Raw genomic sequence first — 72,089 nt, forward strand, 5'->3', positions numbered from 1 at the left:
CTTTACAGCAGTCACCATAGCACATACCCTCCCCAATGTCCATAACCCAATCACACCCCCCGCCGCAGCCCTCAGTTTGTTTTGTGAGATTAAGAGTAACAAGAGGAGGGGCGCCTGGGTGGCTCAGTGGGTTAAAGCCTCTGCCTTTGGCTCAGATCATGATCCCAGGGTCCTGGGATCGAGCCCCGCATCGGGCTCTCTGCTCAACAGGGAGCCTGCTTCCTCCTCACTCTCTCTCTGCCTGCCTCTCTGCCTACTTGTGATCTGTCAAATAAATAAATAAAATCTTAAAAAAATAAATTAAATTAAATTAAATTAAATTTAAAAAAAGAGTAACAAGAGGTATTTTAATGGAGTGGAGGGACAAAATGCAGATTGGAATTTGAAAAAGTGGGAGATGAAATATAGAAATATTGGACACAAACATTTACTTTGTGACATGCCATAGGAAAGAGGAGAGAGTTATTTTATATTATCAATTATTCCCTAAGTATTGAGAGAACAGCAGTGTTTCTGCCTTTTGGGGACTTACTTTGTTGTCAGGGACAGAGAACATAATCAAATAACTATTTATATGTCATGAATAAATGTTATAAAGAGGAATAAAATATATAGGACGGAGATAATAGAGTTGATTTACAGAAGAGACACACTGTTACTGGTCCAATAAGACCTCAATAGGGAAGTGATAGGTGAAGGAATATACCTAAAGTTTGAGTATACCAGGCTATAACCAAGTGACTATACAGAGGATATTCTAGGGAAAAGTAATGGTGCATGCAAAGGCTTTAAGGCAGAAACATATTTGATGTGTTCAAGCCATGACAAAAAGAGCGTGTGATTGGATTGGTGAGCAGGGTAGAGGACCTTAGGAAATGAAGTTAAAGACTTTGGCAAAGGTCTGCTCACATAGGGTATTTTGGCTATGCTACAAACTTCAAATGTTATTCCAAGTGTGACCTAACATTCTGAGAGTTGAAAGCAACTCATGATCTCTTTTCCTTTTAAGTATCTTACATTCAAGGTGGTAGAGAATACATTATAGGAAGACAGAACAGAGTGGGAATGAGAGTCTAGGGTAGTTTCCATTACTATAGTTGAGGGAAAAAAAATCATTATGGCTTACAAAACAAATCAGAAATGGAAGAACTAAACTTGATAGAGTTAACAGTACAGTTTTGTGGTATTTGCTGAAGGATTGGTTGAAAGGTAGCACATATAAAGTGGAATAGCTTTTTGCCATGAGCATCTAGGATAAAGGCAATGACAGTACCTTTGGTGGGAAAGCCTGGTGCAGGGAATAGGAGGCAAAGGAAGAGGTTAAGAGTTGTAATTTACATATTAAATGCGAGATGTTTCTTAAGCATCAGAACATGTGGATGCCAAGTAGAAGTTTAGATGTTAGTCTGGAACTCAAAGAGGAGCTCAGGGATGGAGATGATAATCTGGAAGACCATCAGTTTATTTGAATCCATTGGAAAGTATGAGAGCATCAATGTGTAGAGATGAGAAAAAGCTCACGATGGATCCCTGGACTCTCCAAATTGCTGGAAGACAAGAAGCAATAGCACAAGCTCTGAGAAACTGTTACCAGGGAATTAGCAATATAACCAAGAGGGCATGGCACCCTGTGGGCTAGGTAAAAATATGGTGTTTGTATTATTCTTGGATATCTCCTGTTTCTTATTTGTCTTTGTTTCTATGTAGCCAATAGCCTATGAGCTCTTTAAAGGAGCTTTGGTTCCTAGAACTTGGCATTAGTGACTTGCACCCAGTGTCTACTCAATTTATGTTGAATAAATGAAAAAAGCAGACATCAAGTTATAAATAATTCTGGAATGTGTAGCACATAATTTTGAGTAAAGAACGAAAATAGTATGCAAAGTGTCTTAAAAACTTAGCCTAGGAAACATGATAGAGCTAAATGAAGATATGCTACTCTGGTAGAAGAGTATAAAAGAGGAAGGCTGAAAATTGTACAGGCAAATTTCAAACACCTCACAGCTTTGCCTTTGGCTAAACCTGGGGCTGAGACTGTTAGATTTAGCAAAAAATGGTAGCAAGTATTGGAAATTTGGAATATAAATTACTAGGAGCCTAGATTGTTATAGATTATTAAAGTTTTTTTATGTATAATTTATCTGTCATGTTGGTTACCTGCCAATTTCATAAAGAGATAATAAAAGCCTTCATTTTCCACTTTGACACTTTGAAAATGTATTATAGATTCATGAAGGTTAGTAGGTGATGCCTTCCAATAATATATGCATAGTAGATAACCCCAAATCTTATAAGTAAGATTTTTTTTCAGGTAAAAATATGATTAAATTAGATTCAGCCTAAAGCAAAATTTCATTTATGATTTATTGATATTTTTGGTTGGTTAAATCACTGCAGGGGAATTATGTTAGAAAAGCAGTTTGTGTCATCCTAGTAAAACCTAACCCTGTATCCAATAAATGACGAGCAGCACTTATATTTCACTTTGCTAGGTACCAGAGAGCTGGGATCTATAAACTGTCCTGATTATAAATGCTTCTTTTACCTTGGAGCAATACTAAAGAACATAAAGGCATTAATATACCAAATACAATAAATTGAAGGTTCTACTTTAATTAGTGATCTGCCATCATTTAAGATGTCTTTATGTCAAGGAATAACTGCATATTATAGGATAAATAATAAAAATTATTCTTTTGAAATGTCTCTAGAAGGGCTAAAATAATAAACAAGGCAATTTTGTTCTTTAGTGTTCTTCATAACAAAATTGACTGAATCATTATTGGTGAAATATAAAGTATGTATAGTATTTTTCAGGACTCACTAATAAAAATTTTTTTAATGTTAAATTAATTAGTATATTTTAGTTTTAGATAATATCTTGAAGTGCAGGTGTGCATGCATAAAATGAAGGACATGGTGAATATTTACAACATTTAGATAAAGGTGGGTAGCCATATATAAACATTTAAAAGCATAAAAAGTATGTAAGGGAAACATATAGGATATAAAATAAGACAGGTCAGCATTTAATTGTAGTATCAGCAACTATAAGGCCTTGAGGAATTATCTGAGTTTCAGTTTCTTCATCACCGTTTAATGAGGGAAAAAGTACTTGTATCATTCAGTTAAATAAAGATGAAGAAGATTATGATGTAAAATTGACAAGAATTGACTAAATTATATAATTAACTAAGAAAGTATGTCTTGTAAAGTGCCAAATTTCATTTGGTATTGCAAGGCATTAAATGATCTTTGAATTGAAAATGATTTTATATAATATTTTCTTAAAGGGAACTGTGCAGATAAAAATCTTGGTCTGTAGGAGTTCACAAACTTTCTTATGTGTCTTGAATCAATAAATGGAAGTCAGTGTGTATTATTAAAGAACAATCTTGAATAATTATTGAGTTTCTAAAATCTATCCAGTTACTTATCAAGTCTATATTAGAACACATACTGTATATAGGATTGCCAGGTAATAAACAGAATGATCAGATATATTTGGATCTCAGAATTTAATACATGTTTTTTAGTATAATTTTGTCCCATGAAATAGTACACAATTATACTAAAAACTTATTTCTCATTTATCTGAAATTCAAATTTAACTGGGTCTCATATATGTTTATTAGCTAAATGTGGCAGCCCTAACCATAAAGTTTCCAAATTTTAGAAACAATGCAGGATAATATTAGAAGAGCCATAATATTGCCAAGAGTAAATGAATCTGATTGTCAATTCTCCTTTTTCCTCCTTCTATTAGTGGAGCGATCTAAATTATATGGGTCATGTTCACCTTATTTACTGAAAAAAGTATAGTAATTCAAAAAATTATTTGTAAATGACTATTTTTGTAAAGATTTTATTTATTTATTTGACAGAGAGAGAGAGATCACAAGTAGGCAAAAAGGCAGGCAGAGAGAGAGGGGGAAGCAGGCTCTCTGCTGAGCAGAGAGCCCAAGCGGGGCTCAATCCCAGGACCCTGAGATCATGACCTGAGCCAAAAGCAGAGGCTTAACCCACTGAGCCACCCAGATGCCCCTACATGAGTATGTCTTGATTGAGTGTGGGGATTTAAAATTCTACAAAATATAATTAAAATACTCATTTAAAATATCAGACATATAATTTCCTGCCATATAGTCCTCTTTTTAAATGCACTATAAAGTTAATCTTAAATATTACTTATAACAGCTTTCTAAGTAGTAATATATCAGTTTGGAGGTTTTCTCATCAAGAGTTCTGAACCAAGAATACTGAACTATGAAAAATTGAATTTTTATATATTTCTGTTGTTAATAAAGAGAAATGATTTTAAAATGGTCTTCCTAATTAGATTTTTAAAATTACATAATGTTCCAAAACGTAATGGCCCATGAGGAAGATCACTAGTATGAAGCCAAAACCTTTAAATGTAATTTTACATTATATAAGTCAATATGGAAAAGTATTTGAATTTCTACAATTTTTACCATTGTGAAAAAAAATTACAGAAGACCTAAAAATGGAAAGATCTATTTTTTTTCATGGACTAGAAAACTTGATATTATGAAGATGGCAATACTCCCCAAATTAATCTACAGAGTCAACACTATCTCTATCCAAATCGTAGCTATATATATATTTTTTGCAGAAATTTTCTAGTCTTTATATAAAAATTCAAGGAACTCCAAATAGTGAAAATAATTTTGAAAAGGAAGAACGAAGTTGAGTACTCACCCTGTGGAATTTCAAACTCTCTACTAAGCTACAGTAATCATGGCTGTCAGGTACATGCCTAAGGATAGACATACAGAGTAATAAAAATGGGTGGAAATTTCAGAAATAAATCTTCATATTTATGCTCAGTTGATTTTAGACAGGGAGTCAAGACAATGTAATAAGGGAAAGTAAAGTATTTTCAACAAATAGTGCTGGGACAACTGAATATCCACATGTGAAAGAATAAAACCAAATTCCCAGCACATGTATGCAAAATATAATTCAAAATTAATCATGGACCGTATTTAATATATAAAACTATAAACATCTTAAAAGAAACCATAGGAATAAATCTTTGAAACATTAGATTAGGCAATGGTTTCTTAGATATAATACCAAAAGCAAAAGCAGCAGAAGCAAAAAAAATAATAATAATAATTAATTAAAACTTCATCAAAGTTAAAAATCTTTGGCTTTAAAAGATACTACTAATAAACTGAAAAGACAGTCCACTGATTCAGAGACAATATTTTCAAGTCATATATATGACAATTAACTTGTTTCTAGAATATATAAAAAAGTCTTACAGCTGAACATTAAAAATTGGGCAAAGGTTTGAACAGATATTTCTCCAGAGAAGATACACAAATTGTCAATGAGCGCATGAACAGATGCTCAACATCATTAGTCATTCATTAGGGACATGCAAAAAAAACCATGATGAGATATAATTCAAACCCACTAGGATTGCTATAATAATAAAAAAACTGGACAATAACAAGTGTTAGCAAGATTAAGGAAACATTTTTGCTTTCATAAATAATTGGTGAGAATGTAAAATGATGCAGCCACTTTGGAAATCAGTTTGGCAGTTTCTCAGAAAGTTACCATAAAATCCAATAGTTGCACTCCAAGGATTATAAACAAGAGATCTAAAGACATGAACATACCAAAACTGGTATACAGGTATTCACAACATCATTATTAATAGTAGTCATAAAGTGTAAAAATCCCAAATTTCCATGAACTGATGAATAGATTAAAAAATTCAGTATATCCATACAATAGAATATTATTCAGCAAAAAGGGAATATACTAGCAAAATTTGCTATAACATAAACGAGCCTTGAAAACATGTTAAGTGAAAAAAGCCAAATAAAAAAAAAAAAAAAAAAAAAGCAACCCACATTCTGTATGATTCCATTGATATCATATCTAAAGTAGGCAAATCAATAAGGGCAAAATAGATTGTTAATACACAAAAAAGCAAATAGTCAAGTTCTGGGAGAGGGGATAATGGAAAGTGGTTGCAAATGAGTATGGAGTTCCATTCTGGGGTGCTGAAAATGTTCTAAAAGTAGACAGTGGTAATGGCTATACATCTCTGTGAGTATACTATAAGCCACCGAACTGTATACTTTAAATGGATATATTTTATGGATTAGTATTTTATCTCAAATAAACTGTTATAAAAATAGAAAAGAGTGATTTTCAAATGAAAGTTTCAGTTCATTGACTGACGAACTTAAATTTTTAAGAGATGCTGATTTACTTTATAGTTAGCGTAGGTGTATAGAAGACTACCTAGGAAGTTGGAAATCAGAACATCTGTGAAATTCTTGTGCAACAGGAGACTGGGTCAAACTAAATTATGCTGCATAAGCAGACTTTTGGGATGGAGTTGTCTCCGGATCATCTTCCCACTGTTGACTACCCTTGTGTTTTGTTTGTTTTTCTCGTAGCACTTTGTGTTTGTACTTTAACTATTGGTCTCCTACATGCACTTTAGAAGAGCATAATATAATAAAAAATAGAAAGATAAAGTTGGACAGTCTATTTGTATATGTTTAATTAAAATTTAAAAATTAAGCTTAACTCATATTTAATAAGTAGGTAGTATGGACTGATTAGTGTCATTGATACGTTGAATATCTAACCCCCAATGCAATGGTATTTGTCTGGAACCTTTGGGAGCTAATTAGGTTATGGGATTGGAGTCCTCCTAAGTGGTATTATTGCCCTTTAAAGAAAATACAAGAGAGAGAGAGGATCTCTTTTCCCACCATCTAAGGCAAGGAGTCTATCTCCACTAGAAAGAGGGCCATTGCTGGGAACTAAGTTGGCCAGTACCTTGATCTTGGGACTTACCAGTCTCTAAAACTGTGAGAACAAGTATCTGTTGTCTAAGCTACCCAATCTGTGGTATCTTATTATAGCAACCTGAACTAGGACAGGGGGCAACAACCACACCCTTCTTCTCCTATCTATGAGAAACCCTCTGATTCCTAAATAGCTAAAGTTCTGCAATCATACAATCATGCAATATATATATGTAAGATATGAAATACATATATTATATACTCTATATAGAGTCATGAATTATATTATGTAGTTTTTAACTTAACATTACCAAAAAGAAAAGTAGCATAAAAATATCTCTGCACAAAAACATAGATTAGAGAAAATATGAACAGTGCAATCAAAAGGAAACAGTGACAGAAAGTAAGCTGAACACTACTATCCCTAGAAAGAGCTCTTGGTTAGCAAAGATTATAAAGTATAAACAGTGAGAGTGTAACATAATATTTTAAAAATATGAAACTTAAAACTGCTCTGCAGTGTGAGTGTGATAACAAAAGAGATTATAAGTCTGTTTTCAAAGAATAACCCTTATATAACAGAGAGGGCATTTTAGAAACGTTTTGGAAATAGTTCCATTATTATATGTTAGTATGCCCCAAGGAAATATAAGGATACCACCATTTTATGAAATCTACAATTGAACATTTGAAAGACACAGAAAATATTTTTTGATCTTCTAAAAAATCTTCTAACCAAGGAATTCTACCAGTTTTGTATATTTTTAGCATAATACTCCAATACTCTACAATCAGTTTTTAAAAACCACTGATTTGCATTGATACTCACTAGTTGATATTCACTAGTCAAGTTTCAATGATAACAAAAACTGGGAATTGGTTGGCATGATTGAAAAAGTGTATATCCTAAGTACTCAGAGATTACAATGTCTTTACCATTTGGCACATCTTTGAGAAAGCATTGTTTTCATTTGTGATGAACTCAATTCTAAAACAATGAATTTAGACTCAGACCTTTTAATCACTTTTGAATGAAGTTAAGAAGGGAGACAAAAATCAGTGATTTACTGTCATCATAAGTGTTCATAGGATGAAAATTATCTTCATTTTGCAGAAGGAAAGCTAAACTTCAGATAACTTTGAATAACTGCCAAATTAACACAGTAATTGATCAAGGGTTCAAATCCATGCTGCCTGACTCCCAGCCAGCCTTGCTGAGCTTCAGGAATTATTGTTCCTTTGCATAGAAAATATTTCACTCTGTTATGTACAAGTTAGGTAGAAGTTAGATAGAAGTGTGTTTTCCCTACCTATAATTCATCTTATAGGTTTGTGAGTTCCTGTTTCATTGACATTAGGCTTGGTCAGATGACACGCTTTGGACAACAAGATGGTCAGTCCCAGAACAACATTGCCCCATCAGAGTGGATGCTGTAAATATGATTGTGTGATTTCCCTCTGGCGCTCTTGTGCTCTTCCTCTTTACCACGAGGCTAGTAAGCCTGGAGAGTAGTCGCTGCTTTAGTCTAGGTCTAGGTGAGGAGACCCATGGATCTTGGTAGAGTCCAGTGGAACTACAGTCAATACAATGAGACCTATTATACTTAATCAATGAGACTCTATTATACTTAATCAGAACTGATCTTGCCTTTACAAGTGAAGAATATTATCTTGCAATTCTACTATTTGTAACAGAGGAATTTAGAAAATAGGTGAGTAAATGTTTAATGGAATATTTGTGGTTTAGATCACTGGAGGGAATTTTGTTTCTCTCTGAAGTTTCTGTTATCTCTTTTAGGGTGTGTAGCAAGATTTGTTGCCAGGAATATTTATTCTTCCCTGCAAACCCGAGGAATAGAGTGAACAAGTATGCAAACAAAGTTTTATGTGCACCAGTTGTACTTGAGATGACAAAAACAATAGCTATATTCAAACAATATTTAGAGAAAGTAATTTCCATAAAGCATTCTATAGTTGAAATTTACTTACTCATTGGTTGCAGTCAGATCAGCAAAATCCGGTTATTCAGATCTCACTGGCCTACTAACAGAATTGTTTACTCAAAATGTAATTCTACATGATATTGCCAATTGATATTAAGTGCCATTATAAGAAAAAAAACACAGTCTCATGAAACTCATTCTACCTGTGCCTCTGTTAAGAATAATTTGAAGAGGTTGTTTATTACACAGCAGAGAAATTTGTCTGCAATTTGTACAAAGAATAATATACTTCCCATTAGTAAATGGTTTGTCTTGATCTTATCTTTGCAGTAAATTCATCTAACTAACCAGATTCCTTTTGTTTCTTTGAAACTAAAAATCTTATACCTCAATATGACATGTTTTTCTTAGCTATATATTTTTTGTATGTCCAGGCATTACATTCTTTTTTCTTGTTTCTTTTATTTTAATTTTACATATGATGTTATATTTTGTGTATTATTGTAAATTCTTTAAAACCTTTTGGGACAAATTATAGCATCATTATAGAAATACGTTTTTTACAATTCTGACATGAATCCATATACATTGATATCTATAAGTAAGCATTATGCTATCTCAAAATACCAATGACAGTACCAGTAAGTGAAAAAATAATATATCTTTTGTTTTCTCATGTAAAAATAAGATTACTGATTATCTAATATCTATGGTCTTTTTTAAACCCAAATAATATGACTCTATGAGCTCTTCTTCTTAAGCAAAAGCAACAATTACCCAGTCCTTTCCATCCCCACCTAGTAGCAGTAAGAACTAATACAGGAATGAACCATTCTTGTATGATATCTCCTTCATCACCTTGTTCTCAGTAAATCATGCTTCTCTCACTTTCATGTGTGTATTAGTTACCTTAGGATCTTCAGTTTCTGATTCTGTAATTCTGGAGGGGTCTGAGATTCTGCATTTCTTAGGGTGACACTGCTTGTCAGCAAATCAGACATAAAAGGGAGTAGACTCAACTAAATGTTGTGGGAAATAATTTGATATTAGTAACTCAAGCAGGAAAAATTTTACAGGTGCTCTCAAAATGGAAAAATATATCAGGGACCTGTCACCACATCATAGGTCTTGATACTCCAAAAAAGGGTAAAAATGCCACGTTTAACTAGCTGTTGACCCGAAATTACCTTATTTTCAATAACGTGGATATTTGCATCATGTAATTTATAAAGCCAAAACAATATTCAGCACAACAACCTAAAGAAAATGAGTAAGCATTCTTCACCTTGAGAAAAAAGGAATATAAAAGGAAGTTGCTAGGACCAGAATCAGAATTTTAATTACTAAATTTCAGTATATTATAAAAATAAGTTCTAGAATTTAGGTTGTATAGTTAGCTTAAAGAAGATGTGATTGTTTATGCATTTTGTTTTGGTTTAAACAAATCTGTTGGCATTCTGCAAAGAGAAACAGAGACAAATGGTTTAAACAGAGCTTCACTCTGTGTTTCAGCACACTGCCATAAAACAAGTTAGATGAAATTAAGCATGCAGTAAGATGGAAAAATTTTGCTGGCGTTATCACAAGTGCTTACCATAAATATATTATAGTACATGCAAAAAGACTGCAGGGAAAGCTAGTGCTATCAAACTGTGAATTGATTTCATCCATACTTTTCATACTGGCTGCTTTTGTTTGTTTATTTTGGTTTGCTTTGTTTTGTGTGATTATCATTCACAACTGAAATATGCAGAAAAACACACCATTAATTCTCTCTATTATTTGTGAAGCATTAATGAGGAATTATGTAAACATTGATATTTTTAATGAAGACAGCTTTCCTTTTAGTGAATTTATTGGGGCTAGGGGGATAAGAGTGTTTCATGTTATTAAAAATAAATCTGCAGAAAAAATATGCCTGCCTTGACATTAGACTGTGATCTTCTTAGGGGATTTTCATTTTATTCATCTTTGGACCCTCAGAGCCTAGCATAACTGTTGGTAAGTAATTATTTGCTACATCATTGCTTCTTCATGCTGTATCATATGCTAATAAGAAAAATTTTATTAGGTCAAATTAATGCTGAATTAAACTCAGTTTTCTGTTATTTAGAGTATCATCTAAGCCAAATTACAGAAGACTATCACAGCGATGAAGGAAGTTAGGACAGAAATACATTGCCATATGATTTTTTTTATTATTATAGAAAGATTTCTGTGATCGGTGGAGAAGTCATACTCTTTACTCTCTTTCTAATTTCATGAACTATATAAGACCACTCTTTGCTTATAACAAATATATTATGATATTATTTTCATGATGCTTGGGGTTCCTATTCTGTCCTTTATTATAACCACCATAAAGCTTACAGGTCAGGGGACTGAAGACCTTCCCTATAGTCATACACTCAAAAATTTTGTTTTTCAGTTTTATCAATCATTTTTCTTCCTCTCTTGATTATTAATGTTGGTCATGTAGATACAACATCTGCATATATTGTACAACTGATTTTTAAAAATTTATTGAATGCCTATTTGTGCCAATTACTGTACCAATGAATAAGACCCAAGTCTGCCTTAATAGTAAACATAATCATTGTTTTCTGAACTTGTGGCTCACCATCTTGCTAAAAGCAAGTCTAATTTTGTGATTCACTTTTTTCTTTATTAAAATTTTATACTTCTTCATATTAGCACTTATAACAATCCCACTAATTTTACACTTTTAACTCACCTTAGACTTCAATATTTGCTACATACCTCAACATTAAGCACAAATTCAGCAAAAATCTCTGTTGACTGGTGAGTATGTCTCTACCTGAACTATAAAATTAGATTCACAGAGGGCTGCCTGGGTGGCTCAGTGGGTTAAGCCTCTGCCTTCAGCTCAGATCATGATCTCAGGGTCCTGGGATTGAGTCCCACATCGGGCTCTCTGCTAGGCAGGGAGCCTGCTTCCTCCTCTCTCTCTCTGTCTACTTGTGATCTCTCTCTGTCAAATAAATAAAATCTTTAAAAAAAAATTAGATTCACAGAGAGCATTTAAAAATGTTTTTGCATGATAGACTTAACAAGAGTGTCTAAAATATATATGTAGAAAAACTATAAAACTGGAATTGAAAAAGTGAAAAAAAACCTATGCTGTGCTTGAATAATGATAGACATAACAGATATTAAAATATTTTATAAAGTCCCCTTAATGAAAATTAATTCATTAGCATATAAAATGAGTAGCAATAGAATATTCAAAAGTAGATTGAAGTAAACACTTAACATATGAAAGGACAGCAAATAAATCAGTGGGAAATAGGGACACCTGGGTCACTCAGTTGGTTAAGCATCGAACTCTTGATTTTGGCTCAGGTCATTGTTGCAGGGTCATGAGATCAAGTTCTGTGTTGGGCTCTACGCTCAGCAGGATGTCTGCTTGGGATTCTCTCTCTACCTCTCCCTCTGTGCCTCCCACTTCTCACACATGTATGCTCTCTCTCTGAAATAAATAAATAGATCTTTTAAAAAAATCGGAGGGAAATGAAAGATGTTTTAAGAGATCTTATATAATTAGGTATTCATATGGAAAAATTAAAATGTGATCTGGTTCAGATACCACATACAAGAAAGTAGATAATTTACAAATGGATTAGAAATATGCAGATAAAAGTAACAATTTATGATTATGGGAAAATTTGGGCAACTTTTTTATAAGATGGCTGTGGGGAAATGTGCTCAAATAAGGCTCCAATTCAGGAGTAATACTAGAGAGAATAACATACATGACTAAATAGAAATGAACAAAAATTACATGTAAGAATGCACCAAGATGAAACTAAAAAAAAAAAAAAAAGGAATCCTGAGAGAAGACTGCAGTGATATCACAGAGTTCATATGACGAATATATTCAAAAAGTTCTAAAAATGATGTAAAAAGACCATCACTTATAGAAAATGGGTAAGATATGGACACAGAAACTGTTCTCATTTATAATTAGGAGAAATGTACATTAAAATTACATGAAATACTACATTTCACCCATTAAGACATTTGTTATTTAATAATATCCTTGATGAGCTTATGGGGAACAAATATGCTACACTATTGGTGGTAATATAAAATGTTACAACATCCTGTGGAGGTGAATTTGGCTATCTCTAACAAAATTACAACTGTATTCACCTTTTAACCCAGTAATCCTATGTCTAGGAATTCATTCCAAATATACACTGCAAAAATTCAAACTGACTATAGGCTAAAGGCTATAATTACAGTGTTATTTAAAATAGCAAAAGATAAAAAACCCCCAAATGTTCATCCATAATGGAATGTATATGAAGTTATTATACATAGACACCATGGTACCACCTTTAAAAGGAACAATCGGTAGGTAATGCTTTGGATTGATCTTTAGGATATGATGTTCCAAAAAATGTAAATAGTATAATATCTTTTAATAGTAACTTTTAATAAGAAATTGATGGAATGAAAAAAATGTATTTGTTTATAAGTCCAAGTAACTCAGTTGAAAGATGAACATTAATCATTTATCATGAATTCTGAATACAGAATAATATTTATCCAGATAAATTTATCTAATTTATCAATTTATCAAAAGTAGTTAATTAAGGGAGTGGAGGGAATCAGTTGGAGGGGATATTTTAGAAGCTAGACTCTTAATGTATCTTGTGTAATACTTACCTTAAGATCATGTAAAAGTTTTACATATTAAAAAATACTGAAACGAAATTTAAAAAAACCTTTGTTTTTAGATAGGAGCTTAACTACACAGAGAGTTATTTTCTGTTTCTTTAAAATATAAAATTTGATTGAATATACCTGGTGAGTTAAATCCTAGGGAAAATTACCAACTGCAAACAATCTTAGCCTGTATTCAGAATTCATGTTTTAATAATAATATTGATATTTGTAATCTTCATTAGTATATGTGTGTGCATAACAGTTGATATCTACTATATGTGTATTATATTATATGTATAATTATAGATTAGTTAATTATAGATTAGTTAATTATATATTGTTAATTTTATGTGTCAACTTGACTGGGCTAAGGAATTAAAATAGCTTTCAGAACATTATTTCTGGATGTGTCTGTAATGGTATTTCTGAAAAAATTTAGGATTTGAATCAGTGAACTGAGTAAAGCTGATGGTCTTTCCCAATGTGGTAGGCATCATCCAATCTGTTCAGTGCCCCTGAATAGAACAAAAAGGCAAAGGATGGGCAAATTTACTATCTGTGCATGAGCTCAGACATGCACTTTTTGCCATCTGATGTCAGTACTTCTGGTTTCTTGGGCTTTTGTACTCAGATGGGGACTTAAACGATTGGACCCATAAATCTCAGGCTTTTGGACTAGTATACTGAATTATACTACTGGTTTTCCTGGTTCTACAGCTTACAGATGGCAGATCATGGGACTTCTCAATCTTCATTACCATGTGAGTAAATTCATGTCATCCTCTGAGATCTATCAATCTATCTATCTATCATCATCATCTATCTTGTATTGGTTTTGTTTCTCTGGAGAACCCTCATAAGATATATACAAGAAACACACACATACACACTGCTTGTACATAAAATGAATGATTATGCTGACATTGTCAAAACAAAGATTTTTAAGCATAAAATAAAAATTTGATACATTTTTAATCAGATTAAGTATAATACCATAATATTAGCTTTGATTTTGATATATTAGTGTGCATTCGTGCAATATTTTTCTCTTTCAAAAAATTTGTAATTCTTATCTCTGCCTCCTTTAAAAGTGTAGATGCAGTGACTAACCTTTTAGCAATAAACACCTTTAGTGCTTATCTTATAATCTCAAATTACTATTGCTTTATCCAAAAAAAGAAACAAGTCTTTTTAGAGAAATAGTAGGACATGTACAATACGAAACTAGAAATGTTTGTTTTAGAAACTAAAAACCAAGGAAGCTATTAAAATTCCAGTGTTGTGCCGTAAGGGGACAGATGCCCCTGTGAAGAGGCTTCCACTAGCTATATGATGCAATATGAAGACCATAAAAACATCTAGGGAGTATTTTTGCCAAAAAATAAAATATGATCTAGTTTCTAGATAAGCCAATTTACAGAAACCTAGTAGAAAAAAAGTGTTAAGTGATACTGCAGGTATACAATCAGTAACATGTGAATATGGGTTATTCTATAAGACAAATGAGAAGAATAAAAAGGAAGCAAATCTCTTATGAAAGTTTTAAAATGCATATAGTGTTTGAAATATGATTTGAAAAAACTTATAAATTACATTTCTAAGAAAATCAAGGCTCTGTGAACTTAACACAATATTTGATGCTATTAAAAACATTTTTGTTAAAAAATCTAGATGTGATACTGTTATAGTACTATTTCTAAAAGTGTCTTTGTTTAGCAATATGTAACAAGTTATTTGTGTATGATATCATTTCCAAGATTAGCTTTAAAATTATCCAGCAAGTGTGTATGTGTGCGGGTGGAGAGGAAGAAAGATATAAAAATGAAGTAAATACGGCCATATGTTAATGGCTGTTGGATAAGGGTCCTGAGGTTTATTGTAATATCCTTCCTACTCATGGGTGCATGTTTGAAAATTTTCATAATGAAAACTTGAAAAATAAATAAGCAAACTATTGACTGTTGCTAAACAAAATAAAACAACAAAACAACCAACTGAATCAGTATTCTCAGAAAAAGGGCCTAACAGACACATGAAAACATGCTCGGCATCACCAGTCATCAGAGAAATGTAAATCAGAACCACAGTGAGATATCACCTTCCACCTATCAGAATGGCTAGTATCAGAAAGATAAGAAATAACATACATAGGCAAGGATGTGGTGAAAAAAGAACCCTCATGCTCTGTTGATGGAAATGTAAATTCCAAACAACCACTGTGGAAAACAGTGTGGACGTTCCTTAAAATACTTAAAAATAGAGATACTATATGATACAGTAATTCCACTACTGGGTATTTACCCAAAGAAAACAAAACAAAACAAAAAAGATATATACACCCTTATGTTTATTACAGCATTATTTACAATAGCCAAGATATAAAAGCAACCTAACTTTCCGTTGGTAGATGAATGGATAAAGAAAATATGACAGGGCGCCTGTGTGGTTCAGTGGGTTAAAGCCTCTGCCTTTGGCTCAAGTCATGATTCCAGGACCCTGTAATCCAGCCCCGCATGGGGCTCTCTGCTCGGTAGGGAGCCTGCTTTCCCCTCTCTCTTTCTGCCTGCCTCTCTGCCTACTTGTGATCTCTGTCAAATAAATAAATAAAATCTTTAAAAAAATGACATATATATACATTAGAATATTCAGCCATAAGAAAGAATGAGATCTTGCCATTTGTGACAACATGGATGGGCCTAAAAGAAATTAAGCTAAATGAAATAGGTCAGACAGAGAATGTCAAGTCCCATATGATTTTGCTTATACATGGAAAAACAAAAACACAAAGTGAGCAGAAACAGAATCACACATACAGAAAACAGACTGATGGTTGTTGGGGGTGGGGGGTAGGTGGGCAAAATGGATGAAGGAGAGTGAGAGGTTCAAGTTTTCAGTTATGGAATGAGTAAGTCACAGGGATGAAAGGTATAGCATAGGGATGATAGACAATGGTATTATAATAATAGCATTGTATAGTGACAGGTGGGAGCTACACTTGTCTGTGATACACCTAAAACTAACATAACATTAAGTATACTTTAATTAAAAAAAAGATAAGAAAATTTAAAAATAAAAAAAAAGAAGTTGGGCTTGCATGTTTACATGTCTTAAGAGTTCCCGGATAATTTAATGTGCAAGCAGAGTGAAAGACCACCGCTAAGATTCAGGGCGGCCAAGGTTGAAGTGACCACGAACAACACTAACGTATCTGTTGTTGTGAGCTGGTGGGACACTTTATAGCTTTATCTGTGATACAAATATTAAGTAAGACATTTCCTGTCATGTGAGATTTTTCAAAGGCACTAAAAACTGATAACAAAGCAATAGCTTTCAAATAAAGTTCTTTTTTTTGGCATCTGTGAAATAACTAAGCCGAAATCAATTTTACAAACCTCTACTGAACTTTCCCCCCCAGGGCTTTTTAAGCCAATTGAGAATTCTGTAGAGTGAGGAAAAATTAAAGAGTAAGAGCTTTGGAGTGAGCTAGCGGTATGTGTGGTGTTTTCCTTAAAAGTTGGGAGAAAAGAGGTATACTTTCCCTTCTCCAAACTAAGCGAAGTTATCTTCAAGGCAAAATTAGGAGATATTGGCTGGTGTTAGTTGAAGTTGATGGGACATATGGATTGTCTCCTGGCCCTGCAGGGACAGTCTAAACACAAAGGACTATGTCTCTAATGTCTTGAGATGGCCAAAAAAGAAAAAGAAAAAGGAAAGAAAGGCACTGCTAAAAGTCAACACTTCTTACTCAGACCTGCCCATTTGCAAAGGACTGGGTGTGGATATTCCAGGAGACTTTAAAGGAATTCTATCCAGGAGGATGCCTGGAAGAAAAGGAGATATCAGTGAAATGGTGAACTACGAAAGCTCCAGGACTAAGAGTATTGTAAAGCAGTTAGCTAGAGCAAGTATGAAATTACTACAGTTGGAGGTCTCGGAGCTTCATCAAAAATCTACACACACACAAAATGCCAGAGAAAAAGACTCAGCAACTAAATATCTGGCACCTACAGGGCACAAGCACCCAGACTGGAAGACCTTTCCCGCTCCTTTTGAAATCTATCCAAGAGAGGCCGGGATACTTGGATGGTATGGAGTTTTGGAGTTAGGGCATAATAACCAGTTTATAAAGCTCCTCTCTCCACTGTAGGCTTTGAGCCCAGGTTAGACATGAGCAGCAGAAGGGGAAAAGTTTGGAGTTTTCATGTGTTTTGAGCATTCATATGACATAAGACAGTATTCTAATTTACTGTATTCTAATTATGAAAAACATAGTTATACTAAAGCACAGGAACAGGACCCATGGGCAGAAAGAGCTACTGCACCGGGGTTGTGTGGGGTGACTGATTATATACTTGGGGGTGGGAGGGAGGTAAGGTAAAAAGGTTGTTTCCAAAAGGACTTTCATATGATTAAAGAAGACTCACAGGATCCTGGAGGCCTGGCTATAGTCAAGCTGAAGTGGTTTTCTTTTCCCCCTCTAAAAAGGCGTTAACATTAAGATAGTTGCACGCTTCCCGAGGGAATGATATACTCTGGCTCTTTCAAGTATTTGTCAATGGCCTACAGGCTATAAGGAAATTTGATTTTATTTACAGTCCCTTCTGCCTTTGTTTCCCTGCATCTCTGTGGAGGGGAGGGTAACGTTAGAGCTCCAGGAAATTGAGTCTATGGGTCTCTAGAAGTTAGGCTATTGATAAGAATGCTATTTTCATGTAAATTACTAAGACATTTGTGAACTGATGGGGACTTCTGTCCTGCAGGACTATGATCTCTATCAGTTAACCATTTGATTTTTGTTTTTTGTTTTTGTTTTTGTTTTTTCCTTCTCTTAGCTTTAGGGCAGCCAGGAGTGCCTGAGGAATGTCACACAGATCTCACTTGGGAGGAGAGGGAGTTGCAGGGTGTTAGCTTGTGCTTTGTCCTCACTTTACCTTCTGCTCCCTCATCAAATAGTATCTAAAAAGCAGTAAGTCCTCCTCAAGATTTCATCCAAGTTTGGGAGACATGGAGATTAGAAATCAGATTTGTGGGAAAAAAAGGGAAAAATAAATAAAATGTATTGAACAATTTTTATAACAAGCTATAAATATGTAAGTAAAAGATAACACACTTGCTTATTTGTCTACTATTTGTGTGACAGATTAAAGAACTAGAGAGAATGAGAAATATTCAGTTTCAAAACTATTTTGGGGAGTTAACATAAAAAAGTAAATATCCATTAAATGTCTAAGAATTCTTTTTTTAATGTCAAAGAATTCTTAACAAAAGAATATTACGTACACCCCCTATTCTGTGAGGCTGTGCATGTGAGAGAGAGGGAGGGGAAAGAGAGAGAAAGAGAGAAACTGAGACTTCATTCAGACATTGAAGGAGAAAAATGTGGGAGAATATAAAGCGCACCTGGATCCGAATGTCACGGAGTTACACAAATGTGCTTTGGGCTTCTCATCATAAAAATTCACAAAGCGTTGATGGTGAGTCTGATCTCATATATATGAATCTCTGAACTACTGTTCCACAAAGACACAGAAAGGGATCAACCAAAGAACAGCAGAGAAGCCATGCTGGCATTCAATGAATGCACTAACTGCTTTTTTACAGTGTTCTTCAATGTGTTACTTCTATCATGCTGGGACCTGCATAAAAATGAAATGTCATACTTCACTACCCTTCCAGCCAGTGGTATAGTTTATTTTCTTGTCCTCTGATAGAGTTCACAAATTTAATAACTGCCTTTTATCCTGGTCTCTATACTCCTTTCAGCTTCCTATTCAGTCTTCTCTCTCTGCAGGCTTGCAGGAAATGCCTCATTTTAGGTTTTCTATAAAGGACATAATAGACAAGAAAAGCAAAAAAGGAGAGGATATTATCTATCATTTAGAAATGGACAAGGGGCAATGAGACCATTTTAATAGAGACAGGGGGTGGGACTCTTTGCTTTGTAGTATGTTCTTTTGGATGAGACAATTTGGACTGGAATAAATTGAGCAGTTTGTGTTGAAAAGTATATTATGATACTTCTGATCAGTGTCCATTTTGGGAAAAAAAAAGTAATTGATCCTTAATCAAAAAAATAATAGGGTTATTTTCAGGGAAATCTGACAAAATGGGAATGATTTTTCAGCTAATTAAGAAATACAGTGATGGATTTGAATGTTTCTGCTTTGATGCATGTGGCTATAATTAATAATGACTTTGCAGGTCTCCACATGTTTCCTAAATGACAATGACAATATCATTAATGAGGTGCATTATTGTACAGATTTTTTTTGGAAGTTGGGAAATAGTAGAGTAAGGTTCAGGCAGTATTTCTAAAGAAATATCATCTGCTGGTGAAACCAATAATCCTTCATTCACATTCTCATTAAGGTCTGAACAGGCAGCACACCACATTTGAGTTCCTTGTAAACATGCAGGCAAGCACATTACTAGCAAATTGCAAGAGTGAGTTTGTAACTAGACATCTTTGTTCCTGTCCCATGTTCTATACCTTTCACCTCTTTGATTAAAAACGCAGCATGTAGGAATGAATCATTGTTAATCTCAGAGAAAATGGTTTCTAACATTGAATTATTTAAATGCTAATTGCAGTGCATTGCCTACAAATAATCAACCGGAACTTTTAACTAGATGATGTTTAATTCTCTTTTGAAATACCAAGTGGCTCTCAATACTTTCAAAGTTCTTCTTGCATCCCAATAAGTAAACATCAAAGTGTGTACTTTAGAAGAAGCATGAGATTAACAATTGCTGGAATTAATTTTCTATCATATCCTATCCTTACTCTATGGCATTAGAACTCAGGAACATAATGTTGTCCTATGCACTCATAAAAATTCCAATACTACATACATTTGATACAATTATAGTCTTATTACAGTCTTCAGAATTTCATCAGAATGCATTTCATGCCATTTTATTTTTTCTCTTGCAACACTAAACACATACAGTCTTTGTAAGAAAATTGTAAGGTGGCTCCTTGTTAAATCATTGTCAGAGCGAAATTTTCGGGGTTGATGAAAAGCGATATTTTAAAGTTAGAATATTAAGAAGCTGTTCTTAAATTTTGGTGTGCATAAGGCTCATTTGCGGTATCCATTAAAATTACATATTCCTGGGCCGCATCTCTAGAGATTTGGAATAAATACTTTGGCAGGAATCCCCAGACTTTGCATTTTAATTGTCAACTCTCTATGTGATTGTTACATTTACAAAAACACATTTTAATAATTTTTTTCATTACAATAGCAACACTTTTTTTTTTTTTTTGACAGACAGAGATTACAAGTAGGCAGAGAGGCAGGCAGAGAGAGAGGAGGAAGCAGGTGCTCTGCTGAGCAGAGAGCCTGATGTGGGGCTCGATGTGGGGCTCGATCCCAGGACTCTGAGATCATGACCTGAGCCGAAGGCAGAGGCTTTAACCCACTGAGCCACCCAGGCACCCCAATAGCAACACTTTTAAATATCTTTATCTTTAATACCATCATCACATTTCCAGTTCTTCTGAATTTGCTAGTTTACTTCATTTTATTCTTTCTTTCCCTAGTCTTAAAATAACTTCTTCTCTCCTTAAAATAACTTTTGTTTAATTTGTTATCTGTTTTTTGTGCTTATATATATAGCACCTACCTGGTTGACTTTCCTATGCCATTTTTCTTTATGCCAGTACATGATAAATATTGTTATTCGAACAATTCTTAAATTTATTTAGTATCTGTTGAGCCACATTATTGTCAAAGCAATTATGCATAGATTTTTTTTAAGATTTTATTTACTTATTTGATAGAGAGAGAGATCACAAATAGGCAGAGAGGCAGGCAGAGGGAGAGGAGGAAGCAGGCTCCCTGATGAGCAAAGAGCCCTACACGGGGCTCGATCCCAGGACCCTGAGATCATGACCCGAGCCAAAGGCAGAGGCTTAACCCACTGAGCCACGCAGGTGCCCCAGCAATTATGCGTAGATTAACACAACTACTTTCAAATATCAAGACTATGACTTACAATAAGAATGCCATTTATAATGTGATATATATATACATATATATATATTTGATTTCCATTTTGCCTATTGGCCATAGACATTAGTGACCACCTCCAAGAGTCACTTTCTATGTGGAGATCTTATTTTTCATTGCTACTTTTTGTTCAGAAAATCATTGCAGGGAAATGTAAATTTATTTGATGGTGAAACAGAAGGCTTGATTTTGTCCTGGTTTTCTGAGTATTGGAACACTGCAAGTGTATATTAGTTTATATTCTCTGAGACTTTATTCTGTAAATATTATAGTATATTATCCATAAATAATCAGATTTATATTCTTGAAAGGATTATGTTTTTATTATTCACCAGTAACCTCATTCCTTTGGTTATTTGCTATTCTCAGCACTTTAATTTACCCAAAGCAAATACTTACACCTATTTTTACTAATAAACCCTTCTCCCCAGGAAATCAGTATTGTAGACATACAATAATCTGTATTTCATAGAATGTCAGAGTTTTGGGGCACCTGAGTAGCCAGCTATTACTTTGATTCATGAGTTTCCTCAACAATGTCTCGAATAGATACTGATTATAGTTGAAACACTTCCAGAGACAGAGGAAACAATGATCAGACAGAAAAATGGAAGTTACCTGATGTGAGGAACAAAGGCAAAAGAAAATTACATTTTCTAATAATCAGCAGCCCATTGACAAACACTGAGGTTGGCAGACTATAACCTTCCTCCTGGACACTCCCAGCTATATTAATGTTAATGCTTTGCTAGAGGGAAGACAACCTTAGCTTGACAATAGCTAGGCCTCCAGGATCTGAGAGCATTTTATTTTTCTTTTTTAAAGATTTTATATATTTATTTGACAGACAGAGGTCACAAGTAGGCAGAGAGGCAGGCAGAGAGAGAGGAGGAAGCAGGCTCCCTGCTGAGCAGAGAGCCTGATGCAGGGCTCCATTCCAGGACCCTGGGATCATGACCAGAGCGGAAGGCAGAGACTTTAACCCACTGAGCCACCCAGGTGCCCCCCTGGGAGCATTCTTTAAAATATGAAAATCCTTTTGGAAATTTACCTTGGCTTTACCTCCCCCATTTTCAAGGCCTATAATTAGTTGCTCCTAACAATCTCAACTCAACCCTTTCTGCCCATAGGTCCTGTCCCTTTGCTTTAATAAAAACACCTTTTTGCACCAGAAACATCTCAAGAATTCTTTCTTGACCATCAGCTCTGAACCCCAGCATTTTCACATCATTACCTAAAAGAGACTAGAAAGACAAAATAGAGTAAAACTCGTCTGAGAAAACATCAATTGCACACTTAAAAGTAGGGATTTAGGGGCACCTGGGTGACACATTTGGTTATGCATCCAACCCTTGGTTTTGGCTCAGGACATCATCTCAGATTTGTGAGATGGAGCCCTGCATCAGACTTCATGCTTAGCATGGAGTCTGCTTGAGTTCCCCTCTTCCTCTCCCTCTGCCTGCTGCCCATCCCCCCAATAAATAAATCTAAATAAATAAATAAATAAATGTAGGGATTTTAAAAATAGAAATAACAGATTTGGAAAAATAACATATGAATTGATAAAAGTTAAGTAGATTTAGTGTCAAGAGTCTCTTTTCTGTCTTGTACCCTTGTAGATCCTTGGATCTATCACTCAATAGGGGGCATTTTTTAACTTTCCACCAACTTTAGATTTTCATGTTTATAAATGAATCCATGAAGTAAATTCCAGTAATGAATACACTGACCTACTCCTAATTAAAATAGTATCTTTCGTATAATGATTAGTGTGTTTTAGCAGATTAATTAAAATGGCAATGGACTTTTCATTTCCAGTTCTTTGAATTTGATAGTTTGGTTTGCCTCACTCCCCACCACCCACCCCTAGGTTTGATCTTCAGTGCTTTTAAATTTGTGTCAGGGGCTTGTGACTAGTTTCTTGTAGTTGGTTCTTCAGGTTTCCTGTTTTTCCATCCCCCACCAGAAATTTCTGGTTTGATTTTTTTTTTAAACAATTTTCAAGATGTGGGCTAGATGTCAACATTCTGTAATTGTTCCTGTTAATTCAACTAAGAAACTTTTCATCTGATGGAGATATTCAGCCTATTTGCAGTATAATTATATTCATGGAAATGAATTAGAGTGCATGATAATCCAGGCATTTCCACTGGTAGGAAATATAATTCTTTCCATGTTAATTATTTTAAGTAATAGATTGTTGACATTTACTTCAGTGAACAGAACAAACAATTAAAAGGGCAAAAAATAAAAAGGCAAAATTAGAGATACAGAGTGAACTAATATAAAATCATTTAAAAGCATCATATCATAATATTTACCAATAAATTATTCATTTACCTTCACTTTTGTCTCCTCAATTAAATCAAAACTGAAAATTCTTATTTTAAAAAGTTGCTAAGAAAAAAATGACTTCTTAGGAAATTGTCTAATGAATTAATTATCCCTATATTTCAATGATACTGTAATTTACTGTATTCCTTGGCAGCAAAATGTTTTTGAAAGGTGAAGCCTGAGTGAGTAGTTTTCAAATCAGATAGATAAATTCCTTATGGGTTTATATATTGACTTAATATAAAATATATTAGACAAAGTATTAACAAGGATTACAAATAACCTAACAGTGGATATTAATGATGTATATATAGAATTTAACATTTTAATATATGTATTAACAACTAAGTCTTATTGCTAAATACATTTCTAATGGATAACAAAAATTACTTGCAATATCAAGCCTTCGAGTCATCTTTTTCAGCATACAACACACATAAACACACATTTGCAATTCATGCAATTTTTAGAAATTTTCATTATTAAAGTTTCAGAAGACTGAGTAATATTATGAATTTGTCAGATTAATGCATATGCATGTATGATTAATGAATTATATTTCCTTAACTCTTTCAATTTTAATTTTTTTCTTTTAATGTGGTGGGTGGACCTTAAGCTCAAAAACATTTTGAACATAAATAAATACAAATTCATTCTAAACCACCATGTGTTCAACAGTCATTCTCATGACATCGCATACAGTTAAAAACGTTTCCAGTGAAGAGTAAACAAACAAACAAACCACTATGAAATAATTCTAAATTGAAATTTTAGCTACTCAGCTGTTGCACTCATAGATTTTGATGATTTAAGTTGGAAAGTCTATTTCTTATATATATGATTGTGGTTAAAGAAAAATAATCATTTTGGAGTTCTAGTAGGCTTTTTCAAAGTAATCATTTTCTCTCTTTCATACAAATAAAACAAATAACTTAGTTTAGACGTGATAGTTTAATTTGTGTGGACTTGTCATATATTTATTATCCCAATTTTCCAATCAAAATGGGTTGCAACCAGCAGTGGCATCCCAAAGGAAGGGCAATGTAAGTGTCTGATACCATGCAGAGAAGCAGTGTTCTATCAATGACATTCTTTAAAACTGTCAAGATAGTCTTTTAATTAGTTTTAATATTGTTCTAACATTTTCAACATAAAACATGCTTCTTATTACATGTACCTTGGTACTTACCTTACCTATGTTACATAGATGTTAAGATTAAATACAACTTTTGTGGACCTGATATTCTGATATTGTTGTAGTCATTTTTCTTGTCTTAAAAATACTAAGAAAACCTAGACATAAGTGTAGTTTGAATATTTGGAATAGCATTTCTTTTGTAATCTTACTATATGTTTTTAAAGTAAAAACCCGGGATTGTCTCCTTTTGTTCAATTTGAACTGTAAGATTGGCCATGATTCAAAATACGTTCAGAAGATAACCTGAAAACAAAATACGTTTGCCAAATTTGTCCTAATGAAAATAGTTTTTTTCCTAAACTTTCCAGATAGTTAGCTCTTAACTAGTACATGTATTAGAGTTAAGCCATAATTTGAGAGGAATAATCCATTCCTATTTCAAATATTTGAAAGAGTTCAAGTATATAATCACAAAATTTAAAAATATATAAATTGTAACAAAATATTTAATGAAATAGAAATAAAATTATTAATTTATTTTAGATTTTGTTATTCTTACTGGGTTTTTAGGTTTAGATCATACTTTAAAAATGAACAGATTATGTAAGTAGTAGAAATAATAATACATTTAAAATAAGCATATTTTTATCTACTGATGACTGGTGATAGTTTACACCGTTGGCAATCTAGATCTCTTTTGCTAAGTGCCTACTGAAGCCTTTTGTCCATTTCAAAAATTAGGTTGTTGATGTTTTTATTGATTGATATGAGTTTATATATATGATGTTATATGGTTGGATATGAGTCCGTTTTCTTACATACATATGGGAGATATCTTCCCCCATTTGTTGTTTTGCATTCTCACTTTCTTAATAATGTCTTTGAGGAACAGAAATTTCCTTTTAACAAAGTATAGTTTATTGGCCAGACCCTTTATGATTAATGTCTTTAATGTTTTTCTAGCCTATTCATAAAATCTTTACCTAGCCCAATGTTAGGAAAATATTCCATCTATCTTCTACAAACATAATTGGCTTACTCCAAATTAATTTTATAATCCATATAAATTCATTTTTTTGTCTATGGCATTAGATAAAGTTAATTTGTATGGAGAACCAATTACTGTAGTAAGCTTGTTGAAAAAATCATTCTTTCCTTCCTATGCTATAGGAATATCTTTATCATAATTTTGGTGATCAGATATGCATGGGTCTGAACTCTCTGTTCTGCTGTACTGGTCTATTTGCCTCTCCTTGCACCAATTCCTCACTGTAATTTTCTTTGAAATAATTCTTGAGGGGCACCTGGGTAGCTCAGTTGGTGAAGCCTCTGACTCTTGATTTCAGCTCAGGTCATGATCTCAGGGTTATGAGATGGAGCCCTGGGTAAGGCTGTGCTCAGCAGGGAGGGGGGTCTGGGCTCTCTGTTCAGCAGGGGGGTCTGCTTGAGATTCTTTCCCTCTGCCCTTCCCTTGCTCCTGTGCATATGCTCTCTCAAGAGAATAAATTTAAAAAAATAATTATAAAATTAAATAAGTCTTGATATTTGGTGGCATATGTTCTTCAGCTTTGTTCTTCATCAGACAGGTCTTTGATTCTTTTTTCGTTTCTGTTGCTGTATATACTTTAGCATCAGCTGGTCAGTTAAAAAGCTGCTGGGATTTTGATTGGAACTGATTAAGTCTGTAGATCAATTAGGGGGAAGTTTTCATCTTAACAATATCAAAACTTCTAACTGATGAACATACTTGTTTTCTGATGGATTTATGTCTTCAGTTGATAGCATTTTTTAAAGAAACATTTAAATGGTTCCTCAGAATCTACAACTTGCATTAGGGCCTAACTTAAGTTATAACTGTTACCAATGCCGGACATGGAAAAAACCTTAAAACAGTTTAAAATTTTCTCTTATGTACTATTACTGTCATAAAATATATTTCTACATATATTCAAAATCGAAGAAACAGTATTATCAAACCAAATGTTTTTATTGAATTCCTAACTTAGCCATGGTCAAAAGATCTAATCAACATATAAATATCCAATTTCATCACTTGGAAGGTCTCCCTTTTACAAAAGACACACTTATAAACACAATTCAGCCAAGTTCTTTGCCACTTTATGACAAAGAGGGCCTTTGCTCCATTGTCCAATAACCCATTCCTCATTCAATCTGAAACGTCAACAAAATGACTTTTACTGTGCATATTCCTAACCACACCTGTACATGATTATGTATTCTCTGAGAAGATGGAAGCTTTCTCAGCGGCTTTCCTTTCGCTTCTGATGTCTCACTAGAATCACCTTAAAATGTCCCGTCACAACAGTCTCCACTTCTAGCATAAATTCTGGTATCTACCCAATACTCAATTCCAAAGTCACTTCCACATTTTTAGTTTTTTTATAGCAGCAGCCAACTTCTCAGTACCAATTTCTTAGTTTGGCAACTATAACAAAGTACCATATACTGAGTGGCTTAAACAACAAACCTTTATCTCTCAGAGTTCTGGAGACCATAGATTTAAGATCAAGGTTCCAGCATACTTGGGTTCTTGGTGAGTGCCTCTTTCTAGCTGAGAGAGTACTGTATTCTTGCTATATCCTCACATAATGAAAAAAGATCTAGTTAACTTTTCTTGTAAAATTCCTAGTACCATTTGTGACACTTCTATCTTGGGTTACTTCCATGTTTTAACTATTGCAAATAATGCTACTATGAACACGAGTATACAAACATATCTTCGTGACTCTGCTTTCAGTTATTTGGGGTATATACCCAGAAGTAGAATTGCTATACCACATGGTAATTCAATTTATAATTTTTTGAGGAACCATCATATTATTTTCCACAGCAGCTTTACTATTTTACATTTCTACCGACAGGCAACAAGCATCCCAATTTCTCCATATCCTCATCAACACATTATTTTCTGTTTTGTTTGTTTGTTTGTTTTTGACAGTAACCATCCCAATGAGTATGAAGTGGTATGTCATTCTAGTTTCTAACTGCATTTACCTATGATTAGTGATGTTGAGCATTTTTTATGTCTTTATTTGTCTTTGTACAACTTCTTTGGATCAATATCTATTTATTTTATTTTTTTTTTTGGATCAATATCTATTTAATTCCTTTGGCTATTCTTGAATCAATTTGTTTGTATTTTTGTTGTTGAGTTTTAGGAGTTTTCTAAAGATCCTGGTTACTAATCCCTTAACAGGTATACAATTTGCAAATATTTTCTCCCATTCTGTGGGTTACCCTTTTACTCTGTTGCTATTGTCTTTTGATGCACAATTTAAAAAATTTTTCACAGAGTTCAATTTGTTGAATTTTTCATTTTCTTGTATCTTATATCTGTTTCCTGTGTCTTTAGTGTCATATCCAAGAAATCATTGCCAAATCCAGTGTCATAAAGGCTTTATTCCATGTTTTCTCCTAAGAGTTTTATAGTTTCAGGTCTCACATTTACATCTTTCATCCATTTGAGTTAATTTTTACATATGGTGTTAGGTAAGTGTCCAACCTCATTTTTGTACCTATAGCTGGATATCTAATTTTCCTAGTACCATTTCTGGACAAAACTGTCCTTTTCCCATTGAATGATGTTGACCTTTGTAAAAAATAATTTGGGTGTTAGGTTTTGAAATAAAACAATATAGTTTATATGTGGAAACATAGTACATATGGTAGTTACTAGAGCTGATCATATCTGTCTTACGAGAACCTGGTAAATTTGCATGCTTCTGCTATATCTGTATGTGTTTTGTCAGGAAATCAGAATCTAAGTATTCTTTTTCTTTTAAATATACTCTTATTTTAAAAAATTTTATTTAATTTTTAACATTTTAAAAAACTCATTTTTTTGAAGTATCATTGACATGTATTATTTTGTTTTGTATTATATTTGTTTCAGATATACAACATAGTGATTTGACATTTCTATACCTTACAAAATAATCACCATGATAAGTCTAATTGCCATCTGTCATCAAAGTTTTTATAATATTATTGCCTATATTTTCAATGCTATACATTACATACGTATTTTAATATACTTCCCTTTCCTCTAGCAGCCATCAGTTATCTCTAAGTCTGTTTCAGTTTTGTTTGTTCATTTTGCTTTTTAGATTCCTCATATAAGTAAAATCGTATGGTATTTATCTTTATTTGACCTACTTCACTTAGCATAATACCTCTATGTCTATCCATGTTGTCACAAATGGCAACATTTCATTCTTTTTATATGGATGAGCTGTATGTAAGTGTGTATATATAAGTATATATAAGATATATAGATTATTTATAAGTATATATAAGATATATAATGTTTATATTATATAATACATATCTATATATAATTCTTCTTACAGTCTTCTTCACATCTTCTTTATGCATTCATCTACAAATGCACACTTACTTCCATGACTTCCATCTACATATGCACACTTATTGCTTCCATTATCTTGGCTGTGGTAATGTCATGATAGACAACACTATGAATAATACTAGGGTGCATTTTTTGAATTAGTGCTTACTTTTTTTTTTTTTTTTGGAAAAAAAATCAGAAGTGGTATTGCTGAATCATATGGTAGTTTTATTTTTAATTTTTTGAGGAAACTCCATACTGTTTTCCACAGTGGCTGTACCAATTTACATTCCCACCAATAGTGCACAAGGGAGGTGAGCTCAGGAACCTTCTATGCTACCATCTGGAACACTTTCTGCCTTCTCAGTATTCTCAATATAAAGTAATACAGAAATTGAGGTTTATTTTAAATGTGGAAGTAATAAGGAAGCCAGACACAGGGAAGTTTTTATGAAAAGGCAGAGAAGTTGCCACCATAAGGTTAGGGAAGCAGAGCTGAACCCCTGGCACGACATATTGAAGAAGGTGTTTGTCAAAAACTAAGTGGAAATTATAACCTTTTTAAAGGAATTTGTAGGAAATCTCCCACCACTATGTCGGTTGGCAGCAGTGTAGTGGTTGGTCTCAGTTCTCACCAAAAAGCAGCTGTGAATCTCACATCTGCTCACATGTGTCCTTGTAATCACTTCCAGGGAATAATGACCTCTGCTTCTCTCCTGCTTTCTAAAGCAGCATTCTAGGAAAAATCGTTCAAAGCTCCTCTACTGTTGTATAGAGGAGTAAAATTCTTTTACTGTATAAGAGAATTTGGTGATTATACTGAATTGCTAACAGATAATTAAAATATCCCACCAATTTGAAATTAGATGTAGCTGTACAATTTCCTTTGGCCAATGAAATATGTAAAGTATTTATATCATTTCTGGACAACATATTATTGCTAGGAGTCCAAGAATAGAGGAGGTTTCCCTCATACTTTCCCCACCAGGAGATGATAGAAGAATGTGTCAAGATAAACCACCATCAGCCAGGGGCTCTGAACAAAGCTGCCTTGAAAACCCTCATTGGACATGTTGGCTACATTTTATGGGACAAAGCAAATCCCAAGAATGCACTTAACTTCCAGAATGCAGGGAGAGTAATCCTATCATAAGCCTGAAAGAAAAGTGAACTATAGTATTTATTAATATTCCTAATTATTGTCACAGTGGCATGAAATTCAAAGAGATAATACATTACAATTAGAGGTTTTTGAAAGGATTTTCACAAGCTAGAAAGATAAATTGGTTACATTTTACAGGATATAAAATTCAAGAGGGATATAAATAAAGTTTCATACTCAGTTCCCCAGAAATAAACTCAAGTTCTCAACAGACTGCACAAGTAATCAACTAACAAACTAAATACACAGAGCAGTTAATTAAAAATAAACAAATTTAAACCCAGAATACTGGTACTACTTTTAAGAAAAAGTTTTAATTCCTACTAGTACATTATCTTTAAAGAACAAAAGTTGTTCTTTACTCTCATACATTTCTGAGATAGTCCTGCCATTTCTAACCAATATATTGGGAGGGGTATAACAGTATCCCAAACTGCTATTGAACAAAAGGTATTCTAACATAGTTTGGGAGGACTGAGGGAATGAATTGTTGAAAAAAACTAGGAATGATTATTCTCTAGAATAAATATTTCTCAATTTAATAACAGCTATTTGGAGATACTTGGAAGAGAATTATACTTGCTCTTTATTTAAAGAAAAGAAAGGGGGCATCTAAGTGGCTCAGTCATTAAGCATCTGCCTTCAGCTCAGGTCATGGTCCCAGTGTCCTGGGATCTGGCCCTGCCTCAGGCTTCCTGCTCCATGGGAGGTCTGCTTCTCCCTCTCCCACTCCCTCTGCTTATGTTCCTTCTTGCTGTCTCTCTCCGTAAAATAAATAAATAAAATCTTTTTAAAAAAAGAAAGAAAGAAAAAATGTATAGAAGTAACGAGAGTGATTTTAATCTAGTATAAAGAATTTTAAGATAACTTTCAAAGCAAAAAACAAACAACAACAATAACAATAACAATAAAAGAGAAAACAGATCCTGGTAGAAAATACCTTCTATAAGTAATTTAAAATGTAAGTGCTCAGTATCAACCACATTCATATTGATGTTATTAAAATGTTCCTATTGTATGAGAGATTTGTTATGTCTGAGATGGTTAGATATTGTTTCATGTGAGGCATTCAAAAAAGCAAATTATAGGTCAAACAGAATAAATAGCAAGAGAAAATGGAGATAATTTTGAACTTCAGAATTTTAGGTTTCTTGATTGACATACAAAGTAGTTTCATATGCAATTAATTTTTTTTAAGATTCTTATTTATTTATTTGACAGAGAGAGATCACAAGCAGGCAGAGAGGCAGGCAGAGAAAGAGGAAGGGAAGCAGGCTCCCTGCTGAGCAGAGAGCCTGATGCGGGGCTTGATCCCAGGACCCTGGGATCACGACCTGAGCCAAAGGCAGAGGCTTAACCCATTGAGCCACCCAGGCACCCCTCATATGCAATTATTATGTCATCTGGGCAAAGAAGTGTAATTCTCATATTTTAAAATCTTAAGAATCAGGCTAAAACAAAAATAAATTATATTTTAGGCAAGAAAAAGTATTGGCAATGATTAATGTTCATTTTAGTATGACTGTACATGTGAAAATTAGAGGCCAATATTTTGAAATTTATAAATGTATTCTAAAATCAACATAGCAAAACATCTGTTCTAAATATGTTTTAATATATTTATTCTTAAACTATGAAATATCTACAAAACAATCATATGTTTTGCATAAAATACACTTTAAGTGATGAAAAGTGAGCTAAATATTAGACACTATTGCCTTAGGGAAAATATTCATCTTTATAAAAATAAGAACATGAATTTTAGTAGACTCACACTTTTACTTATGTGTTCTCATAATCACATAATATAGTTAACTTTATGCTTATTTTCCTTATAAGGGTGAATGACAGCTTCTTAGAGATACATCATTGAGGAGTTCCATAAAAAGGAATTGCACCTTTGCTATATAAAAATCTTTACACTATAGGTCAAGGTTAAGATAATACATTCTTTTACAGAATCATAAACTGGTCATGTAGTCGGTCTTAAAAAGCCTTATACTCATGCGGATAAATAACTGTATGTATCTAGCTTAGAGTTGACAAAAGTTCATTTCTATTCAACATTATTATAAGGATATAATACAAAGCAGTTGTTGAGGCTCATATAATGGATTTGAAGAGTGTATTGATGGTGTGAGAGCTGTGGTTAGTGTTTGGGTTGCTATAACAAAATACCATAGACAGGGTAGTTTATAAAGAGCAGAAATGTATTGCTTATGGTTCTGAAAGCTAGAAGGTCCAAGATCTGGCATGGATGTTGTCACCTTCTGGTGAGGATCCCCTTTTTGGTGCAGAGTTGGAAACTTTTCCCTATGTCCTCACATGGTAGAAGACACGAGAGATACCTTTGGAGCTCCTTTTATAAGAGCATAATCCTATTCGTGAGGTTTTAACCTTATAGCTGAAGTAGCCCCCGCCAAAGTCCCCACTTCCTACACCCAGTGGGTTAGGATTTCAACATATGAATTTCAGAGGGACACATTCAGACAATAGCATGTATTTTTTTTTTTAAGTTAAAAGCCAAAAATTCCAACACATTTTTGTTCCTAAATACGTTTTTATTTTCTACCACAGAGATAATGAAAACTTAAGTTTTTTACTAGTTAGGAAATAGACCACATAAAACTATATAACAAGTGAATGATATGATAATATATCTAGTATCAATATAAATTCTAAGTGTAAAATTTGAAGGTGGAAAATATTTGAATATATATTAATTATGTTAACTTAAAGAAAACTTACAATGAAATGTCAAGGAAATGAGTTGTTTATTATTTTAAAATAAATGAAGTTGAAGAAGCTAATACTTACACAGGTAAAACATATATATATACGTTACAACAATACAAATTTTTCTAATTTTAAGAAATCATAGATGACATGACAGTGAAATTTAAAGTGGGCCTATGCTAACTGGGATTATTATATTCCATAACTTAAAAGCTGAATGTCTTTAATAATGCACTTGTGGGCCCTCTCTATCATGCTTGCTATATATTATCCACTAATTAATGTGTGGAAACATTTTTAAAAAAGGAAAAAAAAAAGAGTTGTATATCATATCCAGTGAAGAATTGAAAGCAATAATTGTAATCACATGACAATTCTTCAGTTCACAATAATTTTTCCTAATTTTATACATTTGTAGCTTCTGCTCTGTTGCTACCATAGACTGAAATCATTAGATGAAATCATTAGATGCTATTACAAAATCAGCATATAATATATATTTTAAAGTGAAAACCCTTCATTTACCCATTGTAGTAGAGAACTAAAAATCTCTAATTTGAGTAATTAATCATAAATGCAGTACTGTTACAATTATTGGTGGAGTGAAAATGTGACATTTGGTTTCACCCCAAAAGGATTATACAATTTTATTGGGAAATCGGGACTTATGGCAAAAAACCAACTTCTATTTTACCAAAAAAATGTTAAAGTTGCAAGATTCCTTAAATACTGTATAGTTTGGCTTTCTTATTTTGCACAATGAACAGAAGAAAAAGAAAATGATAGGAACTTTCTCAAAGTCAGTCAGTCATTTGGTCAAAAGTTAATGACCAAAACAAGAGTAAGATGCATGTGGGAACCAGAATGTGGTAGACAGTGTTATTGGTTTCATAGTGAGAAAATTTCTGAAATGACCACTTCATGTCATAAGAATATGGTTCACCCTTAAACTCACTGAGCCTCAGTTGCCTCCTATATAACCCTCCTGTTACTATCTGAATTGTCCCCTCCAAAATTCATGTCTTAAAATTCTAACCCCCAGTACCTCAGAATGTGACTGTATTTGGAGATAGGGCTTTTCAAGAAGTAATTAAGGTAAAATTAAGATTTTTGAAAATAGGGATTTAAAGAGGTAATTTAGGTAAAATTAGTTTATATCAGTTAGGCCATAATCCCATATGACTCGTGCCCTTATAAGAAGAGGTTAAGACACAGACAGACACAGAAGACCAAGTGAAGACATGGAAAGAAGATAGCCATATACGAAGCTAAGAGAGAGGCCCTTAGAAGACACCAACCCTGCCAGCACCTTGATCTTGGACTTCTAGTCTCCAGAACTGTGAGGAAATAAAGGTCTGTTGCTTAAGCCACCTAGTCTGTAGTACCATGTTATGGTAGCCCTTGCAAACTAATAAACCTTTAAAAGCATAGAGTTGACAATGATGATAAAATAGGATTATATGTAAACTACATAGCATAAAAGGTGATCAATCTGTTTTAGTTAGTTTTCCCTCTCTAATACTCTCTTCTTCTTTTCTCTCTCATCCCCTCTTGCCCTCCTCCTTCTCTACTTCCTCTTCTCCTCCTCCTACTTCAAAACAAACAAACAAACAAACAAACAAACAAACTTGAGATGAAGAATTCCCAGAATATTCTAAAAACTCAATAGGCAAAAAATTTACAGGTGAAGATGTTCAATTGTATCAAACCTGAAGAGTAGGAAAATAAGAAGAGAACCAAAGACATATTATATTTATCATTTCAGAACCAATTGGTCACCTTTCTAAAAGGAGCTGAAATTATACTTCTGAACTGATCAGGACATTACAGAGGTGAATTTGGTGGTATTCCTAAACATAGATTCATGTAGGCATGGAAGAGCTAAATAAGGGTCAGTGGAGCTCCTTCCTGATATCTTCTTGAAATGAGTTACTAGGAAATATTTTATCACTTATCAAAACATCATATTTGAAAACATTGGTAAACATCCCAAAAGGTTATGAGTTGAAAACAAGTAGAAAGTAATCTAATGTTAACATTTTTAGGCTTCAAAAAAGATCAAGACATAATTTTTTCCTTTGTCCAATCAATCTTCTCATTGACTAATTATTATTGACTAGAGATAATTACTTTTTAAAAATCCTTTATTTCATTTATGCTTATCCTAAGGCCCTCCAGAGAGTCTTGTATATTAACAAAGCAAACAACTTGGGACATGGCCTCAAGGTAGACTTATTTATAATAAACAGATACCATTAATCTGACCATTAATCTGGCCAGGCAGGTGTTTCTCTTAAGTGTGCAATTGTGTACTGCTGAGCCATCATACTGGGATGCAGACTAGAACTCAGACATTTGAATTTAGGAAAGTGTATCCCCTCAGGTCTCCAAGAGATGAGAAGGTAAAATTGACATATGGAACACTGTCTTTATGGACCATCAGCACCTTCAGCAACACAGTGCTATGTCCAGGAGACTATGACATATGCCCTATGAAATATCTTTTATATCTGACATGACTTTTCTTAAAAAAAGACAAAAGAAAGTATAGTAAGCTGTAATGATTTTCTAAATACATTGCCTTCTTTTTTAAAAATAAATAGTAATTCTTTAGTATATATTGTATAGACTGGTTAAATTGGCTGTGCTTTTCTCTGAATTGGAAAGATCAAAAACAAACCAAATCCAAAAAATAAAATAAGATCAAACACATTATGATATGTTGCTAATTTAAAGTTAGATCAATCTCTGTTCACTGATTATTGTACTATCAGATGCGCTTTTTAGGAAGGATAAAACATTTGAGAGCCTTGCAGTCTGAACCAATGAACACCAGTTGGTCTTTCTAAGGATTATCTAGATCTAGGTCTCTGGGACAGGAGCCAACAGCAACGATCCATTACAGCTTCAGGCAATGTATTTTTTCTTTAAAGATTTTATTTGTTTATTGGATAGACAGGGAGAGAGAGAGAGAGAGAGAGAACAAGCAGGGGGAGTGGCACAGGGAGAGGGAGAAGCAGGCTCTGTGCTGAGCAGGGAGCCCCAGGTGAGGCTCAATCCCTGCACCGGGAGATCGTGACCTGAGCCGAAGGCAGACAGTTAACTGACTGAACTACCCGGGTGCCCCCAGGCAATGTATTTTTAACTCTAGGGATACATCACTATTTAGAGAGATTAACCTCTTTTAGTTCTTGTTAGTGCAATTGGAAAGAAGAGTTTAGAGACATCCAAGAAATATGACTTATCTAAGAAGGAATTAGGGTGTCTATTTCTTAAATCACATATGGATTTTGAATGTAAAAGAAAAATGTAACATTCCCTTCCCCAATATATTGGTATGCTTGTCATATATTGCCCCTTTTCTATATGTTAAATCATTTTTAAAAAGTTGAGATCTCTTAATAAGATTTAAAATGAAATTCTGATACAATTATAACAGAGAATCAGGAGCAAAAGAAGTAAATATAATAGGTTATCTGACAACTCACTGGATGACATGTCTAACAGAATACTTTTTTAAAAAAGATTTTGTTTCTTTATTTGAGAGAGAGAGAGAGGGAGAGAACATGAGTCAGGTGGAGAGGCCAAGGGAAAGGGAGAAGCAGACTAGCTGCTGAGCAGGGAGCCTGACGCTGAAACTCTGTGATCATGACCTGAGCTGAAATCAAGCAGTTAACCCAGGCATCCCATAGTACACTTTTTATTATGATTTTGTGGACCTACACAAAATAACCACATATGCATAATAAGATAGGGATAACTAATCAATGAAAACACCATTTCCTGAGATTTGTCATGTGCAAAATCCTATACCTAATACCATAGAAGTAGATAATTATATATATATAATATATATATATTATATATATACAAAAATATATAATAAGGAATTATCTTATGCAATAATGGAGGCTAACAAGCCCCAAGATCTACAGTCCATAAGTTAGAGAACCAGAAGAGCTCATGGTGTAGTTCCAGGGCAAAGGCCAGCAAGCTTGGGATCCAGGAAGAGCTAATGTTTCAGTTTAAGTCTAAATGCAGGAAGGAAATATAAGGCTTGTTGGAAGGGAGTCATGCAGGAAAAATTCCCTTTCCTCACTGGGGGATCAGACTTCAGTTGGTTGTATGAGGCTCATACACATTAGGAAGGGCAGTCTGCTTTTCTCAGTCATTAAGTCAATTTGCTTATTTAAATATTGAACTCATTCAAAAACACCCTTACAGAAACACCCAGAATAATATATTTAACTAAATATTATTCAGACAAGTTGACACATAAAATTGAGCCTTGCAGACAGATGTATGGATAGACAGATACAGAAAGAAGGAAGGAAGGAAGGAGGAAGAAAAGAAGGAAGAAAGAAAAGAAGGAAAGAAAGAAGATACACAAACCCAAAGCTGGCTTCAACATACAGAGAAAATACAGATATAGTGAATAGAAACTGTAGTACGATTAACAGTGCTCATTCCCTAGAAATATCAAAACTTTAGATCATGCACAAATGAAGGTGGTATAATTTCCAATCTGGGTTTATTTTTAAGTCTCTAATTTTCAGTCTGATTTTAATATTTTTATTCTATTTAATGGAAGATTATCTGGCTTTGCAAATATTTTGCATTAATCAAAGAATTTTTGTGTTGTTAAGTAGATAACATTAGGGCCAATTCTATTGGAAAGATAAAAGGTCTCATGCGTTGAAATTTCATTCTCTTGACATTAGAGCCATTGATTTTTCTTAAAAGATGTTTATACACATCAATTTTACAGCTCTTTAGAGGAGAGAATATAATTAAGTATTGACATTCTGAAATGCATATATTAAAATAGAAGATTTATAATTAAAAAAATTTTAATGGTCAAAAATAAAAAGATTTGGGATATTTCTTGCTATTTGTGATGGTGTTCATTTGCTCCTATGCTCTGCTTCAAAGCAGATCATGATTAATTCATTGCAAAAATCCATAGAGGATTTCTTGCAAATATAATTAAACATTTTTGTCTTTATCAGATTCTTAGAAAAAAGGATGATTGATTTTGAACCTAGGGAATTGCCTTATGTGTCAAACATCAAGACACATTTCTTTATTGAGAAAGACACTATCCAATATATATTGGAATAAAAGATCATGGATATCCTATTACATTTTTATAAATTTTTCCTCCCTCCTGGTCTTTCTCTATGAATTTTAGTCTTACAATTTTATATATGTAAAACTTAATTATTTGATATAAGATAGAGTGAGAAGAGCCAATTTACCTGCCAGTGCAAAAGCTTTAATTACTTCCATCTTTGTCTTGTTCCTCCATCTCCCAGCATACAGAATCTGATGTAAGCATTTATCATTTAATCCCATTGAATCAAAAATTAACTAATATTTCCCTGTCCCCCATCTCTCCACATATTTCCCCAGGAACTTCAACTGTGAAATGGGCTCTTCTGATATTAATCCCAGGAGAAATAGGAAGAAAATGTGCACCATTAATAGAAATTTATTTCTTGATAACATAATTTATCATATTATTTGAGAACCTAGTAAAATGTATATAAGTACTGTACACTGTAGTGAAGCATAGTCATTAGAAGTAAATTGCCAGTGGGGCGCCTGGGTGGCTCAGTGGGTTAAGCCACTGCCTTCGGCTCCAGTCATGATCTCAAGGTCCTGGGATCGAGCCCCGCATGGGGCTCTCTGCTCAGCTGGGAGCCTGCTTTCCCCTCTCTCTCTGCCTGCCTCTCTGCCTACTTGTGATCTCTCTCTCTGTCACATAAAAAAAAAAAAAAAAGTAAATTGCCAGGTTTGAATTCTGTTTCTGTTAGTTGCTAGTTGTGTGATCCTTCTGTGTCCCCATTTTCTCATTTTTAAAATATAGATAAAAATATTAAGTTTGGTATTAATTATAGTATTACAATATTAATGAAAGGCTGAAATGAGTTAATTAGAGGTAGGCACTTGGTAGACTACCTGCTGAAGAAAGTACTCTTTCCATGTTTGCTATTATATTATTAATTATTTGAATAATATATTTACTATTATATGTCTATTTCTGTATAGGAACAATGCATCTCTGTTAAGAACAGCTTTTGATAAGATATTTGTGCCTGAAGCACCCCAGAAAGACATTTTCATGCATCATTCCATTTAAAAAATTAAGAAGGAGCTGCCAACCCTAAGCAATAAAATTCTTGGATCACAATATTTGATTTAACCCATTATTTGACTCTGATAACATAGATAAAAGTGAAAGTAATTTCCTCTGATTATACATTTTGTTATAAGGAGATAAGTAATAATTTTAATGATTTTGGGGGGAGGCAAAAACTTACTACAGCTGGGCTGCATTTAGTATAAAGAGCATCTCTATACTCTGTATTTTTTTTTAATTAATTAGGTCTTATGTTTAAATGCATGTGTGTGATGAAAGAATGAATAGACTTTGGGTGGATAATTAATACAAAAATTAGCAAATTTTAATTTGATCATGTCAGCAAATTTTTATGTAGTCCTAAAATGTTAAGACATTTTGCAAAAGCCATATCAGCATAATATTTTCATATATAATTATTGGTGGGTGGAGAAATATGCCTTTTTGTATTTTGTTATATGTATTTAGTTTATATTTTAAATTATTGATGAATACTTCTAATTCAAAGCCATTCAAATGTGGCTTTTCTCATATGCATAAATTGGTTCAGTTGCTCATGAATCATGAAGAGTTTAGAGTAAATGAATTGAACTAGTTTTTTTCTTCTTCATGGAAACTAAGAACAAATTTACATAAATAAGCTGCAGAAGTTTCTAGTTTTTATTTAAACCTCTGACCATTTGGGCAAAATTTTGAACTTATCCTTGGTCCATAGACATTTTATTATAACTAGTGACACATAAACTAGTTTTACCAAAATAAAGTTTTAATTTTGATTTCTGAAACTCACTATCTTTACATCTCTGTTGTATTTTTTTGAAGCACAAATGATCACTAAAAATAATAGACCATGAACAAATAAATCTGTTATTAGTATGTGTAAGGAAAATGCTGAAAATCTACCATTAAATATTAAAAAGTAGTGTTGAATTTCAGATCACATACGATAGAAATTACATCTTAAGTTATGCTTGGACCAGTGTAAATAGGTTCAGATAACCTGTACTCTGACCTGGGAAAATTCACACTTATCTGGGTATCGAATGGAGTTTCTTGTTAAAGAGTAAGTAGAAATACTTTGATGGCACCTCAAAACTAAGCATGAAGCTCAAAGGCTACACTTCACGATTTTCTTCTGTTTTTACCATGAATTGCAGCACTACTATATTAGCCCCTGAATAAATAATTGAGTGCCCAATTATCCCGGGATAGTCTAAATTTAAGCTCAAGAGCTTTACGTTTAATGTAGGATTAGTGGGGTAAGAATGCTACATCCATTTTGTAACACTGTATGCTTTGTTAGGTAGAAATGAACTTTAAAAATAGAAGAATGGATTTATACATCTACTTCTGGCCCACTTTCTGGTCAGTTTCTTATGTTTCTTATGGACTTTAATATACAAGAAGGAAAAATACTTCACAGTGATATTTTAATTCACTTAAAAATATAATCCATAAAAAGTCACAATATTTTAAAAATTATTACTAGAACACTTTATTTATTTATATTTTATTTTTTTAAGTTTTTAAAATATATTTGACAGAGAGAAAGAACACCAGTGGGGATGCGGGGAGAGGTAGAGGCAGAGAGAGAAGCAGGCTCCCCACTGAGCAGAAAGCCCAACACGGGGTGATCCCAGGACCCTGGGATCATGACCTGAGCCAAAGGCAGACACTTATTGATTGAGCCACCAGACGTCCCCATAGGAGAATTATTTTTAGATACCTCTTTAGTTGTTTGAAGGGAAAGGTAGAATGATGTCTGTGAGGGGGTTGGTAAATCCCCTTTCCAAAAACCAAGTATAACTACTGAAATGTAGTTAGGTCTCTAGAGATTGACCAAACACAAATAAATGCATTCTTGAAAAACTGTTGGTCTTTGAGTAAGAACAATGTGGCATACTTGACTGAGGCCATTTCTATACATCCAGTGTAGTGAGGCTGTAGTTCTGTTAGGTTAGAGAAAGACACAAAACCCCTCAGCTTCAGTACTAGAAATGACTCACTTAATTTAGAGTGGAAGGCAGAAAAAAAACCATGCTCAGATAGTAGGTAAAAGTAGCAATCCCAGTGGCAAGTGAATGGAGAGATGAGCAGCTCTGACAGCCTGAGGTTGCAGTTCCAGTTAGAACAAGCAGAGCATCAGTGAACTGGCAAAAATTTTAACAGGGAAATCCTGAAAAGAAATAGCCTTCTATAAGGTCTCTCTCCACATATCCCAGGCCACCCTTTGCCTGTGTAAGACCTAAAGGGTGTCCAAGATAAACACATCCTTGGATAATCAGCAGACTGCTTACCTGTGTGGGGGATACAAAAAGGCCCAGAGAAAAGTCTGGCAGGTCTGAAAACTGCCAGGTTTTTGAAGGCACTCTGACTAGCTTGAGCACAGATTCTGACAAATCATTGTTCTGACCACCAAGCGATGCAGACTAAAAAGTGACCCCTAAAATGCCAGGTTCAGAGAAACATAAAAAGAATTAATACATAAAATTGAGCAGAGATATTAATAGCCACAAGCTGCTGTGGAGACAGATTTTATAGGTTTATTATTAGAAAAACATTAAATAATAAAAATAGCAATAGCAAATCTCAAAGGGGAGGTTAAAAGGCAAAGTTGCTTTTATATATATATATATTTATATTTATATATAAAGATTTATTTATTTATTTAGAAAGAGAGAAAGCATGGGAAGGGGCAGAAAGAGAGGGAGAGAGAAACTTAAGTAGACTCTGCATTGAGCATGGGCCCAAAGCTGGGCTCAATCTCACAACTCTGAGATAGATAATGACCTGAGCTGAAACCAAGTTAGCTGCTTAACTAGCTGCACCACCCAGGAGCCCCTTAAAATTGCTGAAATATATCAACTAAGTGTACTTTTAAGTGTTCAGGTTTCAAGAAAAAAATCGTAAGATACACAAAGAAACAAGAAAGTTAGCATATACTTAGGGAAAATGAATTAAAATTGTTTTTTAGGGGCGCCTGGGTGGCTCAGTGGGTTAAGCCGCTGCCTTCGGCTCGGGTCATGATCCCAGGTCCTGGGTTCGAGCCCCACATCGGGCTTTCTGCTCAGCAGGGAGCCTGCTTCCTCCTCTCTCTCTGCCTGCCTCTCTGCCTACTTGTGATTTCTCTCTGTCAAATAAATAAATAAAATCTTTAAAAAAATAAATAAATAAAATTGTTTTTTAGTGGGCCCACATAGGAATTAGCAGACAATGACTAAATATATACACACAAAAAATATACACACATACATATATATAAATATATATATTCATATACATACATATACATATATATATATTTATATATATGTATATATATGTAGCTAAAAATGTTTAAAATGTTTAAAAAGAAAAGTATAATGGCAAGGTATAATGGCAACTTTTACAGAAAAGTATAATGGCAAGGCCTCCACAAAGGCAGAATTTTAATAGAAAGTTAGAAACATAAAAAAATGGAAATGTTGCAATTAAAAAATATAATTCTGAAATACACATCTTGCTAGACATAAATTTTCTCATCTCGGCTTTTTTTTTTTTTTTTTAAAGATTTTATTTATTTATTTGACAGAGAGAGATCACAAGCAGGCAGAGAGGCAGGCAGAGAGAGAGGAGGAAGCAGGCTCCCTGCTGAGCAGAGAGCCCGATGCGGGGCTCGATCCCAGGACCCTGAGATCATGACCTGAGCCGAAGGCAGCGGCTTAACCCACTGAGCCACCCAGGCGCCCCCTCATCTCGGCTTTTTATGCAGATACATAAATGAGCATAATGTTAGTAGGCACACAGATAAATGGAACAAAATAAAGCCTAAAAATATATCCACACATGATCAGTTAGTTTTCACCAAAAGCACTATTCAATCAGTAATTTGCCAGGGAATTTTCAACAAATGCTGCTGAAAAAACTAGATGAACTTAAGGAGGGAAAAAACAAAAAGAATTTTGATCTTTCCACCATCTACAACAAAGTAACATAAAATGTGTCACAGACCTGAGTAAAAGCTACAACTATTATTTCTTGGAAGATTGTAAGATAATATTTTGGACACTTTGGGTGGACAAAAATGTTTCAAACAGATCATACACACACTAGACATACCAAAAAAAAGTAAAAATAAACCCATTTATCATAAATATTCACACTGAAATATATACAAATTTGTATATTATAATGTTATTTGTGATAGCCAAAATGAGATACAACCTAAATGTCTATAAACAGGTAATAAGATTTAAAAAATTGCAGTGTATTCATACAATGGAGTATTACTTAACAGAGAATAGGAATAAATTCTTGATATGCAACAACAGGAATAAAAATATGTGAATAAAAAAACAGGCATAAAAAAGAGCATATGCTGTACGAATTAATTTATATGGGCCATCTAACGCAAAACTGTAGTAGTCAAAATCAGGTCAGTGGTTGTCTCGGGTGAGGCATGGGAGTTTGGGAAGGGGCATGAGAAAAAAAATTCTGGATGATGGCAGTTTTTCATATCTTTTTTTTTTTTTTTAAGATTTTATTTATTTATTTATTTGTCAGAGAGAGAGAGGGAGAGAGAGCAAGCACAGGCAGACAGAATGGCAGGCAGAGGCAGAGGGAGAAGCAGGCTCCCTGATGAGCAAGGAGCCCAATGTGGGACTCGATCCCAGGACGCTGGGATCATGACCTGAGCCGAAGGCAGCTGCTTAACCAACTGAGCCACCCAGGCGTCCCAGTTTTTCATATCTTAATTTGGCTGTTTGCAGCAGTACATACATTTATTTACAATTGACCAAACTTTATACTTGAAGTATGTGCACTTTAGGAAAATCATGCCTCCATAACCAACTTTAAAGAAAAAAGCGTGTGCGGTCTCATCCATGGCTGTGCTTTCAAATATGTATAAGTCATTTATCAAACTATGGCTCAAATCTTAATTTTGGGGGGATACTGGATCATGTATCTTTCTCTTTGCCTTACCAATTTCAGTATCTAACAGTATTCTTTTTTTTTTTTAAATATGTTGTTTATTTATTTGACAGAGGGAGAAAGCGGGAGAGGGAACACAAGCAGGGAGAGTGAGAGGGAGAGAAGCAGGCTTCCTGCCAAGCAGGGAGCCCGATGCAGGGCTTGATCCCAGGACCCTGGGATCATGACCTGAGCCAAAGGTGCTTAACCAACTGAGCCACCCAGGTGCCCCTCTAACAGTATTCTTAAACTTATCTCAAAAATAACCAAATAAACATAAATATAGTATTTTGTTTGTTTTGCCTGCAACTTTCACCATCTCTATTAATGGTACTTCTATCCATCTACATATCTTTTTTATCTATCATCTACCTATCCTCAAGTCAGAATCCTGCCAGCTATTCTCGATATTTTTTCTACCATTTATTTTTTTGTATTTAATTTGTGTTTAAAGAATTAATGGAAAGTATGATGACAATTACTCAACAGAGAATTTCAGATTGTTATTTTTCACATCCATTCTTGTTACTATACCTCTATGGTATCCACTGTAGTCCTAGTCACTATCTCTCCTTCCAGAATTATAGTCCTCTTCTGAGACTTTCTGTTTCTTTTCTCAAACTGTTAAAACCATTCTCTATATATCAATAGCATAGATATTTGGAAAGTGTAAATGAGATAATAAAAACTACTGTTCATATCCATTTCACAGATTTTCATTAAATTTCAAATAAAATGCAAACTCCTTATCCATATGAGGTGTACCTCTCCAATATGAAAAACAACTTTCCTATTATTCACTACATTGCATAGATTTATCTTCAGAGAGATTTTTCTTCAGAGAGATTCCATTATAAAGAATAATATTCATCATGTAGTAGACACCTGATAAATATCTCTTGAATTAGTAAATGAAATTTACTACATTCATTTTCTGAATGAGCACAGTGCTTTCCTATATCAGGGTTTCTATAACTGATATCCTTATTACCTAGAATATCATAACCCTAGTTATTTGCCTCTCTAACCAATTCATTTTTTCCTTTTTATTTTAAATGTCACTTTATCTGGAAGGACCTCCATGATTCTCCACAATTTGAATTAAGTTCCATTCTTTTAATCTATTTCAAAATACCCCAAACCCTCCTTTTATGGTATTTATCACATATAGTAAATATTTATATTTAAATTTAGAATTAAACACTTAAAATGCATGGAAATGTCTAGGAAACAATATATTACATATCTATATGCCAAATTAATGAGATAAGAGGGGCAAACATTTTGCCATATTTGCTACATTTTGCTCTTTATCTTTCTCCCTCTCCTTTTCCCTCTTTCCCTCTCTCTCTTTTTTCTTTTTTTTGAGATTGAAATCTTTATTTTTTATTTTATTTATTTTAATTTTTTATTGTATTTAAAAATACAATGGTACAGATAAAAGTAAAGTCTGTTGCCTACTCTGCAATTATTGCTGCTGTTCACCAAATATCTGACCCCTCTGAACTTGTGGTAAGATTGCACTTACTGGCATCCTTCTTGTTTGATGGAACTAAACCCATGGTTCTGGCCAAAGAATTGTGAGTTTAAGTGATGCCTGTCACCTCTGGACCTGAGATTTTAATAACCCATGCAATCTCTTATCCTTTGGCACAGTGAACAGTAATATTTGAGATGCTGCTGCTCAACTGAGCTTGAGTCACTGAGTGAGTAGAGCAAAACCATTCCCTTTCTACTCCTGATGGACAAAAGGTAGTAGCATGTATAAAAAAGATTCTGTTGTTTAAAGACACCAAAAGTTGGAAGTTGTCTTGTTCTGCAGAATAGTCTCTCCTCAGTGGTAAAGTCTATGTCTCCTTATCCTTTCTTGATCCATATGTGAAAACTCTATTATGGGTCCAATGTTTATCCATTAAAATACACAATTAATTTAAGCATATGATATATATCATATATAAGCATATGTGTATATGTGTGTGTGTGTGTGTGTATCTTCACTTTACCTTATATTTTTAAAAACTAGCAACATTTATAGTAGACTAATTTTAACTATTGTATATGTGTGTGTATATATATATATTTTTGGGGGGGGGGGGAGGATGGCAAATAACATTTCTTTATCCATTCACCTCCTGAAGCCTGGTTGTTTTCCTTTTTTAGTAGTGAAGCTTAGGAAGTAAAAAGCTGTGCAAATAACTCCTTTTGTATATGTGCAAGGATTTCTCTAGACTGAAAGCTAAATATATAATTGACCAAGTTTTGGATCACTTCTTCAGTTTTGCCAATTTTTCTGTGAGGTTATTATACCAATTTAGGTTCTCATTAGTAATATATGGCAGTTCCCATTTCCTATATCCTATAGGTTTATTAAACATTTTTTCATCCCTGGTAGGTATAAAATGAAATTTCATGGTTGTTTTAATCTGCATTTCCCTGATTCCTAATAACTCTGGCCATCCATTCTGGTTTCTTTCTCTCTTTTTTTTTTTTTAAGATTTTATTTATTTATTTGTCAGAGAGAGAGAGGGAGAGAGCAAGTACAGGCAGACAGAGTGTCAGGCAGAGGCAGAGGGAGAAGCAGGCTCCCTGCCAAGCAAGGAGCCTGATGTGGGACTCAATCCCAGGACGCTGGGATCATGACATGAGCCAAAGGCAGCCACTTAACCAACTGAGCCACCCAGGTGTCCCATTCTGGTTTCTTTTAAGTGAATTACCTTTTCAAATATTTTGCCCATGACTTTTCCAATCTAAGCATTTGATATTTCACAATATTTTGTGGAGTTTTTAAAATGTATTTATTTTTTATTTATTTTAGAGAGAGCAGGGGGAGGGGCAGAGGGAGCAGGAAAGAAAGAATCTCAAGCAGACTACTCATTGAGCACAGACCCTGACATAGGGCTTGATCTGATGACCATGAGATCATGAACTGAAGTAAAGAGTCAAATCCTCAACTGACTGAACCACCCAGGTGCCTAGAAGAATATTTTTAATATAGCCTGGATAGCAAACCTTTGTCAGTTGTATGTGTCTCAAATGTCTGTTACTTTTTTTTTAATCTCACTTCAATTGTGGTTGCTTTTAGGATATCAATTTTTCAAAAAATTAATAGAGTTAAATTTGTTCTTCATTAGTGATGATCAAGGAAGGAAAACAAAATTCTGATACTTATACTAAATGTTGTATTTTTACTTCCCCTTCATAATCTTTTAATAAATGTTTATTTCTATCTGGCAAGGAGAATCTCTGCCTGGAATCATTATTAAAAATTATCTTGATCATTCTTACCCTTTTCCTTTATATTTAAGTTTAGGATTAGTCAAATTCTTGGAATTGCAAGGTATTTATAGATTAATTTGGGAGAATTTCCATTTGTGTATTATTGAAGAACATTATTTCAATTGATCTAGATCTTGTTCTAGGTCTTGCATTTTATTCAATGTTAAAATTTTCTTTATATAATTATTTCACATATTTATCATAAATAACATATAATTATTTCTATTGTTTATGGCATATTTTAAATTTTACATTTAATAATTTTCTTAGAGCTGCTATAGATCTAGAAAACTTGCTAATAACTATAAACACATGTATGTATGCATAGCTAAATTATATTTGCCCTTATTTAATTTAGTATTTTTATATTTACATTAAGTGATTTTTTTTATTTCTCATACAATTCTTATATGATTTGTTAAATAAACTTCATAAAATAACTTGAGGTTCTTTTTCTATCTTCTTATTCTGTATAGGTCATTTTCCTTGCAAGTTTGGTAGAACTAACTTGTTAAAGCAAGTGGTCATGGTGATAGAAGGGAGATCCCAGTTTATGTGGAAGATTTTTGAGTAGTGCTTTATTTTAATTATTGGTCACAGGTCTTTTCTGGTTTTCTACTTCTTGTCAAATATATTCTCAAAATTGTTTTTCCAGGAAATTATCTTCTTGGTAAAATAGGTAATATTGATTTAGATATTCATTTGTGACTTAGCTTTAATGATACCCAAGATTTGTTTTAATCAGGTATGGTAAGACATGCAGTTGTGAAAATGCTGGTCATAAATGACATTTTCATTCTAATTACAGTCCCCAAGAGAGAGGAGGAAAAGCACACTTCAGTCACATGGGAAAGCACAGAGGTGTGATGAGCAGACAGAGAAAGAGAAGAGAACGGCTGGCTGGTGCTTTTATTGTGGCTTTATGCGAAGGAATGGGGGAGGCAAAGTAATACACACAGTTAAGTAGATTTAGGATTGGATAATGTTAATAATTTTGGTGAGTTATGAGATGTACAAGTGGTCCCTAAATATCTGGAACCTGGCCCTGGAGTTATTAGGGCAGGGCAATAGTGTCCCAGGGTGTGAGAGCAAGGAGGTGGCTGAAGGTGAAGGCTCTAGTTTGGTTGGTTTACATATTAAAGCCATGCTCCTTAGCATCCCTTTTACTACCTCTAGCAGTTAGTTAATCTTGTCCCTCGTGAGTCAGCAAGGCCTCACGCAAGTCAGCAAGACGTTAGTGCATCAAGAATAGAAAAAAATATGAAAACGTAGTTAATACAGATAATTTTTTTCTTATGATTGTTGTTTTTAAATTTGTTAACATTTATCCCTTTGTTTTCTATCTCTATCACACACTGAATCTCCTTGAAGGCAGGAATCATACCTGGTTTTTATATGTATCACCTCACAAAATGCTTAATGCACAGTAACACCAAGCTAACATTTATTGAATAAATGAGGAAATGAATAGTATTTTCTTTTATATCCTATAATATTTTATATTATTTTGCTTTTAGTCTGCTGTTTAATTTAATTAACTTTATTTTTCTAATAAAAATCATGCTCTTTTCAATTTTATGGAGATTAAACAAGCTTGATTTAAGAATGTAACTTACACTTTTTTAACTAGAAGAGACTTTGACTTTCATCTTTTGGCACTGACACTGGACAGGTTTACAGAGCCAACCCTGCCTATAAAACTCATATTTGGTGATAGAGATGAGAAGAAAAAAGAAAATATTAAACCTACCTCTAAAATATCTCTTTCCTTTGGAGGAACTAGTATGGAAAGGCAAAAAAAAAAGCTGTGGGGAAAAAGGATATAAGATATTCTTTGGTTTACACATAGCCCAAAGGATAGATCTCAAGCTATTTGGCCTGTTAGATAACTCTATCCCTGAAACACAAAGTTTATAGTTTTAAAGAGATGGGCAAAGCAGCTTTAATTGGAAAACAAATGCTTGGTTATGATTTTTGTGAAACCCACATTTTTTTGGAAGAAAAAAGACAACATAAGAAATTATAGAAACATCAGTATTGTGAAATATCATGGTTTATTATATATTATGGAAGTATAGAGATTTTCAATAAAACTAAAGCAATATATCTCATTTGCACTGCCAATTAAGAGTAATAATAAAGTATTCTTATGAAGTCATGTCAAGAGCAAAAATCTTTACAGGGTCAAAGATATCTAATATTGTACAATGCCAAGAAGCAGCTAGTAAACTATAGAATTATGATGGCAAATAAGGGTGATTTTTTTTCCTGACCTGCAAAATTATAAATAATGCTCATTTTTTAAGAAGAAAAGTAACAACTCTCCTGCATATGAAAAATGTGAAACTCAGTATGCCTGAATAAAGAATAGCTCTCCATGTCACACGAACCTTATTGCCCATAACTTTATTGATGGGATTTTTTATTAGTTCCCAATTCAATTCTACTTATAAAAGAAAAAATAATTTATTTCATCATTTCAGCTCTTAACATATTACAACCTTCATCTTTCACTACAAATACATTTCTCCTGGCTTGCAAAGCTGTAAGCCCCATGTTAAAAGGGACAATACATTCTTCTTTTAAAATGGAGAACAGACTGAGATCTTTCTTAGAAATATTGCCTTTTTATGTTATTATCTGTCCCTCATACACCATATGTGATGTTGGTAAGTAGTGATGTTAGTCGGAGTAATAATCGTCAGCAAGCATACTTCTTTTTTTTGGTGAGTTTCCCAGCAATGACATTGAAACTAAGGATTCTCAGAATGTTTGCAGTTTAGCAAGTTAACACATATGTTAAGTTTGCATCCATCTTTTAGAGTAAATTCCTTAACACACTCTGCTATCACATTTAATTCTTTTCTCCTATGTATGTATACCAGAGTAAATGCCTTTTGGGAGGCATAGAAAAAGCAAAGGTTTAGCCAGATTTCTGTCATGACTTGATGGCCACATGGTTTAAGTATTTCTAACATGTGCAGTGAGTTTTTCAACATGGAACCTTAGGATCAAAGGGATAAGGAACCAAGACATAACTTTGGAGAACTTCAGGTCTAATTATTTTTTTTATTATTTTTAAAAGATTTTATTTATTTATTTGATAGAGATCACAAGTAGGCAGAGAAGCAGGTAGAGGGGGTGGGCGAGCAGGCTCCCTGCTGAGTAGAGAGCTCCATGTGGGGCTTCATCCCAGGACCCTGAGATCATGACCTGAGCTGAAGGCAGAGGCTTAACCCACTGAGCCACCCAGGCGCCCCTCTAGTTACTTTACACATACAAACATGCGTAATCCTGTTTGGCTGCCAAACTTTCATGGTAAGAGTTTGTGAAAATGTGTAGCCAGTGGAGGTTAGGGACCGATCTATTTTCTTCATAGGCATCTTCTTTTAATTTAAATTTGAACACCAAGATGAATACACAAGATGGCCAATTTCTTTGACTATGTTTCTGAAAATTTACAGAGTACAGAGATTCTTGGAACTTTTCCTATACTTGCATATATCACTGTCTTGACTATGTAATGTTGACTTCCAGACCTCTTATGTCCATTTTTTTCATGACTACCCCTACTGCCACTGTCTCACTTCAGTCACAAATCATTCCTATTGTGGCTTACCCTAAGAGTTCCCTCTACCCATTCCAACCCATATCTTCTACACACCTTAATAATTTGGTCTTTTCATGAACACTTAGTGTCAGATTTACCTTGTTTTCCAAATATGTTAATTCCTCCTTGTCTCAATTTTCTCAAACTGGGACACTCTATACCCTACATTGGACCAAGAGGCACTTGAATTCAAAGGACACACATGGCACACAGCTAATGAGTATCAGGCCTTTTAAATTATTGTTTGTTTGTTATTTAGATTTTGTGGAAGAAAGTATTGTTATGATGTGAAGATTATACCTACATATGAAATAAAATGTAAAATGGGCATTTATTTAAAGGTCACTGTAAGTTCAAGATTTACTTTGGGCTAACCATGTGGATGATGGGTTTTACATATTGCTATGATACGTTTAAAAACTTCATGTGTGGGGCACCTGGGTGGCTCAGTGGGTTAAGCCTCTGTCTTCGGCTCGGGTCATGATCTCAGGGTCCTGGGATCCAGCCCCACGTTGGGCTCTCTGCTCAGCGGGGAGCCTGCTTCTCCCTCTCTCTGCCTGCCTCTCTGCTTACTTGTGATCTCTCTCTCTCTCTGTCAAATAAATAAATTAAAAAAAAAAAACCTTCATGTGTTGGGATGTCTGGGTGGCTCAGTTGGTTAAGTGTAGGACTTGTGATTTTGGCTCAGGTCATGATCTCATGGGTGGTGAGATCGAGGCCCCCCACCTTGGGCTTGGCTTGGGTTTCTCTTTCTCACTCTGCCTCTGCTCCTTCTGCCACTTGCTCTCTCCCTCTTGTTCTATCTCAAATAAATAAATAAAATCTTTAAAAAAATATATTTATTTATTTATTTGAGAGAGAAAGAAAGAGAACACAAGCAGGGGGAGCAGCAGGCAGAGGGAGAGAGAGAAGCAGGTTCCCCGCTGAGCGGAAAGCCCAATGCAGGGCTCGATCCTGACACCCCGGGATCATGACCTGAGTCAAAGGCAGATGCTTAACCCACTAAGCCACCCAGGTGCCCCAGTAAAATAAAGCTAAACAAAACAAAACAAAAACAGTTCATGCTACTACTGTTTTGCTCATGTTATAAACAAAGTACTGGGGACCAGCAGTGGCAGGAGCAAGAAGCCGCAGAGGAGTAGGGAGACAGTAGGGGGAGGAGAGGAGCTAAAGCCTCAGCACTGAGAGAGAGGAGCTGTGGGAGGAGCAGCTGGGGAGGAGACCATGTTTTTTTGTTTATAATCATTTATGAATGTTCCAAGTACACCTTTCACTGAACTGCAGGTGAAGTTCATGATGAAGAAAGAAAATACACAAGGATACACTCTCAGCAAACTATAGATTCAAGAGCCTTGCTATTAACCAGTGAGTCTCTTTGAAATTTTGTTTTTGAAGGAGAGATTTGAGAGTTCACCTCCCTTTATCTCCACGTCCCTCAGCCTTCACCTCCCTCTACCTTCACCTTATATAGGATATATTCTCCTCTGTGCTGCCCTTGCAGTATTGTGGAAGGGATATTTTGAAAAGCACTGTCTATTTCATTTCATGCCCCACAAAGGCCTTCAGGAGATGGCCCCTGCACACATGTCCAATGTCATCTTCTCACTCCTTTGTCTACACACTCTAATTCTACTGACACTTCTTGCTTCATTTTCTCATACTTTAGTGTCATTAACAATGCTATTCCTGCTGCTTAAAATCTTTTCTCCCCTCTCCATTTAGTTAATTTTTATTTACTGTCCAACTCTCACCTCAAATGATACCTCGCTGACGAATCCCTCATCCTCGAGAAACGATTCTATTTCAGCATTAATTCCATGGCAATCTTGTACTTATAAAAGGACTCCAGAGCTAGACAGAATCAAAGTAAAGATAAAAACAAAAAAGTGTGGGATGCGGGAGAATGGAAAAAGCAATCTGAGAAAAGAACCAGAGTGGCTCAAAATAGCAAAAATTAACTATCATGCACTTCCTGATGATATGAGGAATACCATTCATAAGCCTGCCCACATAATTAAACCTGAGCATGAGCAAAGCTCTGGATCTAGGTGATTATTTGCAGGTGATAGAGCAGAAAAACATGTCAAACTGCACTGTGAGAATGAAATTTGCAAAACTAAGACTGGAAAACTCTACAGGTCAAATGGCCCAGTTTTTCAACATATGAATTCTAAGGAAAAGGAATGAAGGGAGAACCTATGGATTAAAAACCATAATGTGGGGCACCTGGGTGGCTCAGTGGGTTAAAGCCTCTGCCTTCGACTCAGGTCATGATCCCAGGGTCCTGGGATTGAGCCCCGAGTCGGGCTTTCTGCTCCTCAGGGAGCCTACTTCCTCCCCTCTCTCTCTCTGCCTGCCTCTCTCCCTACTTGTGATCTCTCTCTGTCAAATAAATAAAATCTTAAAAAAAAAAAAAAAACAAAGCAAAAAAAACCCATAATGAGTTTAAGGTTGGGCAAGGCTAAACTATAATGTCAAAGAATGCACATTTGTGTAGTGATATCTAAGAAATCTAAGGAAGTAATTACTAAACTAGCCAAAAGAGTGCATACCTTTTGGAAAGAATAAAGAAACTGTGAATGAGCATAGGTATATAAGGATGTTCATATATAATAATTCATCTTTAAAAAGATTTTATTTACTCATCTGAGAGAGAGACAGCAAAAGCAGGGGGAGAGGAAGAGAAAGAGGGAGAAACAGATGCCCCACCAAGCTGGGAGCCTGATGTGGGGGTTGATCCCAGGACCCAAAGATCATGACCTGAGCTGAAGGTAGACGCTCAACTATCTGAGCCACCCAGACTTTCCAATATAACATATTTTTGTATTGTGGGTTTTTCTGGCTAGAGGCTGGTCAGTTCCCCTTTTTGAGCAGCTGATTAATTTCACACCCTGACTCCTTCCTTTTTCTGTGTCTGGAGCCACTATGCATCTACACCAATTACCCAAGGACTAGGTACCAGACGGCTAGCCACACTCCTATTCCCCAGAGCCTGGGAAATTGTTCATATTAGCAATCTACAAGGAGCCTGTAAATTTTAGTTAACCCCATCATGCTTGTCATATATAAACTACATCCCTATAGCTCCAGCTTGTGGTATTCTCTTACCAGATGCTACCCTTTGGGTGAGGTCCTGCATGGCAGCCTTCTCTTGGGGTTATAAGAGTTTTGTCTTTCCTCCTCTTAGGTGTCATTATGCATTAGCTTACCAAAAGAATCTTTACATCTATAAAAACAATATGTACTCTCATCAACTGTACTTGAGTGCATTCTACTGTAGAAATTGAGTAGAGAGTATGTCTTACTTGACATATTGAGTAGAAACTGAGCAGAGGATAGGTCTTACTGACACAATAAGTAAGAACCAGATAGAAAGACAGAAGGTCCTGGAAAAGTGAGGTTTAACCCAAGTGACTGAAGAAGAGAAATGTGAGGTGACATCTATAAAATAAAACTAAAAAGCCACTTGTCAGGATGGGAGAAGGACGGTGAGCTCTGGGAGAGTACTTCTTGGGACTAGAGAGGGTGGGATAATTATGTGATAGAGTATTTGGAAAATATATTGCTAGTTTATTTACAGGTCTGTTGGGGCAGGGACAAAAAGAGCTTGGAAAAGTGAATACAATTTTTAAAAATAATTAAGAAAAAATTATAAGAAAGAAAAAAATTAACTTATAATATTGATTCTGTTGCAATAATATTTACATATAAAGATTTATGTAGGGGTGCCTGGGTGACTCAGTGGGTTGAGCCTCTGCCTTCAGCTCAGGTCATGATCTCAGGGTCGGGTCCTGGGTTTGAGCCCCGCATTGGGCTCCCTGCTCAGTGGGGAGCCTGCTTCCCCCTCTCTCTCTCTGCCTGCTTCTCTGTCTACTTGTGATCCCTGTCTGTCAAATAGATAAATAAAATCTTTTAAAAAAATTTTTTAAATGATTTATGTAACATTGATCATTTAACCATTGAACAATAGATATAACTACACTAGGAAGATGGAAAGAAGGGAATAAAGGTATAGAATAGGAACTTCAAACATAATAAAAGGAATTCAGAAAATTTGATAAACCCAAGAAAAAGCATTCTATAGCCATTATATAGGAATAGATAAATATCAGAATAAACAACTAAAAGAATTGAGAACATTTGGCTTCAAGAGTAGGAATATAAACTCAAAATCACAAATATTTCTACTTTCAATAAAACAACAAACAGAATTATTAGCTAAATCATTATCTAAAGTGATCAGAATATTTTCCAATATTCTCTTAAACTTACTAAGCAGTAAGTGGTTTAGTGGGGTTTTTTTTCATATTTGGTTTTGTTCTACCATTTTTTGTTAGAGATACTATAGTCATGCTTGGACTTCCCTGAACTGAAATCATTATAAGTTTATATTTGACCTACTAAGTTTATATGTGATCTAACTGGAATATTTAAAGGAGGTATGCAATTTTAAATTAGTATCAGTGTTTCATATTTCTTTTTTCTGAATAAGAAGAAAATATACTTTCTTGTTCTGAAGCAAGATAAATCCTAAATGCTGTTTTCCCATATTAGTTTGAACACTAGAAGTAGATTTGGTCCATGGAGCAAAACCATCTGCATTTAAGTTTAAGAATCACAACAAATGATAGGATTACAAACCAACACAGATTTTAGAAATGTCCATCATTTTGTTGCACCCATTTCATAGAGGAGAACCCAAGGCTGACTTTTTCCATTACAGAGAAATAAGAGTTTTCTGGGTAGTTAAAATAGTGAATTTTGTTTTGCATTTTGTCCATGAACTCAGGGACCCAGAGATGAGTATATTTTCAGAAAGTCAAATGAAATAAGTAGAAGTAGAAGTCAAATGAAATAAGTAGAAAAATTATAGACAAGGAGAGTAGAAAGGAAAGAGGAAAAAACATGGACTGTAATCATTCTTATTATATTATTCATTTTATTTTTAGCCAATAACCCAAAACAGATCAAAGCTGAGATGCCTTTTTCATGGTATGTACATAACACAAAAACTAATTAGGGCATATATATATATATATACACACATATATATGTATACACACACGTATATATACATATATTCATATATTTGAATAAGCTCAAAGCTTAAGTATCTTAAGACTATGGTATTTGGAGTACAATTGAACCATTTAATTTCAAATGTTTTGTGCAACAATATCTGAAGTCACAGGCAGTATTTCAATTACTAAATCCTTTAGAGACTTGTGTGTGTGTGTGTGTGTGTGTGTGTCTGTGTATGAGAATCTGACTTAGACATAGAAAAAGTTGGAAAAATACCATACCCTAATGGTTGTCCAATAATAGTTGCAAGTAAGCAGGAAAATAGAACACAGAAGTTTTAGCAGTGTTGGGAAAAAGATTCTCTGACCAATTTTTGTGAGGTCTTAGGATCCACGTAGGATATTGTAGGGGCCTGGAACCCATTCATAGTTAAGATAGGACTGCAAATAGAAGGTGAAAAAAAGTTGTTGAATAGGCCAGATAGAAAGGTACACAGGTTTGGGAGGCAAAGCCTTGCACCGTGGCTCTCAAACTTCAATGTGCATGAGAATTACCTGGATGGTTTGTTAGACATCAGCTGCTTCAGTACAATTTCAGAGTTTTTGATTCAGTAGGTCTAGGGTAGAATCTGAAAATACTGAACATTAGGTGAATTCTGTGCACCAACAGAATTACCCAACAGTAATGGGTAAGAGACACTCCCAAACTTTTGATCCCCAAATTCCCCTCTCCCTTTTGGATACTGAGAAGTGGTTTCTTGGAAAGAACCACTGGTTTCCATATGACTTAGAAAAGACTTTCTGTCCACACTTTCTCAGAACTCACTTTGACTTGCAGATGACTCTTGTTTCCTTGGCCAAATACAGGTCATCCAACTTTGTGTTGTTTGTCCCCTTAAAATTCACTATATGCAGAGACAAGCTCCTGCTCAGCTGACTGAGACATCCCCTGATTGCAAAACTATTACAAATGTAAATCACCCCTTCCACAGCTTGTGCCCCTCTCATTACACAAGTCTAAGGAAAAACCACCCTGCTGTGACATGGTAGATCTTCCATCTTCAGCATTTGCACTATGGCAGTCGTCTGAATAAAATCAGTCTCCTCACTTACGTTTTCATCTTTAATAAGCCCCCAGTTTTACCTTTATAACAAAGCCCTGGGTGATGTGCATGCTGCTGCCTTGGGGACCACAGTTTGGAAACTGCCCCTCGCATGCAATTAGAAGCAATTAGAAGAATATTTGATTCACACTATTCAGTCAAAAGGCTGCTAAGTATGCGAAGCTGGTGAGTAATTGAGCTAAGTAACAATGTTTCTCAGGTGAAGATTAGGAACATGATATAAAAATAGAGGAAACCCACCTCCCAGATCTTCCTGGTGAAGGGTGAGGTTACCTTGGGACTTTTCTCTCAGTTGGTGAGGGTTAATCCCCTTAAGGAGTGTGATTTCCTGCCCACAAAGGAGGCTGGGGACCTGGAGGCCTGGAGAAACTGAAGAAGGAAAGGAGTCGTTCAAAATTTGGTAAGTAGTGCTAGACCTAGAGAATTCAACTTTATGCCTTCTTTATTATTGCCACAAAAGTAGTGAAGTAACTGATACTTTTTTCGTTTATGAAGGCGTTTTTATCTCCAGTTTGAACTACATTTCCACATCCTTTCAGATAAACACCAAAACAAAACAAAGCAAAAAGAGCCCCAAACTATTTTAACTTGAGAAAACAGCTGAAAATGCCTAACAGAATTCATGCTTAACTAAACACTCAGCAATGTTTTAACCATTGTCTCTGTACTCATCTTTCATGTCAGCAGAGTTAACAATTTGGGTGCTGTGGCTGAGAACAGCGGTGCAGGCGTTTTCTTGCGTTACAGACCTCCTGGCATGACATTTCTATCTTTGGCCCAGTGTTAATGATGTTCCATGCTGACCCTCTTGTGTGAAAGCAGAGCTGGAGAGCACAGCTTTGATAGCAGTGTTTACATGAATGTTTGATAAGCATCTGTCAGCTCCTAGCATTCTACAAGCCTGCGAACACAAAAGAAGCCGAGGAACCCTGGAGCTTTTGCCACCTGAAAGCATAATCTGGTGTGTTTGCTGAATTTCAAATCAGCACTGAGCTTGTTCCCTTTGTAGCTCAGATTGTAATTTATGTATTATTTACTCAAAAAATAGAACAAACGATGAAAGACCATTTTTCTCAAAAAGTGTTTTGAATACAGAGGCCAGAATTCTTTTAATGTATATTTATTTTGCTAATGGTTTGGTCCCACTGGACACAAAGTATCAGGAATATTGAAGTATATTTGACAGACTAAACAGTTTTAAGAACATTGACTGGGGTCCTTTTCACCCCACCCCTACCTCCAAACCATAATGTATTTCTCCCTTAAAAGAAAAGATGGTGCTTAGGAAAGACTTTGTATATACACAAAGCATCGTATTTTAGGTGTCTTAATGTGGGCAATACAGAAAAAAATTACATTATTTGGCTTTGAATTTGCTGAGACCCCACGCATTTATTTCGGCCATGCTTTTTGTTCAGTAATTCAGGACTCTTGATCTAGGACTGGAGACAACTTTTTGTTTTTTGACAGTTCAGGGATATAGAAAGTTAAAAATTTTGTGATGCTGGAAATGCCAGCTTTATTCTCTTAATATCTCTGCAAATTTCATGGCATTTCGGCCAAAGAATGTATAAAATAGCTTATTGGTGTCTGGCATTCTGTAAGAACAGATAAAAATATTATAAAAATCCTACAATTAATGTCACAACGGTCTGTACATTTTGTCCTGACAAAGTTGTATATATACATATGCTCTCATTAATGTGGAGTTTCTCAAAAATAAAAGGGAAATAGTAAAAAGAAAGGACAAGGCATGAAATCTAATGATCAAAGATAGCTCTCAACTTTCTTGCTGACTGGTTGAGTTAAACGGAGTAGTGTGACCTTTCTCAGCTTGATAAAGTTATTTGATTTTGAGTCAAGATGTTCGTGAAGTTAATACTATCCCTTTTCTAGATTACTTTAGCCAATGCATTCTTTGAAATACAACAACACTTAAATTAGATTGAGATTATTTTAATTAGCAAAAGAAAGACTTATGAATAGTATACAATGTCCATTTTAGGGTGTATTCACCAATATAGTTTTATTAGGTAGTGAATTTCATCTTTCAAAATTTTTTACTGATGTATTTCCTCTCCCTATTATGATTTGGATTTCCTTATAGATATGGGTTAGGATTGACCATTTTACTCTTTTCAAATATTCAGTGTTGAATATCTTTGAAAATTACTTAACTGGCATTCTTTTTCTGTATTAACCTTCTGTTTGGAGATATGCTGGCTATGAAATCACATACACTTACATTGTGGTATGTAAGAGCTATCATAGAAAGAGAACTCTAATTCATAAATTGGAATTCTGTTGACATAAACTACTCCTATGAGCTAGATTCAGGTTTATATAAAACCTAATTTAGGTTTATAGAGAAACATTGAAAGACAACTTCCTACTAGTTTAATAGGACAATATCAGGTTTCAGATCAATGTTTTAAGGCCCAACCCTGTAAAATGGCAGATTCACTGTATAATGACTACCTTCCTACCTCCCAGCCTTACTGTGGCTCCTGTTTGGCTAGATTACCAGCCTTAATTCAGAAAAGTAAGCATGCTGTAGCTATCTGAGCATGATTTTTAATAAGCTATTTCTTTTACAACTTTACAACATAGGTGTGGGCAATTAGAAACAATGTGTTTTTTCAAAAGTTTTTTAGAGATAACCTGAAAAAAAGGTCAAAAGAATAAATAGCTTGAGAAATGCTAAGTTCTATTCTATGAAATTTTTTTTCATTTTTTTAAATTAAATTATACCTAGGGTATCAAGGAGGGCACTTGTGATGAGCATCAGGTGTTGTATGTAAGTGATGAATCACTAAATTCTACACCTGAAACTAATATTACACTGTATGTTAACTAACTGGAATTTAAATGAAAACTTGGCAACAAAAAATTACATCTAAAAATGGCTAAGACTTTTTGAATCTCTCAGACCTAATTTGACCACAGCACTTTTTTTTTTTTTTTTTTTTTTTTTTTTTTTTTTTTTTTTAAATGGAATGTCTCAAAGTGTACTGGAAAGATTTGACAAGAGTGAGGGTTGCATGAAAAATCATAGTGGTCATGAGGACTAAATAGTTTGCAGCCAACTCATTCATTGCCTTGAATTGAGGCCAAATACTTCATATTTTATTTCTTTGTAAAGTAAGTAGTTATTAAAAGCTTTAGGATTGGGAATGACACTTCCAGATTTGCACCCGAGGAGGACTATTCTGAGAACCTTACAGAATTAAATATATATCAGGTACCTGTCACTTAAAAGTCAAATTATGTTTGTTTGTTTTTCTCGAGGAGAGAGGAGCATAGACAATAATTTTGTTTAGTCTATTCTTCCATACTTTTCAAGTTGTATGTATTTAAGCTTAAAAAGCTAAAACTCTTCATTTAAGAACCATCAAAAACCTTAGTTTTAGAATAGTGATCTAAATACTGAGGAAAGATGGGAGAATGGGTGCAAAATAATAGGAAAATTTTATAATGACCTAGATATTAAAGAAAATGAATAATTGTAAAACATCTTTAATGTATATTAACTGATAGTTAGATTTGGCAGAGGATGGGATGACTAGGCTTCTTGGACTGTGTAGATATGAAGATAAGTCACTGTCCTCGAAGAACTTACTTGGAGAAAGCAAACTAATAGATACATGAATCCACTTAAAATATGTAAATGCTACATTGTGTAGAATTGACTAGAAGAGGAAGTAGAGTTATAGAAGTGGGATCAATGTTTAAAAAAAAAAAAAACCCTAAAGAGAAAGAAATAAGAGGTAACCAGGTTTAAAAGGATTTAGAACAGCGAAGGTGCAATGCAGGGGTGGCAGGGAATGGCTGACAAGACAGCCTGTAGTCTGAATGAGGATGGCAGACAGAGGAGAGACGCAAGGTCTGAGCTCATTGACGTTGCTGCTCTCAAGATCTAATGTATGTCATAAGGGAGCAAACCGGCAAAAAACCCCTTTTTTGGGGGGGGGTGGGCTGGGAGAATACCTGATTTATCTATTTACTTTGAAAGTTTGACTACTTTAATTAGGGATCTCTTCCTTAAATGTCACATCAGAGTCTTCAGTGGGTTCCTTTGAAGAATGAAGGGCTGATCCACCACTATACAGCCTAAGAAAAGAGTCTGGAAGTGTTTAGTGACCTAGCAGTAACATAACCAAGAACATTAAGAAAGAGGGAGGATTTGTGAACCTGAGAAAGATTTGGAGAGAAAATCAAGGGTGACCTCAAGCAGGCTCTAGGGATGGTCTAATTTGAAGTCCTACTTTAAATGCAATGGGAAGGCATTGGAGAATATTTAGAATATTATAAGTCATTGAAAAGTATTAAGGAAGCAATAGTCCTATTTACATTCAATAAAGGTTCATCTATATACTGAAAAACAAATTGTACAAAGAAAAGGTGGAAATGGGGTCAGCTTGAAGGCCAGTACTAACCTCTGAAAAATGATGTCAACAGATTGGTCGAGAGCCCTGGCAACATATAATAAAGACAATGGAAAGACTTGTGATAAATGTTTTAGGTAAATCATCAGAGCTCAGTGATGTGGGTGGAAGGTGAAAGAGAAGAAATCAAGAATAACTTCAGGTCTTTCAGTTCAGTAACTGGGTGACTATTGGTTAACATTTACTGCAAAGGAGGGGATTGAGTATGGTAAATACTTCTGAACAATTCTAGACCTTTTAAGAAATGTTAAAGTACATTCACAAACACGAAGATGTTACTGAACTTGGTATACGAGGTATTGAAAGAAGGGAGTACAGATTTAAAAATACTTAAACTAGGGCACCTGGGTCACTCAGTGGGTTACAGTCTCTACCTTCAGCTCAGGTCATGATCTCAGGGTGCTGGGATCAAGTCCCTCATCGGGCTCTCTGCTCAGCAGGGAGCCTGCTTCTCTGTCTACTTGTGATCTCTCTCTCCCTGTCAAATGAATAAATAAAATCTTTAGAAAAAATACTTAAATGAAGATTTTTATAGCAGAAACATTTGGGAATATGGACCTGGATCAAGATTGTGGGTAGACGTGGGAATTCTGTAGGGGGTGGGGGGTGGAGAATGGCTCTTAAGAGGAACATCTTAAGTTCCAGGAAAAGTTAGCTTATCATTTACTCAGAGGATTAATGATTTATCTATAGTCATTTGGCAAGTTTAAGTTTTGGAAGTCCTTCCTTTAGCTGTTCCCTTAATCTTAAGAGGATAAATAAGAAGATACACCTCATCAAGTACTAGACGGATTTAGTTTCTGAACCAAATGATAAATTTAGTATTTCCTTGTATGTTAGTGGAAAGAAATCACACACCTTGGAACAAGTTTGTAAAAAGATTCAGGATTAACAGCTGAGATATACTCTGATATTAGGTTGATTTGTGAAGGCAATTAATACAATATATATCAATAAATAGGCAAACAACACTTCAGTGAGCCTTAAGAGAATTCTTTCCTAAAATAAAAAATTATTGCTAGAAGTGTGTACTTTACACACTTTTTAAAATTCTGTTTAATACATATTAAACATATAATACTATAAATTTCTATAAATTTCTCTAAAGTGACTTAACTCAGAAGACAAAGCTGAATTAAAAGCCTACCAAAAAAACTTTTCATGGTGGAGTTATTTCCTTTAGTGTGCATATAACTTTTTAAAATAATAAGTTTGCTACATATGGTACACCCGAATATGTTTACTGAGTTGAAAAGGACAATTTTAAGTTTGTATATATACCACTATTGGCAATTTTTTTTTTTTGGCTTTTTGGTATTGAGAAATATCTTTATTAGAGGACTGAAGGAAGGTCCATGACATTTTAAGAATTCTGTCACACAAGGTAGCAGAAGTGTTCAGCAGGTGTGTCTATAAGAAAAGCCTGGGAAAGCCTCAGAATCTCTAGCAGGGCTGGCAGGACATTTCTCTCAGCTGGTTAGTGAAGACCACAGGGGGTGACTCCTTCCTCAACTGTGAAGTCATCAAGGCAAGACTTCAAGGAACATGCAAAAAATCAACAAAATTGACAACACCAGAAGAACACAATTTTTTAGGAATCAACCCCATAGAAATGAAGATCAATAATTTACCTGATAAAGAATTCAAAATAGCTGTTTTAAGAGTCTGAGGGTTTTGAAGGGGTGCTGGGGTTGGGGGGAGGTTGGGGGAGCCAGGTGATGGGTGTTAAGGAGGGCACGTATTGCATGGAGCACTGGGTGTGGTGCAAAAACAATACTGTTATGCTGAAAAATTAAAAAAAAAGAAATGCTTGCCTAATATTCAGTAATAAGACAAAAAGAAAAAATCATGATCACACTGCACATGAATGAGCTACATTTAAAGCCCCAAGAAGAGGGAAACCTCATATATGAAGCTGAAGAAGTGCAAAAATCATCCTCAGTATAAATTCTTATACATTTTTCTACCATAAATCAATATGCAGGTTTTAATTACTGGTTGTTATGTAAATTAGTTACAAAAACTAAGAGAAATTCTTAGAGTTCATTGGCAAATGTTTTTGAGTGCATTTAAAGTTTTTCCAAGTTCATGAGGAAAAAATTTTCATATTAAAAAAATTCACCCCAAACAAGTACATAAAAAATAATTTTACTATAAAATAGGTAAATATTATTTTCCCGGCATTCTCTGAATTAAAACTAATTTCAAGTCCCTGAAATTTGTGTCTGCCAACTATTCTATGAATGATCATTTAATATTTTAGTGAATGTGCCTAATTGAAAAAGCAAATTTTTCTTAATGGAGGCTTTCTATTCAGATATATTAGAGCTTAAAATGTAAATCAGTTTTAAAATTGGCATTAAAATGAAGTATTAACTTAAAACCAGAAATTTTGTAGACCTTTTGTTTGAGATATTTAATACTTTTTAGTCAGCTAAAAATATCTTTATTTTCACCCCCTTGGTAGTAACTTATATAGTGTGTATTTTTCTAATATCAGTTAAATATTTTTTGCGCCATCTCATTAGAATTCATACAGACAAACCCAGGAGGAAGTTTAAATAGTCTGTATTATTTTTCCTGGAAGAATAAACAGTAAATTGCTAATTGATATTTGCTCTGTTCTGCAAACTGAAATAAATTGTGCATTATATACTATACAACTAGCTTAGAGTAACAAAATCCAGGAGGGGGTAAACTCTAAGAGTTTTATGTAGATAGAATTTTTTTATATAGATGTGTATGTAATGTATGTAGGCATATTTGTCAGCATATATATGTTACTATTCATAAAAGTCTTAGAAAATGTCTTTCTCTAAGTATCTATTATTTCTATTAGAAACTTTATGAGAACTCAGGCCATTTTGAGGTATTATTTACAGCGGTACTTTAAAATGCTGAAAATCAAAAGTAGTGCAGAAATGCATTAACTAAAACCCAGAAAGATGAACTTCAAAATATTTCATTCTTTATATGTAAAAGTGCAAATCTCCAGAACAACTTCTGTTGTCTGTTTCTGAAACCTCTGCTTGCTTCTAAAAACAAAACAACCCAAAAACCACCACCACCACCAACAACAACAACAAAAAACTAGTAGCCTAAAAATATCCAAGAATTCTGGTAGAGAGCCCATGTGACTTGAATGCCTTTCATATACCATACCACTTCTCTGAACATACTCAGACATTGCCCCTGTTATCTATAGGAAGCCCAGCCTCCTTTACAAGTAAGGCTCTGAGGAAAGTGGTCTCTTAACACTTCCCATGTCCGTTCCGAATCACTGTATCATCCCAAACCACAGGAATACCAGCCATTGATGTGATCTCATGTTTCTATCTTATTTATTTGATAGAGATCACAAGTAGGCAGAGAAAGAGGGGGAAGCAGGCTCCCTGCCAAGCAGAGAGCCCGATACGGGGTTCGATTCCAGGACCCTGAGATCATGACACGAGCTGAAGGTAGAGGCTTAACCCACTGAGCCACCCAGGGGCCCCTCATGTTTCTATCTTAAACTATTTTCTTCACCTAGAATTTCCTCCCCATGGATAATTTCATTTCATTATTATGAATAAATTCATGTACCCTCTCCTCAGGAAACATTTGCTAATAGCTTTCCCTTATCACTTATTTGTGCTTGCTTTTTCTTCTGCTCTCATAAGGTCTTGTGTATGTTGCTAGCATGTTACTACTCAGAACATAGTACATCTAAAATCTCTTTAAAATTAATATACTCTATTTATTAAGCAGTTTTAGGTTTACCAAAAAATACAATGTAAAGTACAGAGAATTCTAATATACCCCTTTACCACCAGCCCTGCCCTCTGTTCTAATATCCCCTCCTACCCCCTCTCCACTTCCTTTATCTTTCATTAGTATAGTGCATCTGTTACAGTGAGGGGCCAATATTGATATATTACCAGCATTGTCCATGGTTTCATTAGGTTCGGGGATTTTGTCCATCTTAGAGGTTTTGACAAATGTGTAATGATAGGTATCTACTGGATAATACAGAATAATTTCATTGCCCTAAAAATTCCCTATGCTCCTCTGTTCATCCCTCCCTTCTTCTATCTACACTTTTGAAAATCAGTGCTCTCTTTGCTTTTGAATCATACAGTATGTTGCATTTTCATATTGGTTGCTTTCACTTAGCAAAATGCATTTAAGTTTCCTCCATGTCTTTTCATGACTTAATAGCTCATTTCTTTTTATTGGTGAATAACATTCAATTTTGTGGATGTACTACAGTTTCTCACCCATTCATCTATTGAAGGACATTTTGATTGCTTCCAAGTTTTGGTAATTATAAGGAAAGTACCTGTAAACATTCATGTGTAGGTTTTTGTGTAGACATAAATTCTGAACTCCTTTGAGTAAATACCAGGGAGTGTAAGTGCTGGAATATATGGTGAGAATATAAGATTTATAGGAAATTGCCAAATTTTTCGAAAGTGGCTATATCATTTTTTATTCCCATTAACAATTAGAATTCCTCTTCTACATCTTCACCGGCATTTGGTGTTGTCAGAGGTTTTTTGTTTTTTTGTTTTTGGGTTTTTTTTTATTCTTTTATTCTAATTGATGTGTAATGATATCTCATTATAATTTCAATTTGCAGTTCCCAAATGACATAGGATGATGAGCATGTACTCATGTTTAATTGCCTTTTATATTGTCTGGCGAGATAATCCAGACCTTTTGCCTATTCAGTTGGGTTCAGTTTTTTTTTTTTTTTTTTTTTTTTTAAACTGCTGAGCTTTAAGAGTTCTTCACATATTGTTGATACCACCAATTCTTTATCAGGTAGGTTTTACAAAGATTTTTCTCCAGCCTGTTGCCTGTCTTTTTATTCCCTTAACAGTATCTTTAACAGAGCTGAACTTTATATTTTTCATGGAATCAACTTACTAATTTTTCTTTCATGAACTGTGCTTTAGATGTTCAGATGTTTGAAACTCATCAACCATATGCAAGGCCACCTAGATTTTCTCCAGTTCTCTGCCAGGAGGTTTATGGTTGTGCATTTTATATTTAGAGGTAGAATCCATTTGGGGTTAGTATTTGTTAAAATGTAAGGTGTGTTCTAGACTTTTGCATGTGGATATTCAGTTGCTCCCCATTGTCTTTTTGTTTTTTTTAATTGAATTGCCTTTGCTCCTTTGTCAAAGATCAGTTGATAATATTTTTCTGAGTCTTTCTGTGTTAATATAATTTTCCATTAATCTATTTGCATATTCTTTCATCAATACCACATTGTGTTAATATAGTTTAAAATTAGGTCTTGAGGTTGAATGGTGTCAGTGCTCCAACTTTGTTCTTCAATGATATTTGAACTTTTCTGGGTCTTTTGCCTCTACATAAGACTTTAGAATCAGTTTGTCAATAACGACATGGTTCTTCGCTGGAATTTGATTTGGGATTGCGTTGTGTCTTTACATCAGGTTGATAATGGGGAATATCCTCCATTTCTTCAGATCTTATCTTCTTTAAACAGGTTTTTTTTTTTGTGAATTTTCTCAGATTTTATACATATTTTGTTAGGTTTATACCTAAGCACTTCATTTTTTTTTTTTTTTGTGCTAATGTAGATACTATTGTGTTTAAATTTCAAATTCCAAGAGTTCATTGCTGGCATATAAAGAAAGCAATTAATTTTATATGTTAAGCTTAAGTTCTTCAACCTTGCTGTAATTGCCAGTTAGTTCAAATTGATTTTGTTATTTTTTTTTTTAAAGATTTTATTTTATTTATTTGACAGAGAGAGATCACAAGTAGACGGAGAGGAAGGCAGAGAGAGAGAGCGAGAGAGAGAGGGAAGCAGGCTTCTTGCTGAGCAGAGAGCCCGATGTGGGACTCGATCCCGGGACCCTGAGATCATGACCTGAGCCGAAGGCAGCGGCTTAACCCACTGAGCCACCCAGGCGCCCCTAGATTTTGTTATTGAACCTTTGGGATTTCTACATAATCATGTCATCTGTAAATATAAGTTTTATTTCTTCCATTCATTTTCTTATTATATTGCATTTGCCAGCACTTTTAGTACAATGTTGAAAAAGAGTGGTGAGAAGTGTGTATCTTTCCATTGTACCTTATATTAACAGGAAAACCTCATTTTTCACCATTAGGTTTGATATCTGCTTTAGGTTTTCTTTCTAGATGTTATTTAATGAACTGAGGAAGACTCCCTGTATTCTCAGTTGTTGAGAGGTGGGTTTTTTTTTTTTTTTTTTTTTTTATCATGGAAGTATGTTGGATTTTTTTCAAACACTTTTCTTTTTAACCTCTATTGATATGATCATATGATTTTTTTTCTTTAATCTGTTGATATGATGTATTACATTAACTGACTTTTGAGCCAGACAGATACCTGGAATAAATACTACTTATTTTGGTATATGATTCTTTTTATACATTGTTGGAATAATTTGCTGACATTTTGTTGAATTTTTGCATGTAAGTTCATGAGATTGTTTTCTACTCACTGCCCTTGTTCCTTTTTTCTTGTTTTTAATTTTTTTTTTACTTTCTGATTTTGAGCATTTTAAATGATTCCATTTTTTTCCTCCCCTCTTAGAATACCTGCTGTGGCTGCCCTAGAGTTTGCAATATATATTTACAAATAATCCGAACTCTTTAAGTTATACCAAACCATTTCCTATGTAGTGCAAGTAACTTAAAAGAATATTCCCAATTCCTTCCTTGTTTTCATCTCTTATATCATTGTTTCATTTGCTTCACCTATCCATAAGCTACAATCACCAAATACATTGTTGCTATTAATATTCTGAAAAGCTGTTCTGTTAGTTAATAAGGAAAATATTTTTTTTACCTTATCTCTCCTTAGGTTCTTCCTTTCTAAGTAAATATAAGTTTCTGACTTACATCTAGTTCCTTATTGCTAAAGAATGTCTTTCAACATTTCCTGAAAAACAGGTCTACTGGTGACAAACTGACTTGATTTTTTGATTGTCTGCATTTGTTTTTTCACCTTTTTTTTTTTCCCCCAAAGATTTCATTAGAGTGTGTACAGGCACATGTCTGAGTACGAGGGGTGGGGGCAGAAGGGAGGGAGAACCAGACTCCCCACTGATCAGGGAGTCCTATGTGGGTCTTGATCCCAGGACCTTGAGATCATGACTGGAGCTGAAGGCAGATGCTTAACTGACTGAGCCACCCAGTTGGGGTCCTACTTCTTCACTTTTAAAGGATAATTTTTTTAAAAAAGATTTTATATATTTATTTGACAGATCACAAGCAGAGAGGCAAGCAGAGGGGGAGGGGAAGCAGGCTCCCTGCTGAGCAGAGAGCCCGATGCTGTGGGGCTCAATCTTAGGAGCCTGAGATCATGACCTGAGCCAAAGGCAGAGGCTTAACCCACTCAGCCACCCAGATGCTCCTTAAAGGATAATCTTGATAAAGAATTCTAGGTTGGTAGGGTCTTCTGGGTTGTTTTTGGTTTTGTTCCAACACTTAAAACATTTCACTTTACTCACTTCTTGTTGGTATAGTTTCTTTAACACAGTCCAGGGTAATTCTTACCCTTGGTCCTTTGTAAGCAAGGCCAATTCCCATCTCCCTATCCCTAGCTTCTTAAAGATTTTCTTTGTTTTTGAGATTTTGCAAGTTGAATATGATACACCTAAGTGTAGTTTTGTTTTGTTTTGTTTCCTGCTTTTCTCTGAGATTTCTTGGTTTCTGGTTTGACGTCTATCAATTTTGGAACAATTAGAGTCATTAATGCTTCAAATATTCTGTTCCTTTTTCTCTTTCTGATAATCTCACCATGTGTTACAACTCTCTAGTTATCCCACTTTGGGGGATCTTTTGATTTTATTTGATTTTTTGTTTAATTTTACTTTTCTCTTTGCTTTTATATTTTGGGAATTTCTATTGACATTTCTTCAAGCTCCCTGGTTCTTTCCTCAGGTATGTCCAGTATATTCATGATCCCATCAAAGGGATTCTTCATTTCTGCTACAGTGTTCTTAATCTCTAGCATTTCTTTCTGATTCTAAGAATTTCCATCTCGGTGCTTGCATTACCAATATATTCTCACTTGGCATCTGCTTTTTCCATTAGAGCCCTTAGCATATTAACCACCGATGTTTTAAGTTCCTATTATGATAATTCCAACATCTTTCATATCCAAGTCTGATTCTGATGCTTGGTCTTTCTCATCAAACTGATTTTTGTGTGTGTACTTTAGTATGCCTCATTTTTTTTTTTTTTCTTTTACAGCACAGGACATATGCTAGGTAAAAAAGAACTGAGGTAAATATACTTTTAGTATGAGGTTTTATGTCTAGGGTTCACTGTAGCTTTGGATATCTAAGGCTAAAATCCCCTCTAATGCTCTTGTTTATTTCTTCCCTGTTGTGAGTTTCCCTAGAGTGTTCTAGGGAAAAGGTCTAAGATGTGCTGTCCTTCTGCTTGTCATCCTTGTTGTTAAACGAGAGCTCCACTGATATCATGGCAAGGTGTGGGAGGGGAAGCAGTCCATAGTCCTATGATTAGGTCTCAGTATTTTAGTGAGACTGCACCCCTGGGCTGCAACCTTCACAAGTGATTTTAAATCTGACCTCCACCTCTGACACACTTAGGTGAGGTAAGAAGGATAGAAGGGGTTGGTGTTGGGTATTTCTGGCCCCACCTCCAGTCACTTAGAAGCAGGAGGTGGCTGGACTCCATTTTTCTTTCCCAAGGTCATTTGAGCTTTGATAAAATCATCTTGAAGACATTCCTTATTAAGGAGAATCAAATGTTCTGGGGTATTTCAAAATGTCTACTTTTCTCTTTCCCTGGTCAGAGCATAGGGGATTTTTCTCTGATATTAACTGTAAAAACTTGTAGGACTACTGAAAGTAAAACTCCTACAAGTGTAGGACCTCCCTAAGACTGCCTCCTCAACCTGTACCAGAATTTCTAACTCTAAAATATGCCCACACTGAACCTCCAGTCATCTGTCAATCACGATCTAGATTTATCTAGCCAGTGCAGGTTCCTATGGAGATTTCTTTTCCTGGGTTTTTGCTCTGCTGTTTTGAGTCTCTGTATCTACCTGTCTCTCCAAATTTGGGGCCGTGGTTTGCTTTGTGGCCTTAATTAGCCAGCAGATCTAAGAAGAACTGTTGATTTCTAAGTGTAGCTTATTTCCTGTGAAAATCAGAGTGATGATTTCCAAGCCTCTTATGAGCCAGACTGGAAACCAAAAGTTTTATATGTATCTTTCCATTTTCTTTCCATGCTCAGTACCTCTGAAGGACCAAAAGGTCATAAAATGTATGTAGAATGCAAACATTGGTTCTCTGTGATCTCTAATCACTAATGTCAGATTAAATTCCTCAAGATCTAGAGCATTTTTTTTTGTTTCCCATATGCCAATACCCAGCATCTAAAAGCATTTTCAGTGAATAATTTAACTTGATTTAAAAATACAACTTTGTGGTATGAACCAGTGCCCCTAGATAAGCTTCAACTTGTGCAAAAGAACAAAATGGACTAAAATAAACCACCTCAATTTAATTGAGTTCACATCATACTAATAGATAGGTACCAGAGAATAATTAGTGGCCACCATAAAAATGGTGAGACATAAAAGGATGCCCTGATAAACAGATAAGTTTTCTATTTTGAGATTCTCTGCTTAACATTTTGTACACAGCTTTGCAGGAAACAAAATTAAATTCATAAATACAAATTAAAATAAGTGAAGATAGTTATCTATCAAATAGTTATGTGGTTCTAGTTAGTTTACAGTCTTTCTCTTGCTGCCTAGTCTCAATCTATAAAGACTGGATTCCTGGGGTACAAAATGTCTCTCTTTATGCTTCCTCACCATTTAGCATCCTTATGAGGGGATTCACCACAGAGTTCTTCAAAGGGAAGCAATTCAGCACCCCAGGGCCAGGCCAGCAACAGCGCTTCCCAAACCATCATCAGGCACTTTTAAGGATGAACAACAGCTCCCCGGGAGGTGTAGTGCAAATCCAGCCCTTTAAACTCATTTACTTTAATTGCGCAACATTTTAAATACTGAACGCCAGTGAGAGGCAGGTGGATCAGCAGGTGCAATGTGGCGATCTGCCAATAATGGCATCAGAAAAACAGTCCCTCACCGAGGCAAGAAGCAAAAGAGACTGAGTGAAGAACTCCTCTGAGCTTAATGTCTATTTCATCCGGTAATTGCAGCAGAGGGGAAGATTTCCAACCAATCTAAACCAAAGCTGTTTTCATTTTTAGCTATGACTTTTTTTTTTTTTTAACAGGGGAGGTCTCAGAAATAGAATTTTAGTCCAAATTCAAATCCTTTGCATGCACCCAACTGAAATTCAT

This window comes from Lutra lutra, chromosome 7 (genome assembly GCF_902655055.1).
Source record: "Lutra lutra chromosome 7, mLutLut1.2, whole genome shotgun sequence".
Lineage (NCBI taxonomy): Eukaryota > Metazoa > Chordata > Mammalia > Carnivora > Mustelidae > Lutra > Lutra lutra.